The sequence below is a fragment of the Lissotriton helveticus genome, chromosome 10, assembly GCF_964261635.1.
Source record: "Lissotriton helveticus chromosome 10, aLisHel1.1, whole genome shotgun sequence".
Taxonomy (NCBI): domain Eukaryota; kingdom Metazoa; phylum Chordata; class Amphibia; order Caudata; family Salamandridae; genus Lissotriton; species Lissotriton helveticus.
The window spans coordinates 719,748,768-719,820,856 of NC_136071.1; positions in this window are offsets into that span (position 1 = coordinate 719,748,768).

Sequence of the window (72,089 nt, forward strand, 5' to 3'; positions counted from 1 at the left end):
TATGCGATCAATATATACAACTGTGCATCCTGGGAATTGTTATACTTGTAAGCCTTTTTGTTGTCATGAAACTCTGTAACCACCAGATATGTGTGTTTTATTGATTGCCTCATACATTCATGATGGAATGTAATGTGAATTTCAACAAAACTAAAAAACGCAATAAATACTGTGTTAAAAAACAGGAAACTAAAATGCAGAGATAATGCATGCTTAAAAATACTTCGACACACTGACCAATCCAAGGGAGGGGTCTTAATGGCATCACAGTGCCAAGAGATCAAGATCTGCAAGTACGCAACCAACTTTAGCTTCATATATTACATAAAACATGCCTCCCTCTAGTATCACAGTGGAAGGTCAGTGTTGAGTCAGTAATGAAATGTGGAACATTTTTGTCCATATCTAACATCCTGAGACACCATTGACCACTTCACGCATATCAACAGGCAGTCAAGGCCATCTGAAGACCCACCGTGAATGATAATGCCATACATGCTCAGTTAGTTCTACTTTAATCTTGCACCATACGACACAGTATATATGCTTTTTTCACATTTTATATGTGGAGCGAACCATGTTAACTTGTGGATCAAGTAGATATTGTGGGATATAAAACTCTAAAAAAAATAATAATAATAAAAAAAAAATCATCAGTGTGAAGGGATCCCTAGTGTCCCTGTAGTACATCAATGAGGGTTGCACATCTCCCCCTCTTTTTTCACACCTGCTTTTGCATAGAGTCAGATCCTGTGCAACCTGTGTATCCGCTGCATAATGCATAGTGTTACGCCAACCCTGTGCACCATGACGTGATCAATTAATACGTGTAAAATCAACCATTCCTGGTCCATGCAGAGGACAGACCAACATCCATATAAGCACTGCTGGTGCTCATTCTAAGATGGCTCCTAAGAGGACAGAAGAGAAGACCCACAACTTTATTTAAGATTGAGGTGAGATTGTGGGACAATGGAATATTTTTATTATATTGTGGAAGATGCACTGCTAGTTTTATATAGTTACTCGATAGTTTAAACGTTGGTGAAATTTGGTGGTGCTCAGCCTGAGGCGTCGAGGGTCCGACGGCGCCGATTGAAATAATAGCGGACGTGCGACTAGAGGTGCTCTAGTTGCATCCCATGGTTGGCACACATCATTAGTTGTCTTTCCTTAGGATAAGAAAACGACTTCCATACAATATTTTCAAAATTTGATCATTTATTGCGTTACTTCATTCAAATATTCCATCTTTGAAAACTCAGTTCGATTTCAATACAGATCCTGTTGATCCTTTGCAAAAGTATAGACATTGTCATTTATGTGGGTCCAATGCATTTCGGGCATTGATGGTAAGCCCTTCGTCAGGGAATTGACACTACAAATAATAATAATGACATGATTTAGTCTGAAATCAAAAAGTAAATATATGCAAACAACAATACAAAACAGAAGCCAACATTAATCAACAAAACATGATCCTATTCAAACTCATGCCGTTTGAAAAACTCTTATGTGCGAAGCATGCAAATAATGGCTCGTAGTGACAATATGGGGATCAGGGTAAATGAGTGAAAAAACGGGCTGTGTTGGTTTACATTTAAACCGGGTATGTGGCAGGGTTGTCATTTAATCGACGTGAATACGCCATGGGGTTACAATTGCACTTACATGTCAGTTGTACGATCGAGCTCGTGCGATCTAAAAAAGGAAAATAGACAAAGAGAGCCGTCAGCGCCTCTGGGCGTGCGGATTCCGAAGAAACTCGCATCTGGTAATAGTGGACTTGTAACCACTCACCTGGAGAGAAATTTGGTGCGGATTTTATCGGCCGGTGGTTTTCTGTTTGGAAACGCCGGTGAAAGCAAAGGGTTCCCGCGTCAGTTTCTAGCAGAAACCGCGATCACATGACTAATCACGTGTAAACAAGGTGGTGGAATTGATGTTTCCTGTGTTAGTTCCTCCCTGATGAGAGAATATATTTGGTCCACATCTTTGGCTTCAAAAGGCTCTGGCCTCCACATTCGCTTTTGAAGCCAAAGATGTGGACCAAATATATTCTCTCATCAGGGAGGAACTAACACAGGAAACATCAATTCGATCGAAGGAGCAAAACATAAAACAATTACTTTACCTTTCAAAAAGAAAAACTAATCAACAATTACATGCAAGCACCCTCATCAAATATCACAGAAACCAACGCATACCCCGGGGACTACGAATTGCACTTAAACCATCTCTATGTAAGCACTCAAAGAAATTCCAGGAACGCTGGTACGAGATACTTAATAAGTGCTCACTGGATCTCATCCTTCTAATCATCCAAGAACTTTCTTCCATCTTGGAAGAAATTTCCAACGAAATAGAGGAGACATCGACAGAATTATCGAAAATGATGTCCGAGGATGAACTCAAAACCACCTTAGAAGATATTAAAAACCAAATTGACCGCCACACCAGAGAGATCAATGAACGCAAAGTTAGAAAATTTAAACGGGATACCTTGGACTATAGACTGGGAGAGGTCTATACCTGGGCTGATGTTTATGCCCAAAAAAGACGAAACCGTCCCTACACCTCTAACACGGATACTTCATCTACCGACAGCGAGGCGAGTCAAAGACCACGCAAACCACAAGGTACACGAACTCCACAAGAGCCCACACCCACAGTGGAACCAACTACCAGTCGAACACATGAGAGCAGTCCTTTTTTAGACCAGGGCCAAGCCCAAAAAGGAGACCCAGGAGAGGGAAAAGAAAAGGAAAAAGAGAAAGAAAGGGACCCTCCGAACACCAGAAGTGCAACGATTTCAACCAAAGAGAAGGAGAAGAAACCAAAGAAAAACTAACTTCAGAACATCTAGTAATCAATATCAGTGACCAAAAATTTAATGCATACGAAACGAAGTTATTGGAGAAAGGTACTTCATTTGTTCCTACCACCTCTACAGACCACCTAGAATTGGAAGTGAGTTTCTTTAAGTTGATGAGAAAACTTAAACTACGAAATTTTTTCGACAACATAGTACCAGAACGTCCACAGCAGGACAAAGATCAATTACTGGGACTGCGTCCACAAAGTTCTTTTCAAGCTCCTACCAGCCACAAAACACTTGATCTGTTTGAAAATTTGGTTAAGCAAGACCTCATGAAGATCAAACATGTGAAACCAAAAAATAAAAATATGACACAAAAAGACTGGGATACATTGAAGAGAATGGCAAAGAACAACAAAATCACATTCACCAAAGCCGATAAAGGAGGAGCAATCGTCATCATGAACACAGTAATGTATCAGGATAAAATCATTGAACATGTGACGGACATGGCAACCTATAAACAATTGGATTCCAACCCCACCATGGAATATTCGAATACCTTAAAAAACATCATCGATCAGGCACACAAACAAGGGACCATCACAGATAGAACAAAAAACTTTCTTATTACCACCAATCCGAGAAGTCCTATTCTTAAAATGGTACCCAAGATTCACAAGAATCTTACAAACCCCCCTATGAGACCGATTGTCTCTACAGTGGGTAGCCTACATCAACCTATCGGCCAACTGATCGATAGGTATTTACAACCATCAGTTCAAGCCATGGACACATATACCAAAGACACGACACAGTTTCTACTCAAACTAGAACAAATCAAACTTCATCCCACTGACAAAGTAACCCTATGCACTGCAGACGTTTGCAGTCTTTATACAAGCATACCCCACAACATGGGGATAGAAGCTTTGGAATCTGCGTTGTTGAACACTGATTTAGACCACGATTTCCAAGTGTTTCTAATGGAACTCATGCATTTTACTTTATACCACAGCTACTTCAAATCCCAAGACCACTGGTATCAACAACTAACCGGGATGGCCATGGGCAATTCCGCCGCACCCGTATATGCGAATCTGTTCATGCATTGGTATGAAACACAACACATCCTGACGAACACAAACTGGACCAATCATTTGAAAATGCTAACTCGATACATTGACGACTATTTCATTATATGGGCGGACACTGAGGAATCACTGAGAACGGAACTCATTAAATTCAACACCATTGACCAGAGGATTCAACTGACCTGGGACATTTCGGCAACGTCGGTTAACTTTCTAGATGTGAAAGTTACTAGAACCCCGAACGGATTCACCACAGACTTGCATGTAAAAGCCACGGATAGGAACAACCTACTGTTACATTCCAGCTTCCATGAACCGAATTTAATACGTAATTTACCTTATTCACAAATGGCAAGAGTGAAAAGGATTACCTCGGACACAACAACACTCAATCAGAGACTCATGGAAATGTCACAAAAGTTCACGAAGAGAGGGTACCCCGAGACCCTAATTGAGGAAACCAAATTGAGAATTGATAAACAGGACAGACCCAAACTGTTGACACCTACTATAAAAACTGAACAAACACGCATAGTAGTGGTTTCAAAATACTCCACGAGCAGTCACAAATACAAACAAACCATCATGAAACATTGGGCTATACTCAATATGGAACCAGATTTCAAAAATGCATTTATCCAACCACCAATATTTGCATATACTAGGGCTAAAAACTTGGGAGAAATCCTTTCACAGAAACCAGAGGAAAACATAACCTACACAGGTACTAAACCTTGCCTAAATTGCGGTAACTGCAATAATATAATCAAGGGAAACACCATCAACCACCCAAGTCAAGGTCATACCATTAAACTTAAAGTGAACGCAACATGTGATACTGCCAATCTAATTTATGGAATAAAGTGCCCATGTGGGAAAATGTACATCGGGAAAACCGAACGTCGAATCAAAGTCCGTCTCACGGAACACAAATCGAACATCCGATTAAAAAATTCCAAATCAGCATTATCAGCCCACTTTGTTGAGAAATCCCACAACGTTTCTCAAATCAAATTCATTGTACTTGAGACTGTAACCAAACAAGAAGGGAGAGACAATAATAAATTCCTACTAAGAAGGGAAAACTATTGGATTCAGAAACTATCGACCCAGAATCCTTCGGGACTGAACGAGAGAATAGAATTTGCATGTTACCTGTAAAGTGTTTTGCTCTAATTATCGAGTTGATTGACAATGTGTATGTTCCCTACACCACTGACATACATCATTTCCCCAAACACCCCCCCCTCTTTTTGAATTACCACCTATTATTCGCATCCCTGATTTATTAACATCTAACACACCGTTTTTCTATTTTTCATTTATCATCCTTTCATTTTTTACTATACTCCCTTGGTCTGTAATATCACCAGTATTCGGAGTCTTTTTTCCTAGAGACTCCTCAACCATTGCCATTGCCCAGTCTGTCCACCACCTTGTTTACACGTGATTAGTCATGTGATCGCGGTTTCTGCTAGAAACTGACGCGGGAACCCTTTGCTTTCACCGGCGTTTCCAAACAGAAAACCACCGGCCGATAAAATCCGCACCAAATTTCTCTCCAGGTGAGTGGTTACAAGTCCACTATTACCAGATGCGAGTTTCTTCGGAATCCGCACGCCCAGAGGCGCTGACGGCTCTCTTTGTCTATTTTCCTTTTTTAGATCGCACGAGCTCGATCGTACAACTGACATGTAAGTGCAATTGTAACCCCATGGCGTATTCACGTCGATTAAATGACAACCCTGCCACATACCCGGTTTAAATGTAAACCAACACAGCCCGTTTTTTCACTCATTTACCCTGATCCCCATATTGTCACTACGAGCCATTATTTGCATGCTTCGCACATAAGAGTTTTTCAAACGGCATGAGTTTGAATAGGATCATGTTTTGTTGATTAATGTTGGCTTCTGTTTTGTATTGTTGTTTGCATATATTTACTTTTTGATTTCAGACTAAATCATGTCATTATTATTATTTGTAGTGTCAATTCCCTGACGAAGGGCTTACCATCAATGCCCGAAATGCATTGGACCCACATAAATGACAATGTCTATACTTTTGCAAAGGATCAACAGGATCTGTATTGAAATCGAACTGAGTTTTCAAAGATGGAATATTTGAATGAAGTAACGCAATAAATGATCAAATTTTGAAAATATTGTATGGAAGTCGTTTTCTTATCCTAAGGAAAGACAACTAATGATGTGTGCCAACCATGGGATGCAACTAGAGCACCTCTAGTCGCACGTCCGCTATTATTACAATGGAATATTTGGCAGATTCCCACAGCTTATAGGTGCTCCAAAATCCAAATGAGCCAAAAGCCACATCTGACAAGCTTGCATCATATCCCCCCGAGATGCGCTACAGTGAGGGTTCCATGAGTTCTGAACGAGGATTACGGCCTTGGATATCTAAGCGAGGTTTAGATGGCACCACACAAAACCTCTCTGTTGGCTTCCTGCTGCACAGGAGGGTCCTGGCATGGTCTTGCAAGACCTCGTTGTTCAGCTCCAGGCAATGACTGCCTGCATGAGCAGAAGCATGACAGTGTTCTTGAAGAAGGGGTGTATATATTTAGGATAGTATTTGAAAGAAGAGGGAGTTACCCCAATGTTGAAACAAAGGGACGGGGTACACACAAGACAAAAACACAGAAGTCCCTATACTTCAAAAGTAAAGAGGGCCAACACCTCAACCTGGACCAAGTGTCTATGATGATATGTATCACTGCTCTTGAATGGGTGAAAATATAATCTTCGAAGGGACTGATGCCTAGTTACAAATGTGTCTAAAAGCTTACACAACAGGCTAATTTGAGAAATGTATAACCACGACATTTTTCAAATGTGAATACAAAAGTTATAAAAAAAGGTAATTTATTAAAATCATTTAAAAACATACACAATTCATTCAATGGATGCACTAACATTCCTCCCAATATAGGTTGCAGTCTAAATCTTTCCTGTATATTTATAAAAACTTTCTAAAAACAGTTGATGCAGCGTTTAGGTGACACCTTGATAATTTCACCTTCTTCAGAACTACAAAAGATTTCATCAGATCTTATTATAGGATGAATTATGTTTCAATTACACAATCTGTGGGGGGTGACCCTCCTGCCACATCAAAGGCCTCAATGATAAGCCTTTCAACTCTAATAATCAATATTGTGTGTTGTCCGTAAGAGCCACCTTAATATTTGGGATGCAACGATTGGGAATTAAAAATCAACATAGAGCTCTGTCTGGCTATTCCTCCATTCTAGTCAACAGAAGTGCTGTCCCTTGTGCTGTCCCTTATAAATGTACTTATGCTTTGGGAACTCGCATTGGCGTTTTAATATTGTCGATGCCGTACTTTGGGCTTTTCTGCGCCGGGAAACCATGTCTAGGGTAGCTGTGCGCATTATAAATTCAATTAATAATAATAATAATAATAATATTCAGCTGTTGTTGGTTAAATTAAAATCAGTTTGGGGACTTTCGGCCTTCCTGCTCTCACGGACGTCCAGTTTCAAGATGGACAGTCCCTTCGAAGATGATATTTTCACCCACTCAAGAGCAGTGATACATATCATCATAGACACTTGGTCCAGGTTGAGGTGTTGGCCCTCTTTACTTTTGAAGTATGGGTACGTCTGTGTTTTTTTCTTATGTTTAGGATAGGCCAGGTCGCCCATTGGACTGCAGCACCCCTTTGAGAATGGGGCCTTAGAAACATCCACCTTTGCAATGTATTCTAAAAAGCACATATTATAGTGTGATGTGTATCACAGAAATGCTCTAAATGCATTATTACTGTTCATCTGTAGCGCACAATGACATACACTACTGAATGGAAGGGTATTTCTCTCTCTCTCTCTCTCTTTCTCTTTCTCTCTCTTTTTCTTTCTCTTTCTTTCTCTCTTTCAATAGCTGGCATCACGCAGATAGGGAAATGACAGCAGGACCCAAGGCAAGTAAGGAGGACTTCAGCGGCAGGGAAGGCACCCACTCCCACCACAATGACACTGGTGGAGCAGGAGTCCACAACCATTTTATCTTTTTCCACCCATCTAATTTCAGTGCGTCCCCCAAAATGGCGCGGTTTAGGTGATACTTCTCATTTGTCCAAACACGATGCCATAGGAGAATCGGTTGTAGTTTAAGTAGATCCTCCAAATGAGGGATACCCAGTTCTAGATGGCAGGTGTAACTAGAGATGCTCTTAGGGAGAGCTAAAAGATATCGTAAGAAAACATTTTCAGTGATTTGTAAGCTGCTAATGTTTGAATCGCCCCATATTCCTGCCCCATATAAAGCTACAGAAACACAGCTTGCTCTATATATGTATAAGAGCTCTTTGACTGGCTTTTTGCCCATCTTCTTGCTGAAAGACCTAAGGGCCATTATAGATTTAGAAAATAATACATTTCTGGCTTGGATCGCTGTACTCCATTTACCCGTTTGATCAAACATAACCCCAAGGTAAACAAAGGTTGGGGTATGTTGTAAGGGGGTTGACCCAATGGACATAGTTTTTTTCTTATTAATTGTGTGGGCACCACAGTTCATGGCAAAAGTCTTGGTACAATTTATTTGAAGATCAAGTTTAGCCATGAATGAACTAAAAGAAGAAATCATGGTCTGCATGGCTATGGGAGTTCGAGCCATAAGAACGGCATCATCTGCATAGATGAGAGCAGGTATGCGATGGGCTGTGGCAATTGGCATATCATTACAGTCCTGCAGTAAAGTAGCCTCCAGATTATTTATATAAATGGAGAATAAAAATGGGGCAAGGACGCACCCTTGCCTCACACCCCTCGCAACACTAAACTTTCTAGTACACACCCCATTTTTTCCATATCTGACCATTGCACTGGCTCCATTATACAGCTCTCTCAAAAAATTTATAATGTTTACATCCACTTTTAATTTGATTAAAATATCCCATAATTTCTCATGATTTACAAAATCAAAAGCAGATGTCAGATCTAAAAAGGTTAGAAAAAGTCTACCGCCCTTTGCCCTGGTATATTTCTCAATCAAGATTGATATTTAGAGCTTGCTCGGTGGTACCGACCCCTTCACGGAAACCATATTGAAGATCACTAATGATATGGTGTTCCTCTGCCCAAAGATGTAATCTATCTAGTAGGACTCTGCCAATTATTTTAATTGTAGAGTCGAGCAGGGATATGGGCCGATAGCAAGCACAGTTCGCTCTGTCTCCCTTTTTAAAAATCGGGACAATAATTGACGTATACCAAGTGCCCAACAAACCTGTGGAACATGCGGCATTAAAAGTTCTAGTGAGCAGAGGTGCCCAAAGCATGGTATTCCTCTTGAAAATATCCACAGGAACGCCGTTGGGGCCTGGTGCCTTGCCACCGAGACTTGAGTTAATACCCTTAGTTACTTCCTCCAGGGAGAAGTTCAGGTCCAAACCATTTGTCCCCTTCCCCTTACACACCAACTCACATACTGTATCGTTTACAGTTACAACTGGGGAATAAAGTGCTACGAAATGCTTGACCCATTCGTCTTCAGTAACGGCTATTTCCAATCGAGCCTTAGTGTTATCCTTGAAAAAGGGAGCATTCACTGCCCTCCAAAAGGCTGTCATATCCTTGGTTTCTAAGGCATCCATAATGGCTGTCCAAGCTTCCTTTCTCAACAACCATTTCTGGTCTTTCTGTGCCTTTTTGTATTCCTTACGTAAAAACCTTATCAAGGACAGATTTCTGTTTTGCATATTTAGGGCCAATTTTAGTTGTTTATGTATTTTACTACATGTAGAGGAGAACCAACCTCTAGTTTTCTTTTGGGTGTTCTTGTCCTTGGCATTTACCCAGAGACCTTGTTTAATACTGGAAATAATTTCGCTGAAGTTACTTATAATGTCAGTGTCAGCAGAATCCTCATGGAGGCAAACAGAAAAATTGGCGCTGCATGAGTTAATTAGATTTCCAAGGAACTCTTCAGGAACCACCCTAGTCCATTTCAAGGCATAGCCATTTTGCCTAGAAATGTTTAGATTTTTAGAGAAAGCCTTAGTTCTATTATGCACTGTTAGATGTGGGTCCATTATCTCCATCCTTATAGGGAAATGGTCACTTAAAGCAGATTTTGAGACATTGTAACTTAGAATGTTCTGACCATAACTTGAGGAAGTAAGAATGAAATCAATTGTGGACAGTGAATCTCTCCCATTAAAGGTTGGGGTAAAAGGGGTCGCAATGTGACATAGTTCATTTGAAAACCCTAGATCATGATTAAACATGATCTCGTTTAGAGCGTTCCCTGTTGCTGTATGTTTAAAATGGGTAGGGGTGGTGTCCCTGTCAGTTTTTAACCCACAATTTCCGGATCCTGATCTTTTACACACAGAGCAATTAAAGTCACCACCCCATATAACATTGATCTGCTTATGGGAACTGTTGTTAATGCTATAAAGTGTCTTATTAAGGGTTTTTAGCACCACGAATATATCTGCTGCCGGAATGTTATTATAAAAATGTATTATTAATGTGCAAGCTAAGTTGTCAAAATGAATCCCAACAATATGATAAAAACAATTATGCGAAAACAACTCAATATTTTTACAAATAAGGCAGTTAGAAATATACATACATAAACCCCCTTTAGCTCGGCCATGTACAGATGCTATCGCAGGAATAGATATGGTCTTAAAACCACATATGTGGTATTCTTTTTCTGCCCAGGTTTCTTGTAAGCATATAACATCACATTTATCCGTAAAATGTTTCCAAACCGGATTATCTAGTTTTGCTTTAAGACCAGCAATGTTCCAAAAGGTGAGAGACCATTGCTTACAAGACCTTTTGTTTGGCTGAGGATTACTACGCACCCTGCTGTCTGCCAGACATTCAGTTTCTCCCCCCTCCAATTTACCATCATCATTTATAGTCTCGTATGAATTATCTGATGGATCAGGGTCAATTGATATCCCTCCAGTAGTTTCTCGGCCTAGATCAATACATTTTACATCCCTTACATCATTTAATTTCGCTTTCATTTTCAGAACATCCTCCTGCGTGGTTTCATAATAAGTCACCGGTACAGACATACCCTTCTCCACTAGAAGACGAGGTATTGACGCGTATTCACGGACAGGTCTCTCTTTAAGGGTAGTTGGATTCAGTCATTCGTTTGCGTCCATACCAGTTAAGGGATGAAACATATTATATAAGGGAATGTTCCAATATTCCTTTGGGTCTGTGGGAGGATAATTATTATCAGATGGAATTGGGTACCTGTTTGGATAATTGGGCGGAAAAGAAGGGAAAGCATTTCTATTATGATAAGTAGGGATGACAAAATTCGAAATTTGTTTCGAATGATAAGGGACATTAAAACCGTGCCCCCTTGGAGGTTTATGAGGGGGCAACATCAGAGTTTCTGGGTAAAAGTAAGTCAAGTTTCGGGATGATACTCCTCCATTACTTCTACCCGGGAACCAGTCACTAATATAAGTGACCACCCTATGGTCCCTAAAATTTACTATGATCAAGTCACCTTCTATATCTTTTGGGCGTAAGCCCACCCAGTAGCACCTTCTCACTGAGACAATATCTCCATTCAGGTGTAAAGGTAACGGTCTGTTTATGCGTAACCAGTGGATAACTTTGTTTTTCAAACTAATGTTTGATTCCACGTTTCCCTCTGGTACGGCTGGTACACCTGTTAAGATAATAACAAAATTGGACGACTCCGGGGGCAGGTCTACTATCTTTTTGGAATTAGATTTTTCTCTGGTCGTATAACTTGTCTTAGTGAGGGGTAAACTACTGGTGTGGACAGGTTTTTGTAGCCCTGATTGAGTCTTTTCTCTGCTTGTGACCTTTGTGGTTGTGGTGTCTAATGTGCCTACTGATTTGGTGGAATTTATATCAGCAGGCATGTTATTAGGTCGAAGGATAACTGTATGTTGCCTACGTTGATTATGGATGGGTTGTTTAGTTATGGGTCGGGTTTCAGTTGTGATAGTTGGTATAGTTAAGTTGGAGTTCTCTGGCAGAGTAGACTCCGACAGAAGTCGATCCATTTTATCACCTAGCCTTTTAAGCCTCTCAGTAAGTGGAAGAATGAAAGCCTTTAAAAGACTTTCAACTGCCTCCAAAAGCCCTTCGTTAGAAAAAGATTTGCAATCTGAGATAGATTGCCCTGTTTTATCCACCTTCCCCACTATATTTGGTGAAATTTGTTTAGGTTCTGCTACGTGCGGAGCCTTCCAAGGATTTCCAACCCCATTTTTTAGCCCTCCCTTCCTCCTTCTTTTCCTTACTGGGGAGCGTGCTGCTCCTCTATTCCCTTTACTTGACGGATTGTCACGTGCTCTGCTAATTTTAGCAGTAGGTTGAGAGTCCAGCAACATGACTGCCTCAGTTTGAGTCTTCGGGACTGGAGGTGAAATATTACTAATAGAGTGAGGGGCTGAGTCTAAAGATAAAGGGGTATTAAGATCTATGAGGTTATTGGATGCAACTGTGGACACACTACTGTTATCGTCCACGATTACTTCCAAACCTTCTAGTAGTGGCGGGATATCTTGGAAAATTAGTGGAATGTTTTCAGTATTAACAATTCCGCATCAGTGTCGGGGAACATAGTGTTATGTGCTGATATGCTCATAACGGTCTTCTCAGGGTTTAAGGGTACCTGTTTCTTGAGAAGCTCAATAGAGAGGCGGCGCTCGGCCCGCCTCTCCGCTAGGGCTATCTCCCTGTCAATATCTCTTGTGGCTCTTTCAAAATATTTATCAAGTGGGCCAAGTATGGATATGCCTACACAATTAGGAAGAGAATTTAAAACAGGACTAGAAATCCTTAGTAAAGAAATGGAATAAATAATTATAAGATAAAGGAGCAAAACAGTGAGGGAGTAATACAAGTGGGAGCCAGGTTAAACGTACTAAAAGCAATTAATATTGATTTATCATGGCTTATTGGCACGTAAATCAGAGTGATAAGAACAGCGGACCCGTGCAAAAACACAATGGTAGTCAGAGGGGTGGCCCAGCCCAGCCGCCTTCGGCCACTGACGGCCACAGACGGTCCCGCCCTTGTCCCGGGCTTCTCCCGGGCACGCTCCCGCGCGCTCCCGCGCAGCGGAAGTGCCTTCTTGAAGATATAGGGGTTTAGGTGAAGTTAAAGGGCGGAGCTAGCAGGGAGAGTGGCCCAGGTGCCGGTGATGAGGGCTGGCGGGTGCTCCTGGGATTTGAAGTCCAGGGCCCGCTGGTCACTCGCAGCTCTTACAGCACACCCTCAGTCGGTGTCCAGTGGGCGCCTCCACGGGTATTTACAATTCCAGCCGTGCACTAGGGATTCCCCACGGAGCGAAGCGGGACCCGCGAAGCGGGTACCGCGAGTCGTAGAAGTGGTGAGGCAAAGTCAATAGCGCCGCCGAGTCCCAGCCAATGTCCAATTAAGAAACAACACAGCGTCCATATTATTATTTACTACATGTAGTAACCACATTGCACAATATATTGTGGTAGTCATTCACATATATGGCCTATAATTCAGGGGATCCTGGCCTGTGACCTCGACCATTTTGCATTTGCAATAATAGAACAAAAAGTGCAACATAGTATTATCTGGCTATATTTTTTATGATGAGCTTTTCGCTCATTTAGGATGCTTCCCTATGCACATCTTCATTTATTTAGGTTTATGTTTAAGCCTTATGTATAGACCTTACACGATACGGATTTCTCATCATCACCAGTTTGTTTTCAATTATAAGTTTCTTTTGTATGCAAAATTTTCACTACTAATTCCTAGCGACTTCCTCGGTAGTGTTTCGAATGTTTGTCTACTGCACATTAGTAGAAAATAACTATTTTTACTCAGCCATGCCCAGAAGGAGGTTGTTATACTGGATGTACCTGCGAAGGACTATGGCACAGATGCATGAAAGGAAAATCTGGTCGCAAAGGGGCAGATTCTCAGAATCTGCCCCTTTGCGACTGGTATTTTTGCATTTGGGATGCATCATCCAAAATGCAAAAATTGCAATTTAAGGAATCTCTAATTGAGATTCCTTAAATTGCGATTGCATTTAAGGAATCCTAAATTGAGATTCCTTAAATGCAATGCAACAAAGTAAAAAAAATAGCGATTTCGCTAATAGGGGGAGCAAATTACCATGAAGTTAAACTTCATGGTAATTTGCAAAAACTTTGAAAAATGCACTTTTGTGAATTTTTCAAAGTTTCATGTTGCGCACACACATGCCTTAGGGCATGTGTGTGCGCAACATATGTGCATAGATTAATTTCAGGGGTGCAACAGGGTGTCCTTTGGACACCCCTGAACCCTCGAAATTGCATTCTCAATTTGCGATTCGCGAATTGCTAATCGCAAATTGAGAATGTCTTCCCATTCATTCCTATAGGCAGACCCTCCAGCTTATCGCAATTTCGCGATTTGCAAAAAAATCGCGAAATCGGCCGATCCGTGCAAATGCCGCGATATTTGGACAAACGCCCGCGAAATCCGCCGTGAGCCAATGGAAACGAGGGTGTGTCTGTCTCCGCCGTGACTGGGGGCGAGTGGCTGAAAAGCTTCAGTGCTCCGTACATCTCTTTGTGTTTGCCTAATTACCGTTTGTGGTGTAGCATTAACAAGCGGAAAGGAGCCATCCAAGACATGCAGAAAAACGCAGGTAATTAAACTATGTGAGGAATTCTTGCAGAGCAGAATTACACGATAACGGATACAGGGCCTACTGAGATTAAACACGCCTTAAAATGAAGTCTGACACATTTTCCCAATATTGTCTGCATTATTTCTTCATTTTGGAGCGTTTCCTATAAGCTTCCTTTATACATGATAGTCACGCCGTCTGTGCAATCTGTCTCCGCCGTGACTGGGGGCGAGTGGCTGAAAAGCTTCAGTGCTCCGTACATCTCTTTGTGTTTGCCTAATTACCGTAATCACCCCAGTTGGTGGCAGTAGCCCGTCTGCCCTCTGCTCGTGCACCCGAATGGGGTCTGACAATTACTTTAGTTTGCTCTTACTTGCAAGGAATTTGGTCTTCAGAATTGTTCTAGAAGTGTGCGTGGAGCTTTGGGTGGCGTGGAGCTCCAGCTGACTTCAGGTGGGTTCCTTGTGTGCAGTTGCACTCCGCACCTCCGTCAGCTCATACAATTCTTCCTGCTGGAGAATAAGCTAACATTTCATACATAGAATTGTTTTGCTGTGCTAATTACAATGTGGATGCCCAATCGAGAGGTTAGCTAAATTTTGTTTTTGGCCCTGTGAATGCGGATTAAAAATGTCAGATTTTGAAACTGCTACATCTGCTATGCTAGAGGAACTATAATTATATTTAACTGAGTATCGGACCATGACAATTTTCACAACTGTTCTGTAAGTCTTTTGGTGAATAGCAGATTTCATAGATCATATTACTGGTTTCAATTAGGCACGGTGAGCTATCAGAACGCTAGCTACTACAGTTACAGGATACATTAGTACTGCAATGCAAATCAAATTTGTAAAAGAGGTTAAGGGAGGGGAAAGATATTCTGACTACATACACCGGTCGCCAAAGCTACTAAGTCAAACAAAGATAGCTGTTGTTCCAGTTGTATATGTGCTTCTTCCACCTGGCAGCTTTACAAACCCACTTGGGAGGACAGCGCTTGAACTATGACCTTGACTCTGGCGCCAGTGCAGCTCTGTTAACCTGGTTCTCTGGCTCCACAGCGGATGGATGGATGATGAGGGGGTGGGTGAAAGGATGGATGGATGGATGATGAGGGAATGGATGGATGAGGAGGGGGTGGGTGAAAGGATGGATGGATGGATGATGAGGGAATGGATGGATGATGAGGGGGTGGGTGAAAGGATGGATGGATAGATGGATGATGAGGGGAAGGATGGATGGATGAAGAGTGGGTGGGTAGAAGGATGGATGGATGATGAGGGAAAAGGATGGATGGATGATGAGGGAAAAGGATGGATGGGTGATGAGGGAAAAGGATGGATGGATGATGAGGGAAAAGGATGGATGGGTGACGAGGGGAAGGATGGATGATGAGGGGAAGGACAGATGGATGGATGGATGGATGATGGGTGGGTGAAAGGATGGAAGGAAGGATGGCTAAGTGAAAGGGTCGATGGAGAGAGAAAGGGAGGATGGATGGATGACTAAAAGAGTGGATGGGTGGAAGGATTAGTAAGTGAAAGGATGGCTGGATTGGTGAAAGGGTAAATGGCTGAATGGATGAGTGAATTGATGGATGGGATGAAGAGTGGATGGATAAGTGTACAGATGGATAGGGTAAAAGGGTGGATGGATAACGGAGATGAGTGAAAGGATGGATGAGGGGATGGATGAAGGGATGGATGAGTGAAATGATAGATGGAAGGATACATGATGGATAGGTTTGCAAACGGTTGAATATGTTTGGAAATGGCTGGGAGATGCGTCACGTTGTAAATACCCCGCACCATGGTGCATCTTTTGCGCCGCCGCTGCGTCACAAAAGTGACGCAACGGCGGCGTAAAAGCAGCCCAAGGGGCTTGTAAATCTGCCCCAAAGTGTCTACATTGTAAAGAAACCAAATATACATAGCTTCATGTTGTTAAATAACTCAAAAAACGAAGATATCTGTGTTTGTTGTAGGAAAAATGGCCACATAAAATGCCGCAAAATTGCCGCTAAATTTCCATATTTGTGCCGCTAAATTTCCATTTTTGTGCCGCTAAATTTGCTAATCCATGCCGCTATATCCTGGGGGGTCTGTATAGGCCTCTAGGCCCATAAGAATGAATGGGGAGGTACTCCTTAATTGCGACTCGCAATTTGCGAGTCGCAATTAAGGAATATTAAGAAATCGCAATTTTGTTAGCGATTTCTTCATGCATAGGATTTTGCTACTCCTTATTAGCGAATCCTTATTTTTCGCTAATAAGGAATCGCAAAATGGATGCTTGATGCATCTGGGGGTATGACCTTAAGTACTTTAGCAGGAGTAAGGTAGGGGAGTCTTTGGGATATATTTCTCTCAATGGCAGAATATAATGTAGGTTTTGTGAGATCAATCTTCCACTATGATGGGTATATATATATATATTTGATTTCGTTTTCTATTTTCACCTGTGCTAACACGCTACTAACTATTGTTATACATAGTATTCATTTGCTATTTTACTAGCATAGTGTATATTGAACGCATATGAGGTATAACTTCTGTTTTTTACTACCTTTACAGAACATGTTGATGAACCCATGTACGAATCCCACCTGAGTCTCTGCATGTGTTTTAGATTGTTATTGCTGCATGGTGTGTGGTATTGTGGTCAAGTGTGGACATTTTCGTGTTTACTCAGGGCATATTTGTCTGCCTTTCCTCCAGCACAACTCAGCAAGCCACCTTGTTGTGCTGGGCTACGCTTCGTGAAAGGGAACGGGCAGAAATGCGCCGTATATAACATTATATCGCACATTCATGTCCTTTCCTGGTGATGCCGCATTTTTGGCTGTCCAACACCAATGCAGACACCTTTGCTTCGTGGTGCACGGGTGCCTGCGTTGATGGCAGGATTGTTTTTGTGCAGGAAGGGACACCTTTTGCATGAAAACAATCTTTTGAAGCCTTTTCCTCTTCCTATGTGTGCTACAGAATGCAGCACATGTAGAAAGAGGAAATAACGAGGAGAAATAAAAATATTTCTCCTCTTTACACCTCACCTGGGAAGGCATAGCATTGTGATGCATTCCCAGGTCTACCACTAATGGTAAATTTGGTAATGCTCCAAAAATTATCGGTGGATGCGAGGGAACACCCATGCTCCACCCATGGTATGCCTCCCTGCCACAGAGTAACTCATTAGGGTAGGGTATGCTCAGACGTGAGTCCCTTGCTCACTTGGCCACTGGATTCAAGATAGCCTGGCTGATGAGGATTATGAATCCGAAACCGGTCCCAGGATGCTTGTTTCCGGTCCAGGGAAGACATGGCTTGGCAGTTCGGGCTGGACTGTTCCCATGAGGCACAGGGTCAGACTGATTTGCAAATGGCCATTTCTGAACTGGGGTGGCTGAGTGGGCTAAAGAATGGTGATGGATTAAACCCAGATCAGTTGACTGGGGGTGAGTGTTTGATTTGCTCAAACCCTCCGTCCATCATCCCCTTTTGTATCGCTTTGTTCGCCCTATGTGTGGCAGGGTATGCTCAGACGTGAGTCCCTTGCTCACTTGGCCACTGGATTCAAGATAGCCTGGCTGATGAGGATTATGAATCCGAAACCTTTCCCAGGATGCTTGTTTGCGGTCCAGGGAAGACATGGCTTGGCAGTTCAGGCTGGACTGTTCCCATGAGGCACAGGGTCAGACTGATTTGCATATGGCCATGTCTGAACTGGGGTGGCTGAGTGGGCTAAAGAATGGTGATGGATTAAACCCAGATCAGTTGACTGGGGGCAGCGATCTGCCCTGCCTTGTGTTACTCTAGATTTATCAAGCAATGCAGGGCATGCAAGGTGGCTTTGTGTGGCTTGGTAAATCTCACTTAGGTTTTGCGTTTCCCTTGCACCCCCTTGTGCGGAGCAAGGGTGACACAAAACCTTGATAAATATGTCCCTCTGAATCTGTGTAGGTTGAGTGCCATTCCATCTAGATGACATATGCACACACTACAGACACAATGTTACATTTAGTTGCATTAAGTGTTTGGTTTCAGACATTTACTGTCTTCCTAATTTGCATTGTTGCAAGAGTATGACGTACGTATACACAAACATGTAAATCTACGCATATTCTTTGTGAATAATATCTATTCGCAAAGGTACTTTTTGCACATAAACTGAAATACTTTAAATGTGCATACATTTTCGAATGTAGATTTATCTATGTGAATCAGGCCTGTGCTTTTTGGTGGCCCCTCTTGTTTGTCTAGCAATGACAAACCCTTTGTTCGCTTAAGAAGGCTATGTAGCATGGAGCTGTTTCTTTTTGTTGATGGCCTTGGCATTTTATCATGTTTCGTTGTAGCATATGATGAATTGCTTCCTGGTATTTTATTATGCTTTATTCTATATTTTATATTGATTTCTCTGTAGTCCATGTTGAATTCTGTCAAATTTCACCGCTAGGAAAACCCCATGAGTAATAGTTTGTTTTATAAAATGTATACATTCTAATTCAATTTACTTCTTAAACTGATCTGATGCACTTGTGTGCCATGGTATAGTGAACATAGAGTAGAAAATTCCAAAAGCAGGTGCTTGTTTTTGAAAAGCAAAATATTAAAGACCCTGACTTTGGGAGTTTTCTCCCCTTGTGTGAGGGTCGGTAGCATTTTTTTCTGTTTGGAACCCCAACATTTTTCCTGGTGGTCCCAAACAAAATAAAACTCCATCTCAATAGAGCAGTCAATTTAATGTTCTTCCCTCGATGGCCCCTACTCTGTCAGGCCGTATGGGTAAGGTTTCCGACGATGTAGCCAGTGGGGGCACTGCCATGGGACACCTGACAATTCACCCAACTCAAAATAGACAAGTGGACTATCGGTTTGACAAACAGGGTACCCCTCCACTTTTGCAGGGAAGTAGCCTATCTCCCAAAACTATACGTAATGCCCTATCCCATAGGGCAACACAGTCACAGAGGCATATCATGACATAGAAATTAAGGGCCTCATTTTCGAGGTTTTGGCGCAGGGCAGTGACACAAGGAACCTTGCTGCGCTGCCCTGCATCAAAAGAAAAGGGCAGGAATGTGGCATATCTATGAGATACAGCGCATTCCTGTCCTTTTCCCCTGCACTGGCGCACAGTGGGCTGCATGTGCCAACGCTGTTACACTTGCGCCATGGTGCAAGGCTGTCTGCATTATAGAGGTGATTGCACAATGCAACACACATAGAAAGAGGAAAAAACAAGGCGAAATAAGGATATTTCTCCTCGGTGCACCTCCCTAATGCCACCCATGGGGTGGCGTTAGAATCTGACACATTCCCAGGTTTACATTACCTCGTAAATCTGGGAATGCTTCAGATTTCTTGGGTGTTGCGTGGGAACACCCACAGCAACACCCATGGAGTGCCCCTTTCACACAGTGTTCTGCATGAAAGGGACACATATTTACAAAGCCACGTAAATTGGCTTTGCGTGGTCTTGTAAATATGCTGCAGCACATTGTGCCATCGGAGTGTCAAAAAAGTAACGCTCCAGTGATGCAAAAGTCCCGCTTGTGGCCTCGTAAATGGGGCCCTGAGTCACAACTGATACTTCACCCATTATTTAAATCTATTGTAGGGTGCAAATGCACGTGATATTGTTTCTTGATGCTGGAGTAAATTGCAGATGAAAGCATCAAGAAGAAGAGAATAGTAAATGCCTTATATTAAATTATAGAGTAACCGATTCTGAAGCCTTTCCCTGCATAAAGACAGGGGGTGCTTCTCTGCTGATCAGGCAAAGCGTTCCATCTCTTTGGAGCTAAAACCCAAATGCTGCCTCTCCTCAGTCTCCCCTCAGCCTTTCCTCTCCCCAAGGATTTCTGGTACTTTGGGAATGATGGGACTGGCAGACCATAACGTTCTTGCTGGAAAATATCTGATCAGTTTGTCTTTGAGAGAAATTGAGGTACAATGTAATCTATAGTGCAATGTACAATACACATTCCCTTAATCATCACTCTAGGCTCATTCAGCAGCCATTGCAATTTCTTTAGAGGCCATTAAAACATTAGGGACCACTTGCTGCCATTTTAGCTGCTGTATTTTGAAGTATCTGCATCTAACAGAGAGCACTTTCCTATAGTCATCATCATCATCATTTAATCTTTATTTCGGCAATTTTGCCATAAAGAACATTTAAAAACACATTATTACAATTCATTTAACATAACGGATACTTCCAGCAGCTCAGGTACAAGGAGTTTTTAGGGGCAAGGATAACCATACATTTATATACACATGATCAGTTTACGCCATAAAAGCTAACAATAAATATCATAAATATGCTAAAAATCTTTAAAAGCCGGGTTTTAAAATGTTAAAAGGAGAAAAAGTTTTAGTTATAGATAGTTATCTTGGCCTTGCAGACCAAGGTTCGAAGGGCTATTAGAATTTTAGTCCCGCCTTTTTTTCTGATCAGATACACATTGTATAGAAATCTACTTATACAAAATACCACCAATTGTGAGGTATTGGATTTCAATATGCATTCAGCTTCACTACAAGTCCTTACACCTAGGTTCCTACACAGAGGTCTAATCCATCGATCTCGGACAGCTTTGTAAGATGGACAGATGAAGAGTAGATGGGCCTCATTTTCCTTTGCCTTCAGCGAACAGAGAGTACATACATCTTTTCCTTTGTCCAATCCCCCCCATCTAGAGGTGTATGCATTAATTTCCAGTATGCCATATCTATATTTTAAAAATAAAGATTTGGCTAACGGGGGGCCTACCACATCCAAAAAGGGTTAGAAGGAGCCTTCATCTTTGAGTTCGAGGAACTTCCGGGTAAGTGACCCTGTAGAAGAGCTGTAAAGTAGTTCAGTGTGCTTATGGGACCAAAATGTTTGTTTTAAAATCTTTTTACAAGAAGTTGTAAGCTTTAGGGGTTCTTCCCAGTAATGGCTTAGGCCTAACTTATTCACCCAGAAAAAGATGTGTTTTATCCAGGGAATACTCTTAAAACCATTGATCTACATGATCTCTATCAGGCCATCTCTATAGCTAAGCAGCTCCGGGGTGGTCCATAACCATATCCAATATAATAAGGGTCTTAGGGTTGCATGATGGTCAGTGCGTTTGATGTTGCTATCTAGGAGTACTAGGGTCAATGGTGTTCTAGCTGGGATTTTCAATAGACTCCGTATGAACTTATTTTCCTCCCGTTCAAAGTTATTTTTGCAAAAGGGACCCAAAATCTCAGCCCCATACAGTACCGCAGACTGAGCCTTAGCTTTGAACACTTCCAGGGCAGGGGAGATTGCCTTGGACTGGCTATCTCCGTGTCTTTTTAAAATTGGACATACATTTTGCTGGAACGTTATCCTATTTTTCTCTAGCTGACCTTTCCAGGCTAACTTGCTATCTAGCATGATTCCCAAATAATTAAAACTTCCCACATACTCCAATTTTTGGTTATTCAGGACGAGGTTCTTTCTAAAGGATTTTTGTGGGTTTATGGACATTTATTTAGTTTTCATTGAATTGATTGCTAAACCTTTTTGCATGCAGTAATTGTGAAATGCGTTCACTAGATTTTGCAAACCCTAAGGTGTCTGAGAAATAAGGATTGTATCATCAGCAAATAATAATGCTGTGATAGCTCCACCCCCAAGTTTTGGCGAGTCGTGACTGCATTTACCCAGAAAGGTGGGGATGTCATTTACAAAAAGTGAGAAAAGCGTGGGTGCCAGCACGCAAACCTTGTTGTACACCCCGCCTCACTGGTATGGCTTCAGATGTTTCGCCCCTTGGTCCCCACCTTACTTTTGCGTAGTTCCCTGCATGTAATCTTGTCAGCTGGACTAGTAACTCAATTGGAACCCCTATATCTTTCAGTGTCTCCCATAATAGGGTTCGAGGAACTAAGTCGAAGGCAGCCCTCAAATCTATAAAAGCAACATACAGGCTGCCCTTCCTCAAGGTTACATATTTCCAGCAAATACATGTGAACCTGAAAACTTGGTCCGTGGTACTTATTTTTGTGCGAAATCCAGCTTGGTACTTTGTTAGGATATGTTTTTCTTCTATCCAGTCTAAGAGTCTATTTAAAATGTGTCTGGCAAATTTTTTTTGTAAAAGACCATATAAACTGATTGGACGATAATTCCCTGGATCATGTCTATTTCCTTTTTTAAAAATAGTTACAATTTCTGCCCCTTTCCATGAGTCAGGAATTGGCGTACCTGCTGCTATTGAGTTGCATAAGTAATTTATATATGGTCCCTATACTTCTAAATCGTGTTTTAGCAGATCGCCGGGAATCTTGTCAGGACCAGGTGCTTTTCCCGCCTTAGTGGCTTGGATGGCAGCTATAGTCTCCCCCAGTTCGAAGTACAGAGCAGGTGTCTTTGATACTACCTCTACTTCGTATTCCACTATTTGTGTTTCCCCAGTTGTATCTGAGTAGAGCTTGGTGAAATGATCAACCCAGGTTTTTTCATCAAGAAAGATATCTTTTGGGGACCTACCTTTCCTATTTCCTTTGGATATTAAGTTCCAAAAGGTAGTCTGGTCTCTAAGTTTTGCTGTAACTAGTAAGTCGGACCAGATTTGATCATCCCAAGCTCTTTTTGAGGTGATGAGTGTTTTTTTATATATGTCCCTCCTCTTCCTTATTTCCTGGGTATCTTTGTTTTTTACTGCCTGGATTAAGGAGGACTAGGCTGAGCGGCACTCTTTATTGTACCAGACGCCACCTGATACAGGTTGACTTTCCTTAGCTCCTTTGTCACCCCTATAAATTCTGCTCAGGAGGGGTCGTAGTGTATCCACCAGTTTGAGTTGCATATCCAAAACACCACGGTCTCCAAGGGGGAGATCTTGATAAGGTGCCACAATGTCTGCAAAAGCTTGGTATATACTTGTCATTGTTGCAGCATTGGACAGGATATACGGCCACTTTAAGGCTTGTCTATTATTAGTTATTTGGGTGTCAGCATCATTCAAGCTTGTCCCTTCATCCTCTGCACGGGAATTTTTAAAAGGTTTTGGTTCTAGTATTAGTTATAACGGGAAGTGATCACTCTCCGTCCTAGAGTCGATTTTGAAGTCGATTATTAAATACCAAAGCCTGATGGAGACCATTATAAAATCTAAGTAACTCATTGAGGTCCCTCTAGTAAATGTAGGTGCTGGTGGGTAATCTGACTGACAGCGGCCATTACATGCCCTTAACTCATGGGCCGCAGTTAGTTGCAGAATCTGGACTGCTGCTACTGTATATTTAACCTTACCTTTGCTATCTAGGGTAGGGATATTATTTGCCCCATCTTGTTCTTCAAAGATACTGTCAAAACCCAGTATTGGTTCGAATTTACAGTTAAAATCACCACCTATTACCACTTGGGGACTAGGGCCTAAAGTGATGAGATAGGAGTCAAGCTGCTCTATTGTCAGTGATTCCTTATTTGGCGGGTTTGGCCTCTTATACACGTTTATTAGGTAAACGGTATTTTTATCTTTTGTGATTATTTTTACGCCCAATAGGTCTTGGGATTGGATATATAGCTGAGTAGTAGCAATTTCAAGAGTGATCCTAATCCAGATCACCAGGCCCCCAGACGGTCTGCCTCTTACTGAGGGGGGAGGCATTTATATTGAAGGTCTTGTAGCCGATTATATGTGGTGCCTCCAGTGACCAGGTCTCCTGTAATAGTATAATATCCCATTGATCTATATAGGTACACCAGGATGCATCTTGGAGATTTTTATTTAACCCTGCTATGTTCCAAGACAGGAATTTTACTCCCAATGCCTTGCTGATTCCTGGTAGTTGGTGGTCAGTATAAGGGACGGGGTTCCCCATATTAATATTAACTGCTTTTGGGTCTACTAAAGGGTCTCGATTGCAAGTGTTTGACGATGGTACCTGATCTGTATCAACCCTGTCTCTCGGCGTCATTAGTTTCTGTTCCATATCCGGGAGCTGTGTATTTTCACTAAGGATGGTCTCTTCCCGCTGGGTAACTGTAAGGGTTGGGTCAGAGCTTCCATTTGGCAGTCAATCCAGCTCGTCTAGTGTGGAAAAACAGTCAAATCTGTTTTCCAAGGACACTAGAGGAGTCTGATGCCTAGGAGTGGTGCCAAAGTGCGACTTATAGAAATGGCCCAAGGGGAGAACACAAATAGATGTATTTTGACAGTTAGCTTCCTCCCCGATATCTAGTATTCTCCTTACTTGCTGTGGGTGCCTAAAGTTAATAACTACACAGTCACCTTGGATATTCTTAGGTGAGGCACCCACCCACTCAACTCTCCGGATCATCAGTATATTTTCTCTGCCAGCTGGGTTGAAATTTTTAGATTTCCCCAGCCAGTCCACTACTTTGTTGTGTAAATTTTGCCAGGATTCTTTTTGATCTCTTCTTAGGGAGGGCACCCCGGCTAACACTAAGACATAAGGTAAGGATGCCGGAGGGAGCCGCAGAGTGTCGGTGCAGGGAATTAAGTCTGTTCCTTTTGGACTGTATACCATTTCTCTGTTTAAGGTTTTTGTCGTACTTCCCTGTGATGGTACTCTATGTGTGCTCCCCTCTCTATGCATGTTCTGTGTGTTCCCCTTGGTTTGGCTAGTAATGGCCTGCACAGGGGTTGTATGAAGTTTTGGATCCCCCCGTGCCTGACCCTCTGGGATAATTTGCTCGGGAGCGCTACTCTTATCTGGACAAAGATTTTGTGGCATCAAAGTGTCATTCCCTTTTAGATTCTCCAACTTTTTGGACAGGAACTCTGTGCTTGAAATGACCTGGGAAAGGCTAGCCATCAAGGATTTTCCTAAAATATCGACTGTCTCCTTTAGTGTGGATTCCAGAGAGCGTTTAAGCTTAGCTTCAAGGGTTATAATAGATTGTTCAATAAATGGGCAATAGGGTGAGGTTTCATGCTCAGTTTGCGTGCTTATTGATTTAGTTTTAGGACGTTCCATTTTCCCAGCCCCCTCTGGATTAGGAGCATTCTTTTTTGATAATCCCCCAGATTTCATGGTATGGTTGTTTTTGCTATTCCTCTCCGGGGGGGTTGAGATTTTATTCCTAACGCTAGCGCTTTGTCCCCAAGGCCCCAAAGCTGGTCTATGGTTGCGGAGCCGAGATACAAGGGTCAGACTAGTGTTTTGTATATCTTCCTCAGAGGAGGAAACCAGGTTTTTTTGGGGGGTATTTGATAAGCAGGATTCATTTGGTGAAACCAATATCGGGCTTGTAGTTTTTTTTTGGGGCGTATCCAGGGTAGGTGCTGTCAAAGTAGGAGGTAACATAATAGGAGCATCATTTATTATGTTTACAGCAACCGTATCTACATGGTTTGCACTGCCTAACCCTTTCTCCTGCCCCTGATTATTAACATTGATCAAGGGATATAGGTTAATGGCTGGAGATGTAGCTTTGCGTATTGCACCCAAAGAAGACCTCTTATAGCACTCAGATATTTCGACTGATAGTCTTTTTTCCGCCATAATTATCTCTCTCTGAAGGACAGATTCTGCTCTGAGTAGGAATGCATCCATAGACCCCACTACGCCTGCTCCTACTCTCTGGACATTTTTTCGACTAGTTGCCATGATGGCAACACAACCAGGGGAACTAGTAAATACGCTTAAATCACTAACCAGAGACTCGATTTCTCAGTGTCCTAGATAACAGAGGGGTGGCCCAGCCTGGCCTCACTGGCCTCTGACGGCCGCAGACGGTCCCGCCCTTGTCCCGGGCTTCTCCCGGCACACTCCCGCACGCTCCCGCGACGCGGGGAGATGGCGCCGATTTTATGCGCCTCCAGGCGCGTCGCGTTCATTGTCGGCTTCCTGCCGCTAGGGCTCACCGGAAATGTAGTCCTCGCGGTCCTCCCCCCAACTGCAGCCGCGCTCCAAGCAAGAGAGCAGTGGCGGCAGGGGAAGTCCAGCGGCGGTAAGCCCAGCGCTCAGGTCGCGGCAGAATGACCAGAAATGGGCACCAAGGAAGAAAAGCCCTCAGCTAGGTGTCTGTGTCCGTAACTGGCAGGTGAGTCCCCCGCTTCACCGGGAGATGGCGCCGATTTTATGCGCCTCCAGGCGCGTCGCGTTCGTTGTCGGCTTCCTGCCGCTAGGGCTCATGGGAAATATAGTCCACGCGGTCCTCCCCCCAACTGCGGCCGCGCTCCAAGCAAGAGAGCAGCGGCGGCAGGGGAAGTCCAGCGGCGGTAACCCCAGCGCTCAGGTCACGGTAGAATGACCAGAAATGGGCACCAAGGAAGAAAAGCCCTCAGCTAGGTGTCTGTGTCCGTAACTGGCAGGTGAGTCCCCCGCTTCACCAGGAGATGGCGCCGATTTTATGCACCTCCAGGCGCGTTGCGTTCGTTGTCGGCTTCCTGCCGCTAGGGCTCACGGGAAATGTAGTCCTCGCGGTCCTCCCCCCAACTGCGGCCGCGCTCCAAGCAAGAGAGCAGCGGCGGCAGGGGAAGTCCAGCGGCGGTAACCCCAGCGCTCAGGTCGCGGCAGAATGACCAGAAATGGGCACCAAGGAAGAAAAGCCCTCAGCTAGGTGTCTGTGTCCGTAACTGGCAGGTGAGTTCCCCTTTCCTATAGTCACGTTTGAGCCCAAATTAGTGATAAAAAGGGAATGCTCACTTCCACCACGTGCCTTTAAGGAAGTAATCAAATAGTTTATAAACCTCTCTCCTATTGTCATCTCCTATTGTCTGTAGGGGTGGCTGGAAACTACAGCGATTGGAGGGGTGGGAAAATAGGTTAATACATTCTAAAAAGTACATAAATAAGAATCAATACATAAAAGAAAGAAATACAAAGTTACTTACCATGCTTTCAGGAAGCACGTTCTCTTCACTTGTGTCGTCTTCTTCTCCTGATGTCACGTCCAGCTGAGCTTAGCCAATCCTGGCGCTGCATATGAGCAGTGCCAGGATTGCAGGGAGCTGCCTATCTCCTCGCTCTCGAGGACATAGAGGCTTGTGTATAATGCGCATGTCAGGCTGGCTGTCGCAAGATGGCCGTCCAAAGGGACATGCGCACTATAAACTAGTGCACAAGCAGCCCACCACTGCTGCCACTCAGCAGTCCCCGCCCGTCCTGACACTAGGTTATGGACGGTTTGACGGAAAATAAAATGGTAATGAATTAACGTCATTACCATTCTATATTTCGTCTCTGGTGCAATTAAGTGAGGCGACGCTCCTCCACTCAGACAGAGGAGCCGCCCCTGATTTTGTTTGTCCAATAGAAGAGTGTGGTCAACGGTGTCAAGTGCTGCTGAGAAGGCAATTAAGTCACAGTGGTGACAACACTAACATCCGATGCTGTCAGGAAGTCAACCATCACTGACACCAACATAGTCCCTGTAGTCCGGTATGCAGGATAGGATTTTCTTGTAAGAACACTCCTAGTTGATGAGCCATGCTAGATTCTCTTTAACCCCTTAACCGCGGGTGTAATTCCCCTCCTGTGCGAGGGGAGGGGGGCCGCGCGCGGCGCCGCTGTGCTCATGACGAGCCCAGCTCGTCATGAGGCACAGTGCAGCTGTGCTCATGCCGAGATGGGCTCGTCATGACTCCGCCCACTCCCATAGAACATCTGCACAGGTGTGGAATTCACCTCGCGGGGGAGTGGCGCTGCAGTTATGATGAGCCCAGCTCGTCATGAGCACAGCTCCACTGTGCCTCATGACGAGCTGGGCTCATCATCAGCAGGCAAGGGGTTAAGAAAGAAGTGAAGTGGATATAATTAAATTCATGCAACATACTGTAAGCACAGAATGGTGCCCTTGGGAAGAATGGCCCTATCTGTCCATCGTCCTGTTGAGGTGAGGACAGTCACCCTTCAGGGCTCATTGCAACTTTTATAGGTTGGAGATCACAGGCAGGGTGTGGGCAGTATAAAACAAGGTTCTCCTCGTCGCCAATTTTAAGACGAGACACATGTAGGATGGCGAATCAATTACAGATTTGTTGGAAATAAGAATACAGCATTCAAACCCTAGAAGACACAGGTTCTAGCTCCCTCCACCCACATCCGAGAAGCCTCATCACATATCCTTTACGAGCTAAAGACTAACACGAGAAAATAACAATCATAACACGGCTTTTCTATGCTGTGGCTTATGCACTATATGCACTGCCTGTTAAAAGGGGTCTGGTACAATCGCAGAGTGAGGGAATGATTTATTATGAGAGTTAACAAGGGACTTAACACTTAACGAAGCCTTTATATAAAAACAAAAACCTCATAGGAGGTCCAACTAGGAAATCCTACACCCTATTGCCTTCTAGTTTTAACTTAGGACTGGTTAAAAGTTGGACGGAGCAGAATTACCATGTGGAATGCCAATCTGCTCCATTACAAGTGGGGTGTTGTTCCCATGTGTGGAAACACTGACTCAGTTTTACCAAGCAGAAAAACCAGCAGATAAAAGCACTCGACTCTTTGGGGACAAAAGCAGTCAAGCCTCTGTCCCCGTCCTTACTATGTTTTTTGTCCCCCCCCCTGCAATAATCTATGGAGAACTTTAAATGGGTTATGGAGGAAAGTGTTTTTAATTCTATAGAAGGCTTACTCTAACGTAGTGCAGTGCTGATAGGTGGTTGTCCACTTATCCCCCTGTATTTCGTAACTGTCTGCTCCCTATGCATGCCCTGGTGTATCCACTCACGAAAGAGAACATGTTCTTATAATTATTATAGATTGATGTTGTTTCTTCTTGGCATATGTCTAGGAAATAACTGTATTACTTACAAAATGTGTCACCTGTGCATATATGATTTTTTAAATAGAGAGGAAACTGATAACCTCATTTAAGACTTGCACCATCCAGCCCTGAAAATTCTTGTCTGTAATAGAAATAAATACCTCTCAGATGTACAGGCAATTAAGGACCAATTTAAGGTCACCAATAATCGATTTATCCCAGCCCTCTCCTTCTCATAGACGCCAGCCAAGTAGTTGCTTTCCATATGAGGCATAGTATTTCGAAGCCAAGCCCATGTTTGTCAGTCTAGATCATTAGTGTGGTACTAATATTGATCCCCTCCTGAGGATTGCAGACAGTCATATTAAGGGTGTGACTTACTGCCTTTGTAGGGCCTGCTTCCAACCGAAAGAAACCCAGGGTTTGCATGTGTTCTCTAAGGTCAGTACCTAAAGGAGGAAGAGGTGTGGCGCCGCGGCCAGGGCGACTGACGCTGGAATCTGGGGACCACGGTTCGATCCCCGGCTCCGGCGGCAGGTTAGCCCAGCACCATGTGACTCTGGGCAATAGCTCGCTTAATCTTCCCGACGGCCCCCAGCGCGCCTAGAGACCCTTACGGGTGATTGTGCGCTTTACAAATGTGGACTTTACTTTACTTTAAAGATTTGGGGGCATATTATCAAGGACGGGGTTAAAATTATCACCGCTTTAGCGGCGGGAAACTGCCGCTAAAGCGGCGATATTGGGCTTGATAATATGCCCTTGTGAATTCCCATAGAAGCCCATGTTCTGGTGTGAACCTGGGCTTCTATGGGAATTCACAAGGGCATATTATCATGCCCCTTATCGCTGCTTTAGCGCAGTTTCCCGCCGCTAAAGTGGCGATATTTTTAACGCTGATCTTGATAATATGCCCCTAGGTCAGTTCATTAGCCCTGATGTTAAAGTCATCGTCTACCAGTCGCTGCCTAGTAAATGACTGCAGAACAGCTGCTCCATGTGTGTCAAACTCCTGTTCTTCTGGTTTTCATGTTTTTCTGTGTTTTGTTTTAGTGAGGGGAAGTTCATACTCCTGTGTGGATGCCCCAGAGGCTGAGTTTTGACTTTTCTTTTTTTAAAATGGGGTGCCCCTTCATTATTACCACCACTTCTCATGATGTGTTGTGATAGTCATGTGGCAGCTTCCATGTTTCACTTCTTGAAAATGGTGTCAAATTGCCACAAGTGAGTCAACTGGAGAATGAGCCTATATGGTTAGCGAAATGTAAATAGGGAACCCTTCCAAAAAGGCTAGATGTGGCTTGGGTAGGTCACAAACTGTGTGGCATTGTGGCAACTTTATGGGACAAAGGCTGCAGCCCCATGCTGTGCCTAGGCTGCAATGGAACTACCTAGACACAGCAGCAGTGGACTTATCAGTAGGGAAAACTGGTCCTTATCTATTGCATTGAGCATGCTAGGCACAATCTGCACCGTTCACTACAGACTGAATTGCTAATTGCAAAGTATTTAAATCATCAAAGAAAGTAAGATGTTCTTGATGGGTCTTATGAATTTGTAGGGTGCCAGCTAGCATTTTGGCACATTCTGGTTGAGGCTGTAGGAAAGTGTGGTACAAAAGGTGTTATTAGAGCTGTACAGTATTGTGCAACTGAATTTTTCCATTAGATAACAGGATATTACCGACTAACTTTCCACTGCAGACAGGTGCACGTAAGGGAGTGTCACGTAATGGTTGAAAGTGTGGCTTCAAGTGGCTGCCTGTATGTGGTTGATTGACCTGGCTCTTTTTGCAGGGTTTCCCCCACATGTTTGCCTTCTGTTGCTGAACCTGTTTTTGTTGACATTCAGACTGTACACTTTTTCCCTGCTAACCAGTGGTAAAGTGCTTGTGCTCTCTCCTTAAAACGTGGTACAACTGGCATATACCTGATTGCTACATTTTAAGTTACTTGTAAGTCCCTAGTAAATGGGGGTACATGTACCCAGGGCCTGTAAATTAATTGCTACTAGTGGATCTGCAGCACTCACTGTGCCACCCACTAAAGTAGCCTTTTAATACATGCCTCAGGACTGCCACTGCAGCCTGTAGTGCAGTTTTAAACTGCCATTTTGACCTGGCAAAATAAACCTTTCGCCAGGGCTAAACCTTCCTTTTTAATATGTATGTCTTCATTTAGGGTAGGACCTAAAGGTTCATGAGGCAGGATGCATTATATGTGTTTTACATATCATGGCAGTAAAAAACTCCTAAAGTCGTTTTTCATTTTTGTATTTTTGTAAGGCCTATCTCTCCAATCGACTAACACTGGGTTACCTTCTTACATTTGATATGTGATACCTTTGGATTGAGAGCAGATAGAGATATTGCGTTTACACTCAAATGATTTGTAATTTGAAATCCTCTTTAATTGTAAAGTCAGATTTTAAGTTACAATTCAGAAAATGCCATTTTTAGAAAATTGCCATTTTCTTGTTCCAACCATTTGTGCCTTCTGCCAGTTTTCTGTGTCACATAACTATGAATGGTGCTATTGGTGGGGTTTGTGTATTGCTTCCAGATAATAACACAGAAGGGGCTTAGGTGTGAACTGAAAGAGCCATTTTAAGAGGATGGCAGGGGTAGGAGCCCACTTACACTTCAAAGAGCTTTTCCTCCTACACAAACACATGCACACATACAGACACACACACACACACACACACACACACACACACACATACACACATACACACATTTACATGCACACAACCGAACACCAGGCCTGCTTTCATCCCAGGCAGTTTAGAGCCTTTACACTTCAAAGGGCTTTTCCTCCTCATGCACACACACAGACAGAGACACACGCACACACATACACACATTTACATGCACATAAAAGAACACCAGGCCTGCTTTCATCCCAAGCAGTTTAGAGCCTTGGTATGGAAAGGGAACCAGAACCAGATGTTGGGGTAGGACAGGAAGACCCCCCTAAAACAAAGGCTGGGCCTCCAGAGCTACTCAGAACACTCTTGCAAGTGTGAAAGATACAGAAGAAGGACTGCCCTGCTGGTTTAAAGATTGCCTTGGTGTCTAAGTAGGAAGACTGGACCTACTTGCCTTCATCCTAGGCTAACCAGAGGGAATCCAAGGGTCAGTTGGCTGACCACCTATGTGAGCTTCATGGATATAACAAGCTTCAGAGGCCTCTCTGCAACTACTCAGCTGACCTGCTGCAACTGGACCTGCCTGAGCCCTGCTGGCCTCTACAGGATTGAGTTACCGATCCCCAAGAGGTGCCTTCCCAGGTCCTGGACACTTGGTTGGCAACGAAGTATACCCCTCCTACAGAAAAGGTGAAAATCCTAAAGTGTGGGCCCCTTGCAACCGCAAAGAGGGCCATTCGCACCAAGACTCTGCCGCCTTCAATTACCACAAACATGAAGTTCCAGTTACACTTTGTGAAAACCTCTTTCAGAGGGACACGGGGCACGCAGGCGCTACTGGGCTCAACCATGGGGGCTGAGGCCTTTTACTCCCAATGTCCCTGCTGTCAGACCTACTATGGATCCTAAGTAACTGGGTCAAGTACTCCTTCTGCACTTAACTAACTCTCAGGGATTACGTGGCTGATGCAGTCTAAGGCTCACTTGGGGAGAGGTGTGGATACAGATTAGGGAATATAGGCTCACAATTCAAAATGCACACAGCAGGAGAAATAAATAATTTACTTGTAACATTCTCACTTTCATAACTAAAGGAAGTACTTTATTTCTACTGTCTACCACACAAAGGAAGAATATGATATTCACGCACAATTACTCAAGCCTCACTGGAGATTGGGGCTCCAGTGTCTCTTTGGAGTTTCCCTGTCTCACTCAATCCTCACATTAGCTATTCTGATTATTCCTCATTCACTATTGATAATATCCAGGGTATGCCCTACTAGTAGTCTGAGTCTCAAGAGTCCACTACCACTCTGATTTAAAGTCAATAGTGTTCTATAACATATGCGCTCTATTTAACAGCAAGTTCCCTCAGGCCCTCTGTTCCGAAACAAGAGTTACACTCTCTGGCAGAAGGAGATTGTTTGGACTCATAAAGTGTGCCCCGTCCATGATTGCTTGCAGCAGCTGCAGTCCAAGTTAGGTGAGTCAACTGTACGCAGACTCAGCAGCTGCACCCAAGGGGCACAGGCTCTCTCCCTCACTGTCATGACTCTGCAGACATTGAAGGCTTCCTGCAGCTTCTGCAGAAGGTTAAGTGTTCACTTACTCCAGAAGAGGTGTTGGCTGTGATGATCTGGTTCTTGGTCTCACGCTTGGGTGACGGTGCTCCCATGGCGTCCTCAATTATCCAATGGAGTAGAGCAAGTCGCAGTCCTTGGTGTTTCCGGTGACCTCCTTCGATACATGGGGTCACCACTGCTTGCTTTACATGGGCTCTGGTCCAGTCAACACAGCAAAGTATTCCACAGCAGTCTCTCTGGGTATACAGGGTCACCACACCACTGCCACACAAGGCTTCATCCCTTATCGCATGACAGTCTTTCACCATGACAGCCCCTCCTGACATATGGGGTCGCCTCACCGCTACCGTGTAAGGCTTCAGCCTTTACCACATGGCAGTCTTTCACATGGCTATCCTCACAGTGGCCCTTTCTTGGTATACAGGGTTCATTGACTCAGTCCTGCACACGGGCAACGACCCAATCCGTGCAGAAGCCATTTTCTCACTCCTTGCACAAGGAATCCACTTGACAGGGCTCCCCACCGGACCTTGTTCCCTCCAATGCTCTCCTCACAGGTCACACTAGTCTTGGCAATCAGGCAGGTGCTGGTGCCCAGGCTCCAGGGCAAGTGGTCTTGGATTGCCTGAGTGATGTCCTCTCACCCAGCAGGGAGACTAGCAGGCTTTGGCGCCAGACTTGGTCACAGTCAGAAGTCTTGCAGAGCTTCCCCTCCTCACACAGCCCATCTGGCTGCACTTGCAGTTAACAATTTTTGGGGTCTCAACCTCCCTTTATATAATCCATTTCCAGACACCAAATGTGAATTAGAGTCTGAGTCTTATGTTCCGATTCTGCTTCTTTTGAAGTACATACTTCTCTGCTCTCTCTACCTCTTCAAAAGCAGTCTGTCACAGCAGGGATGTCTCTCAACCTGACAGTCTCACAACACAGGCCATGGGAGTGTCTAGAGGTCACACCTGGACAGTGATATGTGCCTCAGAAGGTTAGCGAAGGGCTCACAGTCCTACTCTTTATGGTTCTCTTATCACCCCCCATCTCCTACCTGAGATGTGCCAAGGCCCCTTCCGCGTGGCCTCTCAATGAATCAAAGAGAACCCTATGAAGTCTACTGAAAGGCATGGTCCTCCCGCTCCAGTGTGTGTCCCACATTAGCTTTCAGGAATGCAGCAACCCACAAATCAGCCAGGGGGAATCTCTCTACCTCAATTCCATATTTCACCATGCCTGCCTGGGTCTCCCAAAATGGAACCCAGGTCCCACCATGCATTGTACGATCCTCTGGTACATATATACCCAGCGCATGTGTACAATACACAAACACTGCACAGTGTTGTAGCCTCCATGTACTGTCCCACTCAGAGGCACACATACATCCAGCACTTGCATCTAACACACATCCACTGCCCAGCAGTGTATTCTTTATGTATTGTACCACTCATAGGCACACATACATACAGCATATGCATTTAAGATGCACACATTGTACCAATCATGTAGTGTACCATTCAAAGGCAGACATACTTCCCGCACATGCATTTATACTGCACGCACTGTACAGCACCACATCCTTCAGGTACTGTCTTACCCACAGGCACATGTGCAACCAGCACATGCATAAAGCATTCACACACTAGTCAGTCCCGCATTATCCCTGTATGTCACACTCCCCAGGCACACATAAGCCTAGTGCAGATACATCACTTCTGCGCTGTGCAGCACTTCACACCAACCTGATGTAGGCCAAGGGTGAATTAAGCACAAGACAGTGGAACTTTAAAAAAATGACTAAGCCTGTAGGCCTCACTCCAGTGACACAGGTTACAAATGACCTGTTCACTAGTACTGATCACTACACGTTATGCTGCCATCACCATGATTGTGCTGAGTAACTCCTGATGAAGGCATTAGCCTTCCACCACTATGAGGGTAGTGCTTTAGGCACCCCTCACGGTCCAACAAGACAGCAATCTGAGAGACAGGCCTATATCGTGGCAGACACACATGAACAGTGTTTGTCCCTGACAACAAAAATACACATTAGGGATCCAGATATGAGCACAGTTGGGCACTCAGGGCAGGGGTGCGTGTATGCAGAGGAGTTTTACTTGGTCTAGTGGGACCAGATGACCGCAAGTGGCACTTTGTTCTTTTAGGCACTATTTTCACTAAAAATGTTAACTTTTAATATCTTTGCTTCTACTGATTGGATTTTTGTAATTCCCGTACCATTTTATTTATTAAAATTGACTCTATGGGGCCCATTAGGATGGCGGGCGGATTGCCCTCGCTAGGCTGGCGGTAGCCACTACTGGCCAGGCGGGGCAGTCCACCCGCCATCCTCACCTAAATGCCCCCCGCCATATTAGTATGGCGGGGGGACCGCGGCAGACGGAAAGACCGTCCGCCGCTTTTCCGCCCAGGTCGCCTTGCGACCGTCGCGGAGAAGGTCTAACATGGTGGCGGTGTCTATTCGACACCGCCAGCCATATTAGGATGGGCCAGAACAGATTCCATTCCGTGGCGGCGATGCCGCCGTGGAAAGGCATGCAGTCTTCACTTCGGGGGCCCCCTGTGGACCCCCGGAGTGAAGGAGAGGTGGGGGCTGCACACGGGGGGTGCCTGTGGTACCCCCCTGCATTTGCATTAACAAAGAGTCAGGCACCACGCGGTGCCTGCCGCTTTGTTAATCCAAATGCATTTGTGCATTTTTAGCATTGTGGCGGGCGGTGCTGAGAGCACCGCCCGCCACAATGCTAAAAATGCAGGATGCGCCTGCCACAGTGGCAGGCGCATCCTAATACCCCCCACGGGACCCCCGGCCTTATAGCGGGCGGTCCCAATGACAGATAGGATGGCGGGCGGACTAAGTCCGCCCGCCATCCTAATGGACCCCTATGTTTCTAAATTGGTTTGGGATTTTTCATGTATTGTGTTTTCATTTTATTATTGTTTGAGTGTTTTTTTAAATACTTTAAATATTGCTTCTAAGTTAAGCCTTCCTGCTTTGTGCCAAGCTACCAGAAGGTTATGCACAGTTTAACTTAGTGTCTTTTTGTGGTTGTTGCCTGAGTGAGTCTTCCACCCCCTCAACATTAATCTAATATCTTACTGTGGTTTTCATGTGAACCTGCTTACTGAATGGCAAATAGTGGTACAGGTAGCTGAGGATCCTCTGTCTGTTGGTGAAGCAGAGCATACTAGAGATGTTGCTGGGTCTCCTTCTCCTTAACATGTCCTGAATAATTCTGTCATATTGGATACAAACTAGCTGAGGCATGTTAATGTTCTGCTATGGACTACAACATGCTCCATGTTTCCGTTACTTCAGATTGATGGTTCTTGTGAGAAAGTGGATTATTAGTTGGGGTAGATGGTAGCCCACCACAAGTAATAATGTCAGTATTCTTGTTAGGTCCAGTAAAGGTGAAGTAATTTAAACCTGAGCTCGACCCCTGTTTGCTATGGCACAGAGCAGACAGGCTAAATTTAAGAAAATGTGTAAAGCATTTTGAAGTTCTAAACCAGTTAAACATTCAAAAATACCACACATAAAAATCCCACTCCAATTTATAAACATAGGTAATATGTTAATGAACAAAATGATACCGAAATGACAAAAATATAATCAGCAGAAGCAGAGATATGAATTTTCATAATATGAATTACATTTGTAATGCCAATAAACACACAGCCCCAACCATGGGAAACTGGTTGGACTAGAATGGACCAAAGGTATGGTTTAAGGACTCTTTTCTGGAAGTTAGATTTCCTACAGCGGGACAACCCAGCAAGTTTGATTCAACTGTGATTCATTGTTGACAGCTTCGGCTCAACAGCGTTGCCAATCCCCCTCTGGTTCTTCAGTGGAAAAGATGGCAAAACGTTTCTAAGTCTCAGCTTTGGCAGGTTGGGCAGGAGCACATTCTAACACTAGCCAATGGTTTCAGGACCTCAGGAATAGCACCTATGGGTCAGGACTCATTCCGACTAAAGCCACCATCAGGGTCCAGAGCAGGTTCAGTTGGAACTGGTCAGTTGGGCCCAACCGGTATGTGGACTTCTTGTAGCTTTTGTGTGCCTGTAATTTAACAAGAGGTCAGTCAACTGACCCTTCGAGTGCACTTCTAGGTCCTGTATGAAAGTGGGAGCAGGTCCAATCCTTAGGGTCCTCCTCACATGTCACAGCACTGGCTGCAATTTTTCTTCAGCCTTCCATAGGTCCATCAATCTTCTGATGAGGGTACTGGGAATGCCATATTCATGCCTAGTGCCAGCCTGTAGGTGGGGGAAACTCCTGGCCACACCCTAACCAATGAGGTAAAGGTTCCTAGGGGTGACCCTACCCAATTTTGCAGCACTACCTGTGTGTTACGGTAGCGCTTGGTCACTCTTGGTGCTGAGCTGAGAGGGGACATTGGAGCGATCGCACTAGGCTACCTGACGCTGGGAACGCTTGTAGCACGAAAGATCTATCTCATAGATTGAGTTTTTAAAAATCATTTTATTAAAGATTTGTGGCCACTTTATCTTCGCATACCCGCACAAGAATTTGCACACCTGCTGCTTGAGCGGGATCTGTTGCTGTTGTTTCACTTCTACTAGCGCCATCTTGGGGGATAATTTTCCACTGGGGGGCGCCATTTTGGTGAGTGCACTAGTGGCAAGGGGGGACACGCGTGCTTGCCTATATAATCTTGGGCAATGCAAGCGTGCAGATGGCGCACCAGAGGCGTGCCAGAGGCAAGCCCGTCTGCGCCCGTCCGCACCTTGGACGTGCCTAGTGCTAGTCATGCTGCCCGTTTGGGTAGCGATGGATACTGCTTTGTCTACACAAGGAAACAGCTACTGGTAAGAGGGCATACTTTGACATCACCTATCAGGGATCCTCTGAGAAGGAAGCAAGTACTGTTGGGAACAACACTTTGAGATGTGGGCTGATTAACAGCCGGTCGTTGGTTAAGCATCACGTGGAAATCTCTATGCTGATTGAAGATATGAATTTGGATGCATTGTTTTTAACAGAAACTTGGATCAGAGCCGAGTCCGCGGTAGAAATAGGACTTGCCTGCCCTGCGGGGTTTGAAATTCTGCATATTCCAAGAACAGAGGGCAGAGGAGGAGGGGTTGGAGTGATATATAGGGAGGAGCTGAATTTTGCCCCCCTAAAAATTGATGAGGTAGACGGGATGGAATTTATGGGATTCTCGCTGTAGGAACCCAAAGACAGCCAATTTACGGGTTTGGTTTGTTACAGACCCCCAGGGAGTGCCACTCAGTATCAATCTTTTCTAGACACTATTACTAATCTCTCCTTAGCGCACTCCAGAATGATTGTCCTGGGTGATTTTAATCTGTGGGAGAATGCTACCCTGGGCAATCATCTGAGAGTAAGTCCACAAGAGGTCGCACACTGCTCGTCCCATCAGCGTGTGACCCCGGAGCATGATGGTCGATGTAGTCAGGTATCAGCGGGTGCGCTTTTACCCGGGTCTTGAATCTTCAAGGTATTCACTTGGTGTGTGATGGGACGAGCAGTGTGCGACCTCATGTGGACTTACTATTTATACAGGCTCCCTTGAGCCGGTGTGAGGTGACGACCTCGAGATAACGCATCTGCGCGCCTTAAAAGGTATCTGGACCTATGAACACTTTCGGCAGCCCATGCAGCAACCCTGTGCACATGCCTAATCCCTGCTGATGAGCGTTAATGAACGCGAAACACGTGTCCAGGGATGGTAAGCACACCAAGTGAATACCTTGAAGACTCAAGACCCGGGTAAAAGCGCACCCGCTGATACCTGACTACATCGACCATCATGCTCGGGGGTCACACGCTGATGGGACGAGCAGTGTGCGACCTTATGTGGACTTACAATCATCTGAGAGACCGATTCACACCTGTGCTAATTTTAGCCTTCAACAACTAGTCAAATTCCCGACCCATCAGGGAGGACACATTCTTGACCTGCTATTTGCTAATGGTATGGATACGGAGGTATTGAATATTATACTTCAAAATTGGACAGACCAATACTTAGTTCACTTTCGAATCACAATACCTGGCCTGAGCGACCAATCCAAAACTCCTGTGGTCTATCGGGTAGGTAGGGAATGGGTGAATTTAGGCAGATTGGGTCCCTTTTTTACACCACCAACTGATAATCTCTTCTGCGCCTCTGCCACGGTAGAGGTGAATTACAATATTTATCAGGAATATATCGTGGATGCTTTGAATCAATTAATTCCGATAAAAAAAATCAGAATTAGAAATAAAATCTCAGCACCATGGTATAATGATAAATTGAAACATCTACGCCTGCAATGCAAAAAGGTTGAAAGAAAATGGAGAAAGAGATATTTAGTGGGGGATAAGCTAGAGTTGAGGACGGCACAGATTAAGTACAGGCTACGGATCCTAGAATGTAAAGCCAATTTTTATGCCAATTCTATCCTACATGCCTCAAACGGGGCTAAGGAACTTTTCAAGATAGTCAGGGATATCTCAGCCTCAACTTGTCTGTGTAATAAAGTGGTGGCCTCCCAGGAATTATGCAATAAGATTGCTTCGCACTTTCTGGATAAAGTGGGGAAGATTGTCAGCTCATTTGCATAGAATAATACTGCCGTCCAGATTTATGACATACAGGAGACGGAAGGGGCTACGGGTCAGTTGTGTACCCTGGATAGCTTCCAGACTCTTACTGATCCTGCTTTTAACATCGTGGTGCAAAGTATATCTTCAGGATCCCCACTTGACCCTCTGCCGCAGAAAGTGTAGAAGACTTATGGCCAAACTAATTTTTCCTGGCTTCGACAGATATGCAATCAGTCCCTGGAAGAAGGCACCGTCCCTGTGGGATGGAAGCAGGCCCACCTTGGATCTGACAAATCCGGCTAATTTTCAACCAATTTCTCTCCTTCGCTTTCCAATAAAAATCTTGGAAAAGGTTGTAAGCAGATCTTTATCCGGCTTTCTGGAGGAACATCATTTGCTGGATAAGGATCAGTTCGGGTTTCGGCCTGGGTATGGGACGGAGTCAGCTCTGTCCACCATGATGGACAATTTACGAATGCGGGCCGACAACGGGAATGGCACGGTTCTAGTGCTTCTCAATATGTCGGCAGCGTTCGACACAGTGAGCCACTCAATCCTTCTGGAGAGACTGGAGAGAATAGGAGTGAAGGGAAGGGCCTTGCAATGGTTACGGTCCTTCTTGACAGGGAGACAACAAACAGTAACCTTGGCACCATTTACATCCTGTAAATCACCTATTGTCTATGGGATCCCACAGGGCTCTGCCATTAGTCCTATTCTTTTTAATATTTATCTGCAGCCGCTCTTCCCCATCATTAAATCGTTCTGGGTTGACCTGGTCAACTACGCGGATGACACACAGCTGGCATTCTCCTTGGAAGGAAAACAGGCAGACTCAATGGATCGTTTCCAAGAGTGCATGCGTCAGACCACAGACTGGCTGCAGAGGAACTCTCTGCAGTTCAATGGAGGGAAGATTGAGGTGCTATACTGCTCATCGGTGCGGTTGTCCTCGTATACTTCGATGGAGTTCAGGCTTACCCCTGAGGAGGATCCGTTGACTCTGGCCAGCACGGTACGGAATCTGGGGGTCCTAATAGATAAGAACCTCCAGATGGAGTCACAGGCAATTAAGACAGCCAGAGTGTGCTTCGGTCTGTTACGTTTGCTACGCCGAATACTTCCGATCCTACCAAAGGATCTATGCTCCTTGGTAGTAAGCAGCACAGTGATGAGCAGACTGGACTATTGCAATTCCTTGTATTTATGGGCTCCTCAGTACATCTTCCAGGGGTTGCAAAGAGTCCAGTCTGCCAAAACTAAACTGTTGCTGAATATGGGCCGTAACTCATCCTCTACTTATGCCCTGAGAGAGCTCCATTGGTTACCAATCAAGGAAAGGGTTCTTTATAAATCTCTCTGCCAGGTGTATAGAGCATCACACGAGATGGGCCCAATCCCATTACAGGAAAGGTTTTCCTGGTATCTTCCGCAGAGACAGCTCCGTTCCTCTGGTGCCAGTCTACTGGCAACTACGAGATTTAAACGCTCCAGGATGGGGGGGGGGGGGCCTTTAGTGTGGTCGGGGCTCAACTGTGGAATGAGCTGCCACAAAGGATTAAACAGATTGATTCTTTAATTGAATTCAGAAAGAGCCTAAAAACCTGGCTCTTTCCGAAAGTCTGATCCGCACATTCTATCTCTCTGCTCGTCATCATGTTGATCATGTGTTCTTATATCTGAGCGCCAGGATACCCGTAGGGTGGCAGTAGCGCTATACAAGCACAGATACAATACAATACAATATAATTTTACTTAAACTATCTATCAGTGCCTCTCTCTATCTCAAACCAGCATGACAGAACCTTTCTTCCCCTGAGCCACTTTAGAGGTGTGGCCAGGTAAATGAGCAAATCCTTCCCTGTGGTCACTCAAAACCTGTTCTCAGGGCCAGCTCCTCCCCACTGAAAATGGTGCCTGGGAAGCTAGCCGGACAATTGAGAGGACAGGCCCAGTTGTGAGCTTTCTGCCAGTGACAGCATAGGCTTCCTTTGACGGCAATTAATTTCCTGGACACATCCCAGATGGTCATCCTGTCAGAGGAAGGTCAATCCCTCTCCCTTTGTCTCAGATCTGGGAGCCACTTCACACCTGATCAAGGAATCAAGGAGCTATTCATCTCCTGGGTGACACTGAGCACTGCAGAAATACACATTTGGCTGAGGCAGGAAAATGAAAACTTTTGAAAAGTGTAATTTTCAAAATAGTAATATAAAATCCAACTTGACCATTAAGTTGGATTTTAAATTACTATTAAAATGAGTCCTTGAATCATTTTTCCAGCTACTGCCAAACTGAAATTAAACATTATATGGTGCTATAATGTACTACAGTGCCTTCCTATGGTAAAGTCAGCCATGACAGAGTGAAAAACATCTTTGGAGGTTTTTCACTGCCAGGACATGTAAAACATAAAGTATACATGCCCTACTTTTTAAATACCATGCACCCGCCATATGAGCAAATAGATAATTTGTTGGCCCATAAAGATAATTTTTTGCCGTGTAATTTTAGTTGTGGCCCAATATGTGCTACAACACACCAGTGACAGATGTATGACGTTTCAACGCACGGTTTTACAACGCATGCCATTACGACGCAGGTTTTACAATGCAAGTCGTTACAACGACTCGCGTTGGGGGGCGCTGGATAGTGAATAGTTTAATTTACTATTCCAACTCCAGTCCCCGTGGATAGTAGGGAAGGTGTTGGATAGTAATTAAACTATTCTCTATCCTAGAGCGCCCCCCAGCGCAATGCGTTGTAATAACTTGTGATGTAAAAGTTGCATTGTAATGGTAGTGCGTTGTAAAAGTTGCGTTGTAAAGGATGTTCCCCCCAGTGACATTTAACTTACATACCCTTGGTACACTTTGTACCATACACCATTGACATAAATAGGTGAGATAAATACACCAACTAGGAGCACAGCCAATTTCAGAGCAGATGCACGGGGCCTGGATAGCACAGTCTCAGTTAAAGAGACAAAAAGCATACAGCAGCATTAGTGCAAACAACTGTGGGTGATTATGCCAAAAGAGACATTTCTTACAGTTCTCCTGATTGATATTTGGGGCCAGATTTACTAACATTTTGCATCATGGTTGCACCACTTTTGTGGTGCATCCATGACTCAGAATGCTAGTAATTATTTCCAAATCCACGCAAGGGGCGATTTGTGCCCCCTTGTGTGGCTTCGTTAAAAATGTAACGCAATGCAGGGGCTTGCAGAGCATTGCATTAGATTTCATTCTGTGAGGCATTCTGTGGGTGGAACATGGGCATTCCCTTTCATCCACTCAGGGTTTCCACGCAATCCCAGATTTACAGAGGTTTATAAACCTGGGATTCGGGACGTCGCTACACCGTCCAGAGGATGGGGTAACGAGAAGAAAAATCTTTTTTCACCTTGATATTTCCTCTTTTTATGTGTGCCGCAATCTGTAGCACACATAGCAAGAGGAAATTGCCTTGATGGATTGTTTTTTGTCCAAGAAGATATCCCTTCCTGCACAAAAAAAACAATTCTCCTTGTAGCACTGGCACCTTTGCACAGTGGTAAAGGGTGCCTGCGTTGGTGCTAGGGCTGACTCAAGTGTGCCAGCACTATGATAGATCAGATGTATGTCATATCTTAGTAGATATGGTGCATTTCTGCTCTCTCCCTTTCACGCAGCACAGCAAATTGCCTTGCTACGCTGCATTGCATAAAAGGTTAGTATATCTGCACCAAGCTGTTTAGTGTAGTGGTAGCTAGTGGTGGCTAGGCAGTCTTCATGTGAGGCAGTCACAGCGATAGAATGAGCTCCGTTTCATTGAGGAGAGGGGATGGAGATGTTTCAATATTTTCCTTCAGATTGTTGTCTTGCCAGCTTCGACCAAGCTGATGATAGCCAGCCTGGAGATTTGAGGGGTAGAGCGTCTTTCGGCAAATGTAGGATTAAAAAGAAGATAAATCGTCGGACAGCCTGCAGGTAAGTCCTCAGTTGTAAATGAGCCCGTTTGTGCCTCAGCTTGTGGTAAACCAAAACAAGTGAGAGACAGGACACCTAGACTTTTGGGACCACATCACAAATTGCCAAGAGTAGTTTCCCTGAGGGAGATACAGCTTTGGAAACCATTGGGCCTATTTATGAGCCAATTTCCGTCGCTCTTGCACCACGCCATGTGGTGCAAGAGTGACACAAACCTTACATGTGATTTATGAAGCCACACAAGGCTACTTTGCATGGCCATACGCGCCTCCATACATCTAGAGTAAGGCAATGCAGCGCAAATCGCTGCGTTGCCTTTCACTGACCTGGCAAGGTGGTTCCATGTGCATTGCGTGGGTGTTCCCATGCAACTCACATGCTTTTTGGCAAATTCCCAGATTTGCCAGAACTGGTAGACCTGGGAATGCACCAAAAAGATACACCTTCTCAGGTGAGATGTAATGAGGGGAAATATCTTTATTTCTCCACGCTGCTTACTCTTTCTCTGTGTGCTGCATTCTGCAGCACGCATAGAAAGAGAAATATACCTCTCAGGGTAGTTTTTGTGCAGGAAGGTGTTGTTTCTTGCACAAAAACAATCCTACATGCAACGCAGGCACCCTTGCACCATTGTGCAAGGGTGTCTCCATTGGTGCTAGGCTGCCAAAAGGGCACCAGCGCAGGGGAAAAGGCAGGAATCTGCTGTATTGCCTCAAATATGGCGCTTTCCTGCCCTTTTCCTGTCGCGCAGTGCGGCACAGCTTGACTTGCTGCATTGCATTGCGTGAAATTTTCATAAAAAGGCCACTATGAATTTTAAGGTATCTTCGGGCCCAGAGTATTAGATCTGCACACTTCGGAAGTAACAAGCCCAGACCATTGGCGAAGCAGCGGGCAGGTGCTGCACCACGCCCCCGCCCAGCTGTAGTTTGTGGAGCAGAAAAAGCTCCTCCCAGCTTTCACTAAACTCGCTTGGCCCTCCTGCTACCGCCGTATGCCCCACCCTCTGAACACAGCTGAGAGTAAGGCTTCCACACATTGCAGTGGCAAATGTGTGCAGTTTTAGACACGTTTTCCTCCCAAATGCGCCTTGATGCCCTTCTGGGTTAAGTGCTGCGCATTATAAGGCACCTATTCATTCATTCATTCATTCAAATGGGGGAAAACACAAAAATGTACCTGTATTCCAAGGTCTGCATGTATTCCCTATTCTAATCTTGGGGGAAATAATTTATTTTAGTTGTGCATTTGGCTGTGCCTACCATTCTTGGGGTGATTTGTTCCAGTTTCGAGGAGGTATAATTCTGAATTCTGTGTCTCACACGCCCTTCTAGTGATGGTGTGCGGTTCTCTCCCCCATCCACGACCTAATTGTTACAATAATTTTGCTGCTATGAGAAGTGTCGGTTTCTAGAGAGGTGTTATTTCGATTTTGCGTTTAAAACTGCACGCGCCAGGGCTCTGAAGGGGAATTTAAGTGTCAACACCTGTGATGAAGGAAGCGGATGGGAATGAGAAACCAATCAAAATGAGTGATCTGTAAATTACTTAGTTATAATAATTTCACAGTAAAAAAAGTTGAGTTTTTTTTGTGGCGTTAACCAGGCTGCAAAGACAAGACTATCAAATAAATGCACGGGCTTGTCATGTACAGACCTCTGTTTAGTGGACTCTTCTGTGCTTCCCTCCACATTTATCACTGCCTGGCTGACAGGAGCGCGCCCTCTTATTCTCTGATGCGGACCCGGCTGCCATTTATCAGTGTTAAGTACAACAAGGCAGTGTCTCTTTAAGGCCCCTTTGCCCTTTCACGCGCCTCTGCCCCTGAAAAATGACATCTGTCACTGGAGGCTGAAACATTCCCTTAACCGGGTGTTGCTATACATTTACATATAGATTTTCCATTAGTGGCACATACATGCAGCAGAGAACCATTTAAACTGTTGAGGTGCTCATATGTAAAAGAAAATGGAATTAAAATACTAGACGGCCTTACATCAATAGCTTTTTTTTCTATATGGTCATACAAGAAATATTCCTATAAATACATCCAAAAAATGATTACATTTTCGTTCATGCTCCATTAACCTGTATTCTTCTCATGAATGATTTACTCTGCCGTCATTCTTCTCTCTAGCCGGGTCCTAAAAGTACCATTCACTGCAACCGGTTTCCACATGACTGATCCCTGCAGTGCATGCTGGGAAATGCATAGCTGATAAACTACAAGACCTTTTCAGAAGCCCTTGGTATTTGATATACAGCCTAGGGTGACCGACCATAGGGCTCCATTTTACTAAAACACACTTGGCGCATAATGCTGCCCTCCTGTACGGTAAGGTGTTGTTTGAAGCTACTACCACTAGGTGGTGCCAAATTACAACACAAGTTCATGAAAATGGCTATCTCATTTGTAGATGGGTAGGGCTCCAGCAGGGAAATGTAGTTTACCTGGAACAGCAACATTTTATGCACTGGTCTTGCCTCATCTAGATGTATAAAAATCAACCTGTCACAGTGCTGCGTCGTCATTGTGCAGCGATGTGGCCAGTCCTGTGCCCTGCACTCAATGTATTGTGAAATCAGTATATTTCTCTGCTTTCAGATTCAGATGTCTTATCCTGCTAACATTCAGTAGAGCTGCAGAGGAGTGGGAAGACCGGGGGATGTGTGCTACGTCTGCAGCGACTCATGATTGTCAGTCATAATGCACAGACAATGATGTTGGCGGGAGCCTGGAGTCTGACGAAGAATCGAATGGTCGACATGTAACATAAAGTAACCTAACATAACATAACATGTTCATTTGGAAAGCACGTTCAACCAGAAGGGTTTCTTGGCGCTGAATAACATATGTCCAGAGTGACTCACTAAGGTGCCCTGTTGTAGATCTTAAAATCAGACTCAGGCTCAAGAATAGATTTATTTTTCACTGTAATGTAAGTCCCAACCAAGATGGGCCAGTAAAATAAGCGTTCTCTACACACATCGGCCAGTCAAGAGCTCAAAATCCCAGGAACCTTGTCAGCCTGTCATCTTCTCAAAGTCGATAAATATAGTGCCATGACTTAAATTTGTTTGGATTTCAAATCTTGGAACAAATAAGCACCTTCTTTTTCAATTAAACTTTTTGCCCCTTCCTCATCTTCCTACAACTTAAGAAGTGATGATCAACAGTTCTTTGCTGAAAAGTGGCCAACAGTAGTATTAGTCATGTAGTAAGACCTGTTATTTGCAGTCATTATAAATGGCAATGCTGCTGTGTTCAGTGCTATGTAAAAACATATTGTCATTATAAACCTCATGGGATGATGGGTTTTTGCATTTAGGACCACTTGCATGGCCTGATAAATCTGGATTAACGCAAGGCAGAGCAAATCGCTGCCCAGGACACATTCCATGGGTGGAGTGTGGGATTCCCCACACATCCTCCCACGGATTTTGGCGCATTCCCACATTTTCCATTAGTGGTAGACCTGGTAATGTGTCAAAATGCTGCGCGTCCCCAGCAGAGGCGTAACGAGGATAAATAGGTCTATTTCTCCTCATTAGTTCCTCCTTCTACATACGTTGCCTCCTGTAGCACACACAGAAAGAGGAAAATGCCTCAGAGGGTTGTTTTTGAGAAAGAAAGTGTCCCTTCCTGCACAAATACAATCCTGCCTGCAACATATGCACCCTTGTACCATGACTCAAGGGTGCCTGTGTGTCTTAAGTTAACATTTAGATATAGTTTCTGCTAAGTATTCATAAGCCGTACATTGCACGTCATACTTAATCACTTTCTAGGTAATATTTTAGGCTCATCCTTTGCATGACAATAGGACAGGATCACCACCTCCATCGAATGCAGGGCACGCAATGTTGGGTATTGCGCCACACACGGTTGTACTCTGTTGTCCAACGAATTAAAGCACTAAGGTGTCCTAGCACCAGCAAAAGTTAGGACTACCTGATGGCCTTCCTTTTCTCCTCAACTCTCAAACGTGGTGGCCTTCAAGCAGCTTGCTGACATGTTTTGAAATGATGGTTTATATCTTAGGCGGGTGCAGTTCAGTTCTCCATCGTCTTCACCAGCCATGTAGAATGCCCATGCAAGCAGTTTCTTACTACATGTTATGTCATTGGTATTTAGAAAGTCACCCTACTTATAGTTTCAAATATTAGCCATTCCATTGTCATTGGCTTTGAGAATGGTTGTTTTCCCTAGACCATCTTTATTAGGACTTGAAAACAGTGTCTTCAAACACTTACACACTACTTTCGGAAACATATTGTGCTGTCAATATCAAAAGCTGCACAACATACGACAAAATACTGTTTAACATGCACTAAACATCTACAAAAACATATTACCAACAGCAAAAGCAAGGGGTACTTTTTACCTCCATCACCTATTTAATCTAGAGAGAACTGCATGAAATGAGCACCTCTGTAGAACGCAGTGTGTTCACCCAAAATTTGATGGACATCCCATCTAGCCAATGTCTTGAAAAGGCGCACCCAAACAAGCTTGCAGCTTAAAATGGCTGACAGATAGCACCTTTCTGTATGGTGTGATATGTTTATTGGATTTGTGATTTTCACACAAGGTATTGCTATGCACCTAAATCTTCCTGTAACCAACCTAGAACCAGAGAACGTTGTTACTGTCAGGATTTAAATGAGTGCACTTTGCTGTTTCTCCAGACTCATTACCTAGGCCTTCATGAGCAGCCAGGTTCATTGTGAGATGTGTGATAACTCCTTTTACTACATAGACCGCAGTTCTCACATATGTGATAAATACTGGTTGGTAAAACCTGTCAATAATTATCCAGGGGAAATTCCTAGTATTTACCAAAAACTGCAGATTTTGGTCGGTTAGCGCCAAGATTAAAATGTTTTTAACCAAAAACTCAGACTTGCGTGGTATTTATTGCACCCGACTTCTGGTAAATACACGGGGCCCCTGAAAAAAAGATTAAACCCTAACAGGGGAACAGCTCATTGGGAAAGTTTATGCACCGGGCTCAGTGCTGATTTACTATCAAAGATCGTGAAACACTCTAGATACACAACAATATAATACACACTTCGAATACTTGATCTAGAAAAATATTTTTTATTTTTATTCTCCTTTTTTGTTTGTTTTTATTATACTACTGTCAAGACGTTCATGTCATAAAGGATAACATAACTCTGTCTAGATACAGTAGTTAACATATTTTATATAGGCATTCAAGTGGAGGTGTGGATAGAATAGTGAAGACTATTAGACATGAAGAGATGGTTGAGTAATGGTTGAGTAATAGAAACAAATACACTCATATATATTCACTTCTATTCTTTGTATATAGTGTGAATACAGAAGAACAATCTAAAGTACCATATCTAATTGAATGAAGAGTGATGTCCTTATAAACCATAAGAAGAATTAAGTACAGGTAATCCATCTTAAACAAAAGGAATCATGTACATAAGATTTTAATAGAGTGTAACATCACAAAAAGTATATTGACCTCTTCAATTAGAATGTTAATGTGCCAGCATGCACATGTAGAGCTTGAATAAGACAGAATGACCTAGGACCATAATACGTCCCAATATCTGGTAACCAGTAGGACCCAGATAGACCTACAATAACATTTTTGCTCCTACATACACTTTTTTTATAACAGAGATTGGAAAGAAAATAATAGCACTATGGCACTTATGTAAGCGAGAATGGTTCACTTTTAACTTCACGGTATGGTTGCACAGTATGACTTAACTTTAGTTGTCTTAGTAATTGAACCAGGTTTATCATTAATACATTAAATGTTGTATATATTGAATTGAGAAAAATAGTTCGTGTTAACTCTAGATCACAATTTTGTTTACATATTTTTTCATTTTAGTAAACCACTGGTAAAGAAAATCCTGAGGAAGGCATTTGCCGAAACGTGTTGTGATATTCTACAAATCATTACCAGTGACGACATATATGGCTTTAATATCTTCTTGGTGATTTGTGTATTAACTATAGAAATTATGAGGAATGCAATATATTGTCTAAATAATCGATCATGCAAGAGTTTGTAGAATTTTACCAAATATGTAGATCTATTTCATTCAGGACAGTTTTGAATTAATTTATAAAAGTGGTTTTTGAACAGTGTATTTAAATTGCTGAAAAGAAATACTCATTCCTGTTTTGAAATTAACTATGTATAAATACAGAAAAGAAAGGATATAAAAAAACATGTTTTTAACATATACATGTATATTTTTTTGTACACATAAAAACAAACAAAAAAGAAGAATACAAATCAAAAATATTTTTCTAGATCAAGTATTCGAAGTGTGTATTATATAGTTGTGTATCTAGAGTGTTTCACGATCTTTGATAGTAAATCAGCACTGAGCCTGGTGCATAAACTTTCCCAATGATTTATTGCACCCGATACATTCCAGCTCGGTCTAGTCAGATTTCATCAGAAGAGATAGATATCCCAACCATTACTGGGCCACTCATAATGAGGGCCCTAGGTTTGAAATTACACTGGACATACTAGTTTGAAACTTCCAGTTACTGAGATTTCGGAAGAATATGAAGACGTTCTACACTGATAAGCAATAAACAAGATTAGAATAAGGGTATTTTATTTATATTTAATTATTTGGTTTATTAGCTGAATCCTTCTCTTACCATTCTTCCCCGCCCGTATTTTGACTGTGTGCTCTTCATTTCTCTCCCTACCCAAATTCGCATGTATGCATTGCTTATGAAGTCCACCTTTCTATTTTCTCCTCTTCCCATCTCCCCATCACGATCAGTGCTCTTTAAACTTTATCATTGTTTAATACTACTTCCTTCACAGTCACTAATCTCACCTCCCTAGAATCTCTTGCTTGTCTCACAGTTTACATCCACCAGTGCCCACTCAGACATCCCTCCTCCCTTTTACACATTTTCTCATTTCTATTATGTTTCCAGCAATTTAATTTGCTGTATTTGTAAATATGGGGTGAGAGTTATGAAAATGTTACACAGTTTTTGTGTCACAAAAGTGATGCAAATCGGTGCAAAATCTCTTTTTATGATTTACTGGAAATAAAGTGAAAGTAACGCAAAGTATTGCGTAGAGCTGTTTTGCATTATTTAGCACCAAGGGAGCGTACCATGGTTGGACCATGGGGATACCCATGCAACCACCCAAGTTTTCTGATGCTAAACCCTATTTACTAAACTTTCCATATCGCACGGCAGCTGATTTAAGCACCGGCGCTAGGGAAAGGGGAGGAGAGTGGCATGTTTTAGTAAATTTGGTGCTCTCCTGCTCTCTCCTCCTCATGCAGGGAAGCATTTGCGACTGCTGCACTGCGCTGCATGAGTAAGTGGTAAATCTGGGCCATGATGTTTTGATTTTAATGCCAGCTGATTCATATGTTCTACATGTAGATATGGTGCTTTACTGTTAACGCTCCCTTATTTATCCATATTGATGCTCTTTCTCTATTGTTGTCTTCTAATTTTTTATTTTTTTTGTTAAGCGGAGTAACAACCTCAAACCATTGTCGAAACTGTAAATGGCTTAATTACCAACAACCTTAATATTTCTGTCAGGCTTGTTTCCTACTACAGGGCCAATAGGACTCTCTATACAAGAGGTAGTTCAGGGTCTCTATCAATCAGTCCTATATGCTTTGTGTTACTGCATTGATTTCACAATGGATTTTCCTGATGAGTGAAAACATATTGACATTTTTGTAGCAATTATGGTTTGAACGTCATTGTCAACAAAATTGAGAGCATCATTAAATGTTACTTGAATAGTTTTTTTAATGTTTAAATATGTGCTATTTGTGCTTTTGTTTTACAAGGGTTTGCTGCTATTCTTTATTTATATGTTCAATGCAAACATTATACTTTCTAGCTATCTGCAGTTGAAAAACCTCTCAAATTGTTGACCTTTTGGTGACTTTTATTTGATTTACTTGGTATTTTTTTATTGTTTTCTTCGTATTACCATACATTTTAAGGTGGCCTTTTCGCATAACAGTAACAACAAATTATGTCACCCCCTCTATTGTGTTATTTCTAAAATTCCTCTTTTTTTGCAGTTGTCACACTGTGATTGTCTGCCGTTATTTTTGTTGCCTTCTTTTATATTATAATTATTTCCTCCCATCAATTTGTTTTGGACATCCGACCATTTAGGTATTCTTTACCATTAACTTAATTTAAGGCATCCTTTAATCGCTAGGTGTAGGTGAATACGTTCTGGGCATTACATTCGGAAAAGAGGCGGTTGGGATATTAGCTTTCTGTGTTCTGAAAGAAAAAAACGAAAATAATATAGATGTTTGCATGTTTTCTGCTGCATTTTTTTAAATAGATAGATAACTTAATATTCTTTCCATAATAAGCTGTTTATCTTTTCGATTTATGTTGCCCGTTTTCCTTTTTTTATTTATGGGTTTGTTCTTTGATGTTTGATTCAATGAGCTAATTCAGGAGTTGCTTTTATTGCATTTGTTTGTTTTCCTAAAACGTGTCGTTTTTATATGCTCTGCCTTTGTTCATCGCTTTAGTTACATATTTGGTTACCGACTGTCAGCTGTAGATGGGGCTGACAGCCTTTTTGAGCTGTCACCATCTCAATGTGTCTCATCACGACTGAACTCGGCCCTGTCATGCTGGATGCATATTTGGTGTTTTCGAGGTGTTTTCTTTTAATGTTAAAGCAAATGGTTTGCTTATTGTTTTATTTTGTTAGTGCTTTTTGTTGATATCATTTAAAAAACCTTTATCGTGTTCCTATCGATGAACAACTCTCTTCCTTATGTCAGGATAGTCTGCTTTTTAGTAAGAATCATAACTGCCATTTTGATTAAATACTCAGCTCGTAATCACTTTTCTTAGTTTTGCGTTATTACGCAAAAACACACATATATGACTAGGAAAACATTTAAAATATGATAAACCTTTTTATGTGAATGTATTACCTTCGGCGTAGTGGCAAAATGTATTCGCAGTATTTGATGTGCTTCTCAAGTAGGGAATGGTGGTCAGTGCAAGGACAGTCTCCTGGGTGATAGTGCACTCTACAAATCTGCATAACATAACACAACCTTTTTCAAAGTAGTGGCAATTGTTGCAGCAGCCATGCACTTCCAAGAGAATACACTCACTAATGTGGGAAGCTCCTTCGCATCAGCACATGACAGCCACCAAGCTTTACCTCATTCTATCCAACCTAACCACAGCTACCACAGCACACTACCACTTATTCCTTGTCATCCTTGACACCATCACATATTCCTTGATACATTACTCTGTCACATTTTCCTTGACACTTTCGCATATACCTTGATGCAGCACACCATACTATATTCATTGACACCCTTGATCAGGGCCGGACTGACTACTGGGCAGTTTGGAATGCTGCTGAGCTGGGTACTGATTTCACTGCGATGGGGGCTGATTTAGTTCATGGAGACCTGCGTGTGCTTAGAAATAATTAAAGCAAAACGAATTTCGTTTAGCACACGCAGATCTCCATGAACAAAATCAGCCCCCAGCTCAGCAGCATTCCAAACTGCCCGGTAGCCTGTCCGGCCCTGCCCTTGATACTATCACAAATTCCTTGATACAGTGCACTATCACATATTCCATGACACCCTTGACAGTATTATATAGCCCTTGATACAGTATACTATCAAATATTCCTTGACACTATTATATAGCGCTTTGTACAGTACACTATGACATACCCCTTGACACCCTTGGCACTATCATACAGCCCTTGATACAGTACATTATCACATATTCCTTGATACTCCTGACACTATCACATATCAATTGATACAGTACACTATCACATATTCCTTGACATTATTGAAACTATCACATATTCCTTGATACTCCTGACACTATCACATATTTCTTGATACACTACACTATCACATATTCCTTGACATTATTGAAAATATCACATATTCCTTGATACTCCTGACACTATCACATATTTCTTGATACAGAACACTATCACATATTCCTTGACATTATTGAAAATATCACATATTCCTTGATACTCCTGACACTATCACATATTTCTTGATACACTACACTATCACATATTCCTTGACATTATTGAAAATATCACATATTCCTTGATACTCCTGACACTGTCACATATTTCTTGATACACTACACTATCACATATTCCTTGACATTATTGAAAATATCACATATTCCTTGATACTCCTGACACTATCACATATTTCTTGATACACTACACTATCACACATTCCTTGACATTATTGAAAATATCACATATTCCTTGATACTCCTGACACTATCACATATTTCTTGATACAGAACACTATCACATATTCCTTTACATCATTGTATGAAGGTGGAATCTGACTATATGGTTACCCCAACTTTTTTCCTGGTGTTTTTCTGGTTTTCGACTTAGTTGGCCTGGGACCCTGCCATTCAGGGCCCCAGACTATCTGCTTTCTCTATAAAATGGACTCCATGTACTTTAGGTACATACCAGATTGGTTACTGGGTCACCCTTGTGAGCCCCTGTATAAAGTACCATAGGAACCCAGGGCATAGGTGCACCCTAGGCCTACCAGGGGCTGCAGCATGTATTGTGCCACCCCTGGTTTGCCTTCCAAACTGACACCACAGGTCTGTTCACACAGCCTGGGTAAGGTGGTGTAATGAACCCTTACTTAGATATAGTATACCTATGCACAACTCCTGGTTACAGCGTGATAGTTCCACAGAAAAGACCAGAGCCAAGGCCCAAATAGTGCTCAGTGCGGTATTTTATTGGCACACGAAAAACCAACACCCAACTCCTGTTGCTGGGGGAAACTCCAGAAAATGTAGCCTGGACAATAGGTTTCCTGTCCAGGGAGGTGCCAGCACCTCCCCAGACAGGGGTTTTGTGGAATGGGGCAGGGAGGGTTGCATTCAGTGAATGCATCTAGACACTGCCTGGGGCACACACGGTGCTCCATGCATAGCCCAGTTCAAACCAGTTGCTGGGGCACTCCAGCCCCAGCTCTGGCGCGAAACTGGACAAAGGGAAAGGGGTGCAACCACCCCCTTCTCAGGTCCACCCATAGGAGGGACCTAGTCAGGTAATCCAGCCCCCATCCTTAGTATAAGTATAGGAGCTGTGTCCCCAGGACTTAATATTATCCTGGAAAGAAACTTTGATACAGAACTCTTGGACCTTCGACATTCTATTCTGACTAAAAGACGGAAGACATCTTCCTTGTGGTCAAGGAGTGACCACCCTGTGCAAACAGGCACTATCAGCAACTTTGCAGGTCTGCAGTTTCAAGGCTCCCGCCAGAACTCGAAGACTCTGTGCCTCAAGACCTGGACTTCCAGACTTCTCTGATCCCGACCCACTTCCACAGCAAAGCTGAGACCTGTGGCGGACTCGAGAGACGTGGGACCGGACATATTGGACATCCTGCATTTTGCTACCTGCACTCCTTTTCTGAAGTCTCAGTAAGTTGTGCATTAGGGTACAAGAAGCCCGAGCCTCGAGCATTATTTGAACCAAAGCTCACGCCCCCACACTCCGCGAGTGTCCCGTGGGCCCCGCCTTTACATTTGTGCTTGGCGCGTCTTCCTGGTTCCTTGCCCGTTGGCTAGTGAGCCCCCTGAAGATGCCATCTTGAATCTAACTTGCGATCCTGGTTGCTCCAGGCTTGCTCCAGCTTTCCTACAAAGGAGAAGCACCACAGACCTTGCTGGTCTGCAACAGAGCCAATCTTGACATCTTGCATGAGCTGCGGTTGCCAAGGCTCGTTGGGTCCAATCCGGATACCAACACCACAGTCAACTAGATCCTTTGTGGGATAGCTTGAATCCAGTGCCTGGTTATCGTCAATGCCTCCTGGACCTTGTGGCTGAAGAGACAAATTCACCTTCTTCACCTTCAAGCACGCGACATCACCTGGTTCCTTCCTGGTTTCTTCCTGGTCACTGGCTAGTGACCCAGACTCTGTCCTCTCTGCTTTCAGGTTCTTCACATCACCGATCCACCCTTGGATCCACCCGTACACTTCTCCTCTGGTCGCCTGCAGCACTTCATTCCAGATCTCCATAGAAAACGACGACGAAACCCGACACGAAAAGACACCTATGCACACCGCTTCCCTGGGTGAGGTAACACGAGTATTCCGGTGCTCCCGTGGGTCTTGACTCTCGAAGTGTCCTAGTTTAAAAGGGTTCCATTCTAGTCCATCTGGAAGTGTCCTTAAACAGTAACTTTGTAACTTCTTCGTTTCCCATTATAAGTCAATGGTAACTCGCGACTGTGTTTAGACACTGCATCTCCCGTGGGCCTCCTACTTCCTAACCTTTGGTTGTTTAGTAACTTGTGATGTACTTTTACCTCTGACCTCATAAAGAGTGCAGAGGGGTTGTGTCTAGAATAAATACATATATATTTGATATATAACTTGTGTGGTGTCCTTTCATTTGGTATTCAAGGGATTATAATTGGTAAAACAACTGGCTTCACATGCTCTCTGAAGACTTAGCCTATTGACTGCTGGTCCATGCTACCACTAGGATAGCTTTCTATAAGGTTGACTTTACAACCACCATCAATAAGGGTTGATTAGACTGGTGCAAGGTGCCCACTAGAACTAGTGGACATTATATGCCAGGCTAACTTCTCACATTGATGTGCAGCGGTTGGGATAAGAGATTGCTGTTGTTTTACCAAATAATCTTGAGATATCATTTGAAAGATCACATTAAGGTACCTGTAGGTACATTTAAATCAAGTTCTTATAATACATAAGTTCTACTGAACTTAGCAGTTGTAGGTGGTAAGGGCCTAGCACAACCTGACTACAACTCCTAGAGAGGTTCTAGTAGGAAAACATTTAGTGTAGGTAGGTGCACACACCACACTTCACTACAAAATGTCCTTGGAAGCAGGTCTTAGTGGATCCCTGCCAGAAGACCCTCCTAGGATACCTTCTAAATATGACACATTTACTTTTCAGGAACTGAGAAGTCTGTGTTCAGTCAGAAGACTGAGACAAGGACAGAGTTCAACCTTTAACCACCTGGTAGATATTTTAGTGGAGTATGATGCAGAAAAGGCATCCAACCCAGATCACCCAGGTAGTACCCACGGGGGGCCAGCCCTCAACAGAAGATCCCACTGCTGAGAACCAAGGGGATTCTGATGATGATGTAGATGCTAACCAGGTAGAAGTCAGGGAACTGAACCAGGTTAACCTAGGACTACATGGGACTGGAGAAGGAAGGATCCAATCCAGACCCCCAAGTAGGCCTAATGGTGAGTACAGAAGACCCAGGTCACTTTCCAGTGCATCTGACCATTCTGATTCATCAGTGGGGGCCAATGCCTCTGCTCTGAGGAGAATGCCTTCACATCAGAGGAGGGAGCATAAAGCTAGGATGAGAGAGGCCAAGTTTAGGATCAAGAGGCAAGAAGTTGCCCTTGCAAAAGAGACCCTAGCTCTTAAGAGAGAGAAAAAGTTGAGTGGGTTAGAACCCACTGGTGGCAGCAACAACCCTAGTGTTAGTGAAAGGTCTTATGACCATAGAAACCTGAATACAATTGTGCCCCCCTATCTGGCAGGGGATGACATCTACAAGTGGATTACTGCTTTGAAAAGGGCCTGCAGAGTGCAGAAGGTCCCCAAGGAGCAGTGGGCAGCAATTTTATGGCTCTCCTTTGCAGACAAAGGCAGCGATAAGCTCCTGACAGTTAGTGAACAGGATGCTGGCAACTACAATGTCCTGAAGAGTGCTCTGATAGATGGGTTTGGCTTAACCACTGAGCAGTACAGGTTGCTGTTCAGAGACACCCAGAAGACACGGACTCAGGACTGGACTGATTTTGTAGATTGTGCTACTAAGGCTCTGGGGGGCTGGTTACTGTACAGCAAAGTACAAGACTGTACAGGATTGTATAATTTGATTATGAGGGAGCAGATCCTTAATAATTGTCAAAACCAGCTTCTACACCAGCACCTGGTGGACTCTGATCTGACCTCTCCCCAAGAATTGGGTAAGAAGGCAGACAAATGGGTCAGAACCAGGGTTAGGCCTAAAAATCAGGGTGGTGACCAGAAGACAGATTCTACCAAACCACAAGAGAAAGGTGGGATAAATCTAAAGAGAAATCCACAACAGGGCCCCAAAACTCAGGTGGACTCTGGCCTAATCAGGTCCCCTACTACAGCAACTCTAGTCTGTGAGAATGGCATGGGGTTTGCCAACTTCACTGCTTATCCTAATACCCTTGGCAAGTACAGACAGGAGTCCCACATCAATGGTCAGAAAGCTAAGGCCTATAGGGACACAGGGGCTAGCATCACTATGGTGACTGAGAGACTAGTCCCCGTAGAACAGCTTTTACCTGGATTCACATACCAGGTGACCAATATTGATGGAGTGCAGAAGGATTATGCCATGGCAGTAGTAAATCTCAGCAAGGGAGGTGTCACTGGCCCTCAGAGAGTGGCAGTGTCTACAAACTTGCCTGTAGATTGTTTACTTGGCAATGATCTAGAGGTCTCAGCCTGGGATGAAATAGAAAAAGAACCCCATTCCAAAATGGTAGGCCTTCCTGAAAAGGTTGGTAGGGCTGTGATGGTCACAGCCCAAACCCAAACAGTTGTTTGTGTTGTGAAGCCTGAAACTATGGATCACTCCACTCAGACAGAGCGCATTGGGGAGAAAGACAAGTCGCCCTCCCACCAGGCATTAGGTGAGGGTCAGCCTCCTCAGGGAACTGACCCTACCCCTTCTGAAGGAACTGCCCCAGAGGTAGTCAGGCCTGGCCTGGCAGAGCCCCTGATGTCAGTGGACGCTTCCAAGGTGGTATCCAGTCTGGAGCAGGTAACCTGCCCCTCTCTACCCTACCTCAGTCAGCCCAGGGCTGTAGAGGTCAGGGAGGCCAGTGGACCCCAAAGGGCCCCCTGTTCAGAGGAACCCCCCATCAGCAAATTAGGGGCACCCAGTCTAGCAGCCCTAGCCAGGTGAAAATTCCTCAACCCTCTGAGGGATCCCCCTTACCCATGGGTAGGAACCTCCCCCAGATGGACTCTATTGGACACAGGCAAACCTGGAACCCAGTGGTCCCAAAACTGACCTGTCCCTCCAGTGGTCCAACCAAAGGGACGCAACCTCCAGCTGTAGGTAGCCAAAGGTTGACCCTGAGAGCACAGTGCAACTCAGTCATGGAAAGAAAGGCATACATGGTGGATAGTGATTGGAGGAAGCTGAGCCCAACCTTAGTGGAGCCTCACTTCAGTACTCCATCCCAGCACCAGCCTTTTACTTTGCCAAAACACCTCATAGGACGTAAATCCCAATGGTGGAGACCCTCTGATACCCTTAGGGTGTGGGATTGCTTAGTGGACCATAAGACAGGGGGTAACCAGGCTAGTGCAGGTACTTCCTTATATGGCCACTTAGTCAATATAGGCTTACCTGGACAAGGATAGCCTTATCTCCTTTCTTTTGGGGGGTTGTGTAGGAAGGTGGAATCTGACTAAATGGTTACCCCAACTTTTTTCCTGGTGTTTTGCTGGTTTTCGACTTAGTTGGCCTGGAAACCTGACATTCAGGGACCCAGACGATCTGCTTTTTCTATAAAATGGACTCCATGTACTTTAGGTACATACCAGATTGGTTACTGGGTCACCCTTGTGGTCATCGTACCAGCAGGAGTAGACGCATCTCTGAGGCCGATACAGAAGACAGCGACATTGCAAGGTAAGCGCCTGCATCCTTAGAAATGATTGCTCGTCATTAAGGGAAGAATCACTTTACCCATTGAATATACACTTACCTGAACAAAGAGCGCCACCGTGTGCATCTTGTTCTCTGCCTCTTCTGCTACTCCACGCTTGAGCTTACTACGGATCCATTGGACCGGCCTTTATACATATGTTTGCCTGCTTACTACACCCTTCCAAGGGCTCCCGGCTGGGATCCCTGTGAGTCTTTTTGTTCACCTCTACTACACGGTGCCACCACTTTTTTGTTACACAGCAGCGCAAAGGCCCCCTTCAGGTGTCCCCACATTGACAAGTCCAGAGGAGACCCGACATCCACCATGGGTCAAAACGTCGTCGGCAGTTGAAAAGAGGCAGACCGTGCACAATAGTTGCTTAAACTTCCAACTGTTGTACATTTATTGGACATATTTTACTTGGTCGCCTCTTTCTTATGAAAACCAAATGAAAAATAGAAACCTTCCTTTTTCTATATGTTATTTATTTTTCACGATAGAAGTGTAGGTTCTTTCAAATATTCACTTGGGACACACCGTCACTTGTTATATCTTGTATGTAAATATTTCATATATTATGTGTAAAAAACTATTTGTCTATGTTCGTATAAACTATGGAAATGTATTGACAAATTGACCAAATGTGTAGCCAGCTGCTTTCTTTGACATCTAACACACTACCCACATTGCCATTGTGCATAAATACTTATTATAAGTGTTTTTATATCTATCTACTGGAGCCGCTGTCGTTTTCTTAAAGCTTTATACCCAGGCTCCGAGTGAGTAGGGTTCCCTTGTTTTCCTTTCAAATTAAAATACATTGTGTATAATACAGAGGTGTTGATATTGAATTTACAGGCCCAAGACCACTGTGTAGGTAAAGTCTAGGCATTGCTAAAAGGTACACATTTAGAGGTATATGAAAAGTCCAGAGGCCCCACACAGTTCCCAAATACTATTTTTTTCTTAACTGGTTGTATTTGGGTTACAGACAGAGAGCACATTTTTACTGTGAATCCTCAGTGTTTTAAAGTGTCTCCTTGTGTTCCTGTGAGGATCTGAGCTGTGCTCATTTTTAGGTTGAAGCCTAGCGTAAGACTGCGCACATGTGCAGTCTCGCTGGCGAGATTTAGAGATTCACTAGCGGGCTTTAAGCCCGCCCCGCTTTCCCATTGGCTGGCGTCACCGTTCATGCTAAAAAGTGGCCAGCCATTGGAAAAGAGCTTCCAGTGACATACACTTTTCTTTTTTAGAGCCGTCCCACTTGGACTGGCTCGCCTGACTTACTTCTAGCGTAAAAGGTATCTTATCTTTATGGGCGAAACACATGGCTCCATAAAGATAACAAACCTGGCCAGGCCATCCAAGTGGGACAGCTCAAAAAGAGAAAACTATGCGTCTTGGCGGGTGAGCGACCCCGTCTCGTAAACACCGGAATGCGGAACTAAAATGTTAATCAGGCAAGTTATTCAGCTGCATGAGCTCTCCGGAGCTGCAAGGCTGACACAAGCCGTCCACATTCACGAGGCCGTGCTGCGCCTCGCACGTCAGCCCTGCACGCTTATGTAAACTGTTGACATTAGTGGTGCATAGAAACCGGCCCTAGACAGGTGTTGCACAACTTCCCCGTCTGCCACGGCTTGCCTTCCAAGCCTTCCAGCCCGCTCCCCTCCGAGGGCCGCCAGTGGTACTTCCCTCTCCTCCTCGCGCCCTCCCCTGCCTGCCTGCAGCGGCTCGCGCCCGGTGATGACAGTAGGTGCCCTGTTTGAGCGAGTGCAGCCAGTGTGTGTGCAGGGAGAATGATCTCCATTCACAGCCTCCTCCCTCTCTATTGCAAACTGGCCAACAACGAGAAGCAGCAGAGGTCCGCACACACGCCGTCTCCATCTCGGGTAATCGCCCGCTTCACCTCGTCAGGTGACTTCCCAACAATGCTGATTGCTTGCCTATATTTTTAACTTCTATTGGGCGCGGCTGTGCCCACCACCCAAGAATCTGATTTGTTGTATGACATATTGATTTCATGCATGTTGAGTCAGCGTAGCAGCCGCTTATTTTAATTTGCGAGGCTGAGTGAAGTGTAAATTTTTTTGTGCAAGGGAGCGGCTAAATAGCTGACCGGCTGTTTCCGCGCTGCCCAGTAAAAATGCCTTTTTGAAACAGCCAGCTCTTTGCTACATATCAAAACATTCTCAAATATTTTGCCATCATGCTCCAAACAGCCACAGAATTTATGATTTTCCTATGAACACTTGAACTCGCGGTAGCATTACATTTACCGTTATTTTACTAAATTTTTAGTATACTTCAATAAATACGAGCTCATTTCAGATTCACCCTTTTCTGTACTAAATGCAGAGTTCAAAAGCTACATTCACTGGAGCCCTTGTTGGGTGGGAGGAGTGCTTAAAGATAAACAAGTAGCAGCCAGCCCTGTGGGTAACCTGTTGGCCACAGGTTTCCTTCCTGGCAGACTTGACTCTGCCTTTCATCCTTCTGAGGTTGATAAAATGAATACCATTGTGTCTTGTAACAGGAGTGCATATTATTCATGAGCCACAAAGTAATGCAGTTTATAATGTTCTATTTGAACAATAGTCTGTTTTTATTTTTCTCTACCTAAGAAATAGTTATTTTTAAGATGGATTACATCAATATTTTGCATGCCTGTTACACATAGTGTGCAGCTTTAACGAAAGTCCCCTACAAAATGTTCTGATATTGTAGAAATTGATAGACTGTGACAAATTCCTTTACAAATGGTTTGTTCAGCAGTTCTCGGAATTGTATGACATATTCTGCCTGGGTGTATGCTAGTTGTTATGAGTATGTGCCACAGAAGGAGACCCCCTTTCCTGCCAGGGTAAAGATATGCATTAAAATACCATTTGCAGCCCTGCAGAATACGGATATTTCCCCCGATGCCATTTATGTGAGATACAGTTAAGCAAGTCGCCAAATAAAAAAGTCATTTGTAGCTGTCTGACAGCTGGGGCACACTCCTTACCCATGGTGCCCGGGAAGCATGAACTCAAAGGCTGGCTTGTTTCACTTACACTTGCCTTGTGCTCTCTACTACACACTCACTACAACACACTCACTACTCTACTATTCTCTACTCCTCACTCTATACTACACACTACTACACTCTCTACTACACACTCTCTACTACACACTCACTACTACTCTCTACTACTCACTCTATATAACACTTTCTACTACACACTCACTACTCTCTACTATACACTCTCTACTACTCACTCTCTACTACACACTCTACTATACTACTATTCTCTACTACTCACTCTACTACACACTCTCTACTACTCTACTACTCTCTACTACTCTACACTCTACTACTCTCTACTACACACTCTACTACACACTACTACACACTCTACTACACACTCTCTACTACACACTCTCTACTATGCGCTTTCTACTACACTCTCTCTACTACACACTCATTACTACATACTCACTACTCTCTACTATTCTCTACTACTCATTCTATACTACACACTCACTACTCTCTACTACACACTCTACTACTCACTCTACTACACACTCTACTACACTACTCTTCTCTACTACTCACTTTATACTACACATTCACTATTCTCTACTACTCACTCTCTACTACACACTCTCTACTACACTCTCTACTACACACTCTACTACACACTCTCTAATACATACTCTTTACTACTCACTCTCTACTCTCTACTACTCACTCCCTACTCTCTATTCTCTACCTCCTTCTACCTCTCTCTGCCTATCTCTACGCGCACACATATGCATATATATATATATATATATATATTCACTGAAAAAACCATAGGTTTCAGGAGTTATATAGTTAGGAATTAGCTTTTACAAAACCTTTGAAATTCACTCAAAAAACTATAAGTTTTAGTGGTGTTATAGTTAGCTGGACATTTTACTCATGCAAAACCATTGAAATTGCTCCTATATAGTTAGTTGTACTAAGTATATATTGCGCACCCGCAATCCACTGCTGATGATGTCACATATTAGATTATTCATGACATGGTCAGTGACATCACTGATGACATATCAAATGACATCACTGATGACATCATCCAGTGAATATGGTTTGCTTCGTTATTTAAATATGCATAATATATATATAGCAATTTGCATTGAAGAATGAGTGGATATATATAAAAAAATATTTGGATGGAGGATTTAGTAGCAGTGTAATTGCCTGTTTACTTGACCAATTTATAATGTCTCACTAAATATAGTGGATAGTGACTAAACTGTGTGAATATCTGTATCACTTTGTCAGTTGTTGTGTAAACTGATTCTACAGTTGGTTACTAGCTATGTGAACGTCTATATTAGTTATTGATTAGTTAACTGAGTATTTGTATGGGAGTGTGAAAGTGTGTGTGGTTCGGTGGAGGGTGTGTGACTGTCCAAAGATGTATGAATAGTTTATTCAGTAGATATATGAAGTTAAAACTACATGTTCTAACAGTTTGGGTGAGGGAATCTCTTTATGGGTGTGGTGATGAGCAAATATATTTCTCAAAGGTACAGGTCCAACAAACTAGAAAAATAAAATGCAGTGTATGTGTCAGTTGTTGTATATAAATAAGTATACATAAGACACAATGATTGTGTGAGTGACTGTATGGATAACTGTATACTTGTAATAATGATTTTATAATTCACTAAGTATGACTTACTATCTAAATGAATAGAAGAAGTGGTGTTTGTATAAGTGTTTTGCTAAGTAAATATGTAAGTATGATCCATTGTTTGCATAAGTGAGTAGGATGACTTCATATGTGAATAGGATGCGTGCTGTTGTTTAATGTCAACATAGATGTATAAGTATTTTTGATAGTGTTCTATTGTTCATTGACAGCATGTATGAGTGAATCCATAGGTAAGGGATTAGATGTGTGTATACATGTATGAATCACTGAGTGGATTTTTAGATACTTGTATTGCTGTGACAATGGATTTAAATATGATACTCTGTATTTTACAGAGTGATGAAAAATTGTAATAGTGTATGAAAAGGTGTATGTGATTGTCACGTGGATGATGTCATCAGTGATGTCATCAGTGATGTCCTTTGAGATGTCATCAGTGATGTCACTGACCATGTCATGAATAATCTAATATGTGACATCATCAGCAGTGGATTGCGAGTGCGCGATATATACTTAGTACAACTAACTATATAGGAGCAATTTCAATGGTTTTGTATGAGTGAAATGTCCAGCTAACTATAACACCACTAAAACTTATAGTTTTTTGAGTGAATTTCAAAGGTTTTGTAAAAGCTAATTCCTAACTATATAACTCCTGAAACCTATGGTTTTTTCAGTGAATTTCAAAGGTTTTTTTAAATGCTAATTCCTAACTATATAAGGCCTGAAATCTATGGTTTTTTTCAGTGAATTTCAAAGGTTGTTTTAAATGCTAATTCCAAACGATATAAGGCCTGAAACCTATGGTTTTTTCAGCGAATTTCAAAGGTTTTTTAAATGCTAATTCCTAACTATATAAGGCCTGAAACCTATGGTTTTTTCAGTGAATTTCAAAGGTTTTTTAAATGCTAATTCTATTAGCGGATAACGTTTAAATATATTAATATCCTAGTGGGACCACCTGAGCAGCCCTAGGTGGTCAGGGTGTTTCTACCCTGCCCCCTTTTTGTGTTCTACACGTTTGTTTTTCTGCTTTCTTGTGCCTAATTCCTAACTATGTAAGGCCTGAAACCTATGTTTTTTTCAGTGAATTTGCAAGGTTTTTTAAATGCTAATTCCTAACTATATAAGGCCTGAAACCTATGTTTTTTTCAGTGAATTTCAAAGGTTTTTTAAATGCTAATTCCTAACTATATAAGGCCTGAAACCTATGTTTTTTTCAGTGAATTTCAAAGTTTTTTTTAATGCTAATTCCTAACTATATAAGACCTGAAAGCCCACCAGGAATCTCCAGTATGCACCAGGGGACTGCATTGCAGAGAGGTGTAATTAAGCCACGGCCCTTTTTACACCTCTCTGCAACGCAGCCCCCGTGCATGTTTGAAGAGGGGGAACTCATTCCCCCTGCATACTGGGGGCCCCTGGGGGCCAACTAGCCCACCTGGAACCTCCAGTATGCGCCAGGGGGCTGCATTGCAGAGGTGTAATGTGGCTATGCCCCTTGTTACACCTCTCTGCAACGCAGCCGCCTGGCGCGTTTGCAGAGGGGGAACTAATTCCCCTTGCATAATGGGGGTCCCTGGGGGCCAACTAGCCCACCAGGAGCCTCCAGTATGCGCCAGATGGCTGCATTGCATAGAGGTGTAATGAGGCCACACCCTTTTTACACCTCTCTGCAACGCAGCCCCCGTGCATGTTTGAAGAGGGGGAACTAATTCCCCTTGCATACTGGGTGTCCCTGGCAGCCATCTTGTGCCTTGTTAGAACCAAGGCACAAGAAAGCAGTGAAACAAAGGTGTGAAACTCGCAAAGGGGCCAGAGTAGAAACACCCTGACCCCCTAGGCCTGCTCAGGGGGTCCCACAAGGACCCCAAAGCAAAAAAAAATTTTTTTTTTTTTTTAAAAAGTCGCGGGGGTACAAAAAAACAATAAAAAAATGTAAAACCACAATAAGAATAAAAAAACAGTTCTTTTCAAAACTACCTCCAATTTATATAAAAATGCTACATTTTTTTAAAACTCTGTCTTTCTTTTTTTCTCCAGGGTACGCGCACCGGTACGTGTACCGATACGTGTACCGGGGCGTGCACCCCCTCAAAAAAATAAAAAAAATAATGAGTGTGTGTGTGTGTGGTGTGTGTGTGTGGGGGGGGGTGGGTGTGGGGTGTGTGTGTGGGGGGTATGTGTGTGGGGTGTGTGTGTGTAGGATGCGTGGGTGTGTGTGTGGGGTGTGTGTGTGGGTGTGTGTGTGGGGGGGTGTGGGGGTGTGTGTGTGGGGGTGAGGAATGTGTGTGTGGGTGTGTGTGTGAGGTGTGTGTGTGGGGTGTGTGTGTGTGTGGGGTGTGCGTCAGAGGTGTGTTTGTGTGGGGGGTGAGGTGTGTGTGGGGTGTGTCTGTGAGGTGTGTGTGTGTGGGGGGGAGTGAGGTGTGTGTGGGTGGGGGTGTGTGGGGTGTGTGGGTGTAGGTGGGGGTGTGGGGGTGTATGGTGTGTGTGTGGGTGTGTGGGGTGTTTGGGTGTGGGTGGAGGTGTGGGTGTATGAGGTATGGTGGGGGGTGTGTGTGAGGGGGTGGGTGTGGGGTGTGTGTGTGTGGAGGTATGTGTGGGGGGCACCCCATCAAAAAAAGAAAAAAAATAATAAGTGTGTGTGTGTGTGTGTGGTGTGTATGTGTGTGGGGTGGGGGGGTGGGTGTGGGGTGTGTGTGTGGGGGGTATGTGTGTGGGGTGTGTATGTGTAGGATGTGTGGGTGTGTGTGTGGGGTGTGTGTGTGGGGGGTGTGTGTGGGGGTGTGTGTGTGGGTGTGTGTGTGCGAGAGGAGTGTGTGTGTGTGTGTGTGTGTGTGTGAGGTGTGTGTGTGGTGTGTGTGTGTGTGTGTGTGAGAGGTGTGCGTCAGAGGTGTGTGTGTGTGGGGAAGGGGTGAGGTGTGTGTGGGGGATGTGTGGGGTGTGTCTGTGAGGTGTGTGTGTGTGGGGGGGTGAGGTGTGTGTTGGTGGGGGTGTGTGGGTGTAGGTGGGGGTGTGGGTGTGTAAGGTGTGTGTGTGGGTGTGTGGGGTGTTTGGGTGTGGGTGGAGGTGTGGGTGTATGAGGTATGATTGGGGGTGTATGTGGGGGGGTGGGTATGGTGTGTGTGTGTGTGGGGGTATGTGTGTGAGGCACCCCCTCAAAAAAATAAGAAAAAAATAACTGTGTGTGTGTGTGGGGGGGTGGGTGTGTGTGTGGGGGGTATGTGTGTGGGGTGTGTGTGTGTAGGATGTGTGGGTGTGTGTGGGGGGTGTGTATGTGGGTGTGTGTGTAGGGGTGTGTGTGGGTGTGTGTGTGTGTGAGGAGTGTGTGTGTGTGTGTGAGAGGTGTGTGTGTGGTGTGTGTGTGTGTGGGGGGGGGTGTCAGAGGTGTGTGTGTGTGGGGGAGGGGTGAGGTGTGTGTGGGGGATGTGGGGGGTGTGTCTGTGAGGTGTGTGTGTGTGGGGGGGGAGTGAGGTATGTGTGGGTAGGGGTGTGTGGGGTGTGTGGGTGTGGGTGTGGGTGGAGGTGTGGGTGTGTGAGGTATGTGTGGGGGGTGTGTGTGGGAGGGGTGGGTGTGGGGTGTGTGTATGTATGTGTGTGGGGTGTGTGTGTGTATGAGTAAAATATTCAGCTAACTATAACTGGTGTCAAACCTATGGTTTTCTCAGTGAATTTAATAGGTTTTTTAAATGCTAATTCCTAACTATAACTGGTGTGAAACCTATGGTTTTTTCAGTGAATTTCAAAGGTTTTTTAAATGCTAATTCCTAACTATATAAGGCCTGAAACCTTTGTTTTTTTCTGTGAACTCGCAAGGTTTTTTAAATGCTAATTCTATTAGCGGATAACATTTATATATGTTAATATCCGTATGGGACCACCTGAACAACCCTAGGGGGTCAGAGTGTTTCTACAAGGCCCCCAAATCTTTTTTTTTCTTGTAAAACAATTAGGTACGCGCACCGTGCGCGTACCGGTACGCGTACCGGTACGCGTACCGTAAGCGTACCCCGCAATTTTCTGGTTTTTTTTTTTTTTGGGCCTTGGGGGTCCTTGTGGGACCCCCTGAGCAGGCCTAGGGGGTCAGGATGCTTCTACCCTGCCCCCTTTTTGAGTTCTACACGTTTGTTTTTCTGCTTTCCTGTGCCTCAGTCTACCGAAGAACAAGATGGCTGCCAACAGTTTCTGTTTTGGAGTGTTGACAGACATTGGCAGCCAATCAGAATGCATCTCGCGCACTAGAGGTACGCGTACCGTACGCGCACGTACGCGTCCTGTAAGCGTACCGGTAAGCTCACGGGTAAGCTGCCATAGATATATAATTTTTTTTTAACCTAAATTACTCAAAATCCACTGGAGCACATATCTTGAGACATAGCAAAGGGACATCGGGCTACCAGAACCTACAATTTTGCCAAGTTTGGTGGAAATCAATTCAGCCGTTCGGGCTAAAAGTGAGTTCGACCGCTCTATGGAAATTAACATGGGGAAAACACGTTTTGGGACCCCCCTTTTATCTCAGCCCCCGCTTGACGAATCCCCCCCAAACTTTCAGGGAAGGACTGGAGCGTCGCGAGGCAAAGTTAAGGAAAAATTCAGGAAGATTCCTCAACCGGCGCCAAAGTTATTCCCAATAGAATGTTGCGATTTCCCTATGGAAAACAATCCTAACTATATATACCTACTGGCGACCGTGTGGCACTCCCTGTAGGAGTGCCACACTCAGAGGGGTTACCTACAGGGGGCAACCTTTTTGGAGAGACTATTAGTGGCTGGTCCGGCCACGGGAGTGCCCCACGGCTAGTGCTGGCGGGTCTTCACTGCCATTGGATCATGAGCGGTATGGAGAGCGGAGGGGGCCTGTTACATTGGAATTATAGGCAACTGCACAGCGCTGGACAATTTTCCTTACCCACTTGGGATTAACATTTTTTGAACGGCGCACAGAGGCACCCATTGGGTTTTGCACGGAGTTAAGCAAATTGAGAACTGCATACACCACAATGCTTTGCTTGAGCCCAACAGGGCGGAACTCTGCATACTTAATAAATACACGTGCAAGTAATCTGTTTGCTGTTGAGCCGTTTGTCTGCCAGTGATCAAGAGCGCATTGGCGCTCAAAACGCGTATGGCCTTGCAAGGGAAGATTGTTGCTGGCTGTGCCTTTTGCTACCGGTGAAACGTGTGCGGTAACCCCTCTGAGTGTGGCACTCCTACAGGGGGCAACCTTTTTGGAGAGACTATTAGTGGCTGGTCCGGCCACGGGAGTGCCCCACCGCTAGTGCTGGCGGGTCTTCACTGCCATTGGATCATGAGCGGTATGGAGAGCGGAGGGGGCCTGTTACATTGGAATTATAGGCAACTGCACAGCGCTGGACAATTTTCCTTACCCACTTGGGATTAACATTTTTTGAACGGCGCACAGAGGCACCCATTGGGTTTTGCACGGAGTTAAGCAAATTGAGAACTGCGTATACCACAATGCTTTGCTTGAGCCCAACAGGGCGGAACTCTGCATACTTAATAAATACACGTGCAAGTAATCTGTTTGCTGTTGAGCCGTTTGTCTGCCAGTGATCAAGAGCGCATTGGCGCTCGAAACGCGTATGGCCTTGCAAGGGAAGATTGTTGCTGGCTGTGCCTTTTGCTACCGGTGAAACGTGTGCGGTAACCCCTCTGAGTGTGGCACTCCTACAGGGGGCAACCTTTTTGGAGAGACTATTAGTGGCTGGTCCGGCCACGGGAGCGCCCCACCGCTAGTGCTGGCGGGTCTTCACTGCCATTGGATCATGAGCGGTATGGAGAGCGGAGGGGGCCTGTTACATTGGAATTATAGGCAACTGCACAGCGCTGGACAATTTTCCTTACCCACTTGGGATTAACATTTTTTGAACGGCGCACAGAGGCACCCATTGGGTTTTGCACTGAGTTAAGCAAATTGAGAACTGCATATACCACAATGCTTTGCTTGAGCCCAATAGGGCGGAACTCTGCATACTTAATAAATACACGTGCAAGTAATCTGTTTGCTGTTGAGCCGTTTGTCTGCCAGTGATCAAGAGCGCATTGGCGCTCGAAACGCGTATGGCCTTGCAAGGGAAGATTGTTGCTGGCTGTGCCTTTTGCTACCGGTGAAACGTGTGCGGTAACCCCTCTGAGTGTGGCACTCCTACAGGGGGCAACCTTTTTGGAGAGAATATATATATATATATAGCTTAACTCTCCGCGGCTCGTTTCAGGGGGAACCGCCCGTAGTCTGGTGGTGCATCGTACTGGCAGAGCCCCGCCAGATATTCAAGTTTCAATAATATCCAAAGTTATAACGCACTCTCAGAAGCCAGGATTGTACACAGTGTAATTTTATTGCTGTTACGCGTTTCGGAAGCCCTTGCTCCCTTGCTCACACAACAATACCTCTGCTCTCAACCAGTTACATACACAGTTCGTGCTGGCTATAGAAACAGGACTGCACATTTCATTATGGCTGACATCTTGAAGTATGTCCATTTCACATAATTTCTTTTCTCACGATGTCCTACTTTTCTTACAAGAAAATCTTAATCCTTCTCTAAGTTAAGTACACTTTATCATTTTATCGTTCTCATTCCTTCGCCACAGTGGCTGAATGTGCTATTCTGTTTCATTACCCCTATTCTTTCGCCAAGTGGCTTTATAAGGGTCCAATGTCTCTGGGGAGTGCTGATAAAAACATTAAGTGAAAAAAACGTGAACTATAGTGAGTAAATCATTACATTACTAGGTGACGTGATCTCATATTCTATCTTGTTATGAGTTCTTCCAGGTGACAGGTTCAATTGCTCGTGAAGTGCACGTGATATCTACTCTGAGCTCCTTGATTCTACCTGTTAGAATAAAACAAACGTATAATTACAATTGCGCTCCCATCACAGTTAAAAACATATGTACAGTTTCAAGCATTTCTTGTTACCATTAGATGAGAAACTCTTAAACATGATAGCCCTAAGTTATTGCAAATACCGATGAGTCAACATTTATAGTGCTTTTCAATTGATACAGTATTTTCCTTTGAAAAACTATTACTATTTTCAACTTCAGTAATCATACAGGTGTACTGCTAACTCTTCATGGTCATTATGCCCATTAGGCTGTCTCGTTTCTAATTCAAGGACCCATTTGGATTCCTTCTTTCTCAGCTGTAGCTCTCTGTTTCCCCCTCTCGGGTTCAGGTTCACCTGTTCTATTGCAAAATATGTTAATAAGTTGCAATTGGATTTATGATATTGGGCAAAATGTCTTGCGACAGGGTATTGTGGGTCCCTGTTCGTGATTGCCCTCAGGTGCTGCATAACTCTGTTTTTCACCATAACTGTTGTGCTGCCCACATACCTCTTTTGACACGGACACTCAAGTACATATATTACATGTGTTGAGCTACATGTCAAAAATTGACCAATAGTCTTTCTCTTGTTCGTTCCATGAGGGATCTCAAGCTCCTTTCGCATCGAGCTGTATCTGCAGGCTCTGCAGTGCCCGCACGGG